At 46.6% G+C, this 64741-nt stretch overlaps 14 protein-coding genes across 14 annotated transcripts; 10 read left to right on the top strand and 4 right to left on the bottom strand.

The window, feature by feature from the left end:
* Positions 1–8191: 8191 nt before the first annotated feature.
* Positions 8192–13031, bottom strand: PtA15_10A92 (uncharacterized protein; the record flags this gene model as incomplete). Its single annotated transcript, XM_053160966.1, has 4 exons — positions 8192–8213; positions 11156–12269; positions 12338–12560; positions 12705–13031. 4 exons carry the CDS (start codon positions 13029–13031, stop codon positions 8192–8194), a joined length of 1686 nt encoding a protein of 561 aa, XP_053024228.1.
* Positions 13032–17889: 4858 nt separating this feature from the next.
* On the bottom strand, positions 17890–18131 carry PtA15_10A91 (uncharacterized protein; the record flags this gene model as incomplete). Its single annotated transcript, XM_053160965.1, has 2 exons — positions 17890–18054; positions 18114–18131. 2 exons carry the CDS (start codon positions 18129–18131, stop codon positions 17890–17892), a joined length of 183 nt encoding a protein of 60 aa, XP_053024227.1.
* A 676-nt stretch (positions 18132–18807) lies between these two features.
* On the top strand, positions 18808–19837 carry PtA15_10A90 (uncharacterized protein; the record flags this gene model as incomplete). The annotated part of the gene is made up of 6 exons (XM_053160964.1): positions 18808–18956; positions 19050–19130; positions 19220–19309; positions 19406–19492; positions 19566–19679; positions 19765–19837. 6 exons carry the CDS (start codon positions 18808–18810, stop codon positions 19835–19837), a joined length of 594 nt encoding a protein of 197 aa, XP_053024226.1.
* Positions 19838–28691: 8854 nt separating this feature from the next.
* Positions 28692–29649, top strand: PtA15_10A89 (uncharacterized protein; the record flags this gene model as incomplete). Its single annotated transcript, XM_053160962.1, has 2 exons — positions 28692–28790; positions 28855–29649. The coding sequence occupies 2 exons, from the start codon at positions 28692–28694 to the stop codon at positions 29647–29649; spliced, it is 894 nt and encodes a 297-aa protein (XP_053024225.1).
* An 805-nt stretch (positions 29650–30454) lies between these two features.
* Positions 30455–30859, bottom strand: PtA15_10A88 (uncharacterized protein; the record flags this gene model as incomplete). The annotated part of the gene is made up of 1 exon (XM_053160961.1): positions 30455–30859. One exon carries the CDS (start codon positions 30857–30859, stop codon positions 30455–30457), a length of 405 nt encoding a protein of 134 aa, XP_053024224.1.
* Positions 30860–31679: 820 nt separating this feature from the next.
* On the bottom strand, positions 31680–32571 carry PtA15_10A87 (uncharacterized protein; the record flags this gene model as incomplete). Its single annotated transcript, XM_053160960.1, has 6 exons — positions 31680–31861; positions 31934–32036; positions 32102–32240; positions 32301–32321; positions 32408–32438; positions 32535–32571. The coding sequence occupies 6 exons, from the start codon at positions 32569–32571 to the stop codon at positions 31680–31682; spliced, it is 513 nt and encodes a 170-aa protein (XP_053024223.1).
* A 935-nt stretch (positions 32572–33506) lies between these two features.
* PtA15_10A86 (uncharacterized protein) lies at positions 33507–35389 on the top strand (the record flags this gene model as incomplete). The annotated part of the gene is made up of 3 exons (XM_053160959.1): positions 33507–34259; positions 34379–34654; positions 34730–35389. 3 exons carry the CDS (start codon positions 33507–33509, stop codon positions 35387–35389), a joined length of 1689 nt encoding a protein of 562 aa, XP_053024222.1.
* Positions 35390–36004: 615 nt separating this feature from the next.
* Positions 36005–36511, top strand: PtA15_10A85 (uncharacterized protein; the record flags this gene model as incomplete). Its single annotated transcript, XM_053160958.1, has 1 exon — positions 36005–36511. One exon carries the CDS (start codon positions 36005–36007, stop codon positions 36509–36511), a length of 507 nt encoding a protein of 168 aa, XP_053024221.1.
* Positions 36512–37482: 971 nt separating this feature from the next.
* Positions 37483–38331, top strand: PtA15_10A84 (uncharacterized protein; the record flags this gene model as incomplete). The annotated part of the gene is made up of 3 exons (XM_053160957.1): positions 37483–37571; positions 37675–38203; positions 38269–38331. The coding sequence occupies 3 exons, from the start codon at positions 37483–37485 to the stop codon at positions 38329–38331; spliced, it is 681 nt and encodes a 226-aa protein (XP_053024220.1).
* Positions 38332–39093: 762 nt separating this feature from the next.
* Positions 39094–41305, top strand: PtA15_10A83 (uncharacterized protein; the record flags this gene model as incomplete). The annotated part of the gene is made up of 7 exons (XM_053160956.1): positions 39094–39757; positions 39905–40000; positions 40079–40129; positions 40213–40285; positions 40398–40539; positions 40627–40879; positions 41055–41305. The coding sequence occupies 7 exons, from the start codon at positions 39094–39096 to the stop codon at positions 41303–41305; spliced, it is 1530 nt and encodes a 509-aa protein (XP_053024219.1).
* A 1342-nt stretch (positions 41306–42647) lies between these two features.
* Positions 42648–45746, top strand: PtA15_10A82 (uncharacterized protein; the record flags this gene model as incomplete). The annotated part of the gene is made up of 11 exons (XM_053160955.1): positions 42648–42715; positions 42813–43265; positions 43346–43398; positions 43462–43574; positions 43692–43899; positions 43991–44374; positions 44453–44678; positions 44838–45103; positions 45187–45278; positions 45370–45606; positions 45705–45746. The coding sequence occupies 11 exons, from the start codon at positions 42648–42650 to the stop codon at positions 45744–45746; spliced, it is 2142 nt and encodes a 713-aa protein (XP_053024218.1).
* A 627-nt stretch (positions 45747–46373) lies between these two features.
* PtA15_10A81 (uncharacterized protein) lies at positions 46374–47283 on the top strand (the record flags this gene model as incomplete). The annotated part of the gene is made up of 4 exons (XM_053160954.1): positions 46374–46391; positions 46464–46557; positions 46671–46795; positions 46897–47283. The coding sequence occupies 4 exons, from the start codon at positions 46374–46376 to the stop codon at positions 47281–47283; spliced, it is 624 nt and encodes a 207-aa protein (XP_053024217.1).
* Positions 47284–54514: 7231 nt separating this feature from the next.
* On the top strand, positions 54515–56075 carry PtA15_10A80 (uncharacterized protein; the record flags this gene model as incomplete). The annotated part of the gene is made up of 3 exons (XM_053160953.1): positions 54515–55169; positions 55238–55364; positions 55433–56075. The coding sequence occupies 3 exons, from the start codon at positions 54515–54517 to the stop codon at positions 56073–56075; spliced, it is 1425 nt and encodes a 474-aa protein (XP_053024216.1).
* Positions 56076–56752: 677 nt separating this feature from the next.
* On the top strand, positions 56753–57719 carry PtA15_10A79 (uncharacterized protein; the record flags this gene model as incomplete). The annotated part of the gene is made up of 4 exons (XM_053160951.1): positions 56753–56850; positions 56946–57043; positions 57136–57211; positions 57314–57719. 4 exons carry the CDS (start codon positions 56753–56755, stop codon positions 57717–57719), a joined length of 678 nt encoding a protein of 225 aa, XP_053024215.1.
* Positions 57720–64741: the final 7022 nt, after the last annotated feature.

Here is a 64741-nt window from a genome sequence, read left to right as displayed (position 1 = left end):
GTGCGGAAAGTTAATTGAATATTTTAAAAGAGAGGAATATAGAACTAACAGGCGCAGAGATTCTTTGCAAAGAACAGCAAGTGGAGTTAGTGCAAAACACAAGACTGAGTTGAGACAACTAGCAAGCACACCTTTGCAAAGACCAGCAAGTGGAGCTAGTACAAAACACAAGACTGAGTTGAGACAACTAGCAAGCACACCTGATGTGCAAGAGGAGTTGAAACAGAAATGAGTAACTGAATGAAGAAAAAGAGCAATAGAAAGGGGTACAAGATTACTATTTAGGCTAACATTCAGATATGTTTCATTTAGGTTTACAACTCTGATTATCACTACGTGACTGGTTGAAGAGTATTCTACTACTGAGAACTCAATAAGCAAGAAGAAATGCTATGGGTATTTTTGAGAATCTCGTTGTAGTTGTCGGCCCCGCTTGCACCTACGGTTCTGCGGTGCCGCGGGCTTTGTTACGCTTGCCCAAGTTGGTGAACAGAGAATGGATTTTTCATGCCTCTTTTCACTTTCTTTATTTTACACTTTTCATAGGACAACTTTTCTGTTTTTTTGGCTGCTTGTCAGTGCAGGATGTTATTCAAGAGCCTTGTATTTCTTTATATTTATGTACTGCCACACATATTCTTTGAGAAATTAAACAAGCCAAACTAGTTGCAAAAAAGTAACCAACTCTTCAGGGGAGATCTGTAAATTTTTCATTTTACTAGAGCACAGTGTGGAACTCCTACTGTGCAAGGAGGTAGGCAGATCGTCTGTTGATTCTACCCTTGTGGGTGGTCTGTATAATGAGAGATGAGGATCAAAAATGTGATAGCGTTGGGGGGGATTTTTAGAGACAATGGGGATGGAATGCTGTTGACAGTGGTTGGTTTGTTGAGGATTGGATGATGATAAGGAATCATGATCAGGGATAAAGGATCAGGAATAATTCTGGGGATACTTCAAGCGGATCAGATACACCATGGGCTGAATGGGTCATCCCAAGGATTCATGTGGGGACCTCATTTGGATGCACCTCCTGTGGTGTGGCAAAAAGAATCCTCAAGATCTGAATAGTCAAACTACACCGGAGACATCTTTTCAAAATCATCCTCAGGCTATCTACCAGGTGTAAAAATGATATCCTCAAAATGATATCCTCAGGATGCATTCCTGCACACCAAGATCATCAAAAACAATCCTGGAGCCACCAGGGTCAAACCCCCCACCTTGAGCATCTACCAGGGCCACCAATCACCCTGTGATGCTGCCCTAACAGTCTGTCAGCACTTACGCACGTGCAAGAAAGTTATGCAGGTAGGATACCCGGGGACATGAGCACCTCAACCATGCAGCAGGTATCAGCAGCAAGAGGTAATGAAGTGGTTGAGCTTACCAACTTGACTAATAACATTCATAGTGAAGCCACATGTTTAGTTGTTCATTATCCACCCAGATCCACAAACTTCTGGAAGCAATCCTTGGGATACCTTGATGAAGAGTGTCCTGAGGATGGGTTTTCAAAACCATCATCATGACAACTTTCCCAAAATTATCCTAAGGACCATTTTTGACAAGATGAAAACAAATCCTTAGGATGCTGTTGGGGCAGATGGGTCCTCAGGATGCTTGTGAGGGGATCATTGGGACCAATGGTGACATGGTTTTCCTCAGGACAGGTTGAAGCTGTCCCGGGGTTACTTTTCAACAAAGAGGCCAAACCTTAGATACAGGTCCTGTGGTGCAGGTGATGAAATTTCTTTTGGATCAGAGCAAGTCCCATGCCTTCCCCTGCTCCAAGTTTGGACTTGAACTTAGACTCTGGGGAAGTGACATGTCATAGCACATGTCATCACATCCTTGACTAGAAAACAAAACCACAAGGAAAGAAAAGAAAAGAAAACACAACACAACACCAGGGGAGAATTTGACAAACTCTCCAGAGAGTGCCTGACTGTAATTTTATGTTGTTGTGGGTCTGATGTCAGTCAGATGTGTATTAGGAAATGATTGATAAATTACTAAGAAGTCAATGGGAAGTCTGTTACAATTTATGAGGAAGTATCACAGGACCTCATGCAATTTTGTATAGAACTGTTCCATTCTTTAAGGATAAACCAATTAAAACCTATACGGACCTACTTTGTGCAGCAGCAAAAAACTCTTCGCGCACAGAATCAACCGTCCCCCAACGTCAAGCCCGCTGTGCGTGCAAGCCGAAAAATACTTTGCGCACAGCGACTTCCCCCAAAAGAAGGAGGGGATTTTTCTCAATTTTTTTTTGATTAATCAAAAGAGGGGGTCTTAACTGCCCTCTTCAAAAAATGTTGGATTTTTTGGAGGTGTCCTTGTCATGTAAAAAAAAACATAATTAATATAAAAAAAGGCACCCGATACCCCAATAGCCCACCCCGGGGACTTTTCACCTGCTAAGACTTAAGCGGTCGGGTACCCAGCCCCTCAAAAAGAAAGTTCGAGGGGCAGCAGCTCCGGGCCCGGCTATCCCCCAGCCGCCGTGCCGATGGCCGGCACAGGCCATTGAGCGGAGTTGCACACTCCCCCGATAACCGGCCGGCCAGCACACATGTGTGCATCTAGCACTATTTACCGGTCATCGAGGGGATTGTGTACTCCTCTCGATGGCCACTCTGTCCCGGTCATCGAGTGGAGTACATACTTCCCTCGATGACCGGGTCCGTTCCGGTCATCGAGGGGAGTGTTCACTCCTCTCGATGACCGGAGCAATCTGGTCATCGGGGGAGTATGTACTCCTCTCGATGACCGGGTCCATGCCGGTCATCGAGAGGAGTACATCCTTCCCTCGATGACCGGGTCCGTTCCGGTCATCGAGAGGAGTACATCCTTCCCTCGATGACCGGGTGCGTTCCGGTCATCGAGAGGAATGTTCACTCCTCTCGACGACCGGAGTAATCGGGTCACCGAGGGGAATGTACTCCTCACGAGAGGAGTACATCATCCTTCCCTCGATGACCGAGTCCGTTCCGGTCATCGAGGGGAGTGTTCACTCCTCTCGCCAACCGGAGCAACCAGGTCACCAAGCTCCGGTCGTCGAGAGGAGTGAACATTCCTCTCGATGACCGGAACGGACCCGGTCATCGAGGGAAGGATGTACTCCTCTCGATGACCGGCATGGACTCGGTCATCGAGAGGAGTACATACTCCCCCGATGACCAGATTGCTCCGGTCATCGAGAGGAGTGAACACTCCCCTCGATGACCGGAACGGACCCGGTCATCGAGGGAAGTATGTACTCCACTCGATGACCGGAACGGACCCGGTCATCGAGGGAAGTATGTACTCCACTCGATGACCGGGATAGATTGGCCATCGAGAGGAGTAAATAATCCCCTCAATGACCGGTAATTTGTGCCACATGCACGCATGTGCTGGCCGGTCATCGGGGGAGTGTGCAACTCCGCTCGATGGCCTGTGCCGGCCATCGGCACGGCGGCTGGGGGATAGCCGGGCCCGGAGCTGCTGCCCCTCGAACTTTCTTTTCGAGGGGCTGGGTACCCGACCGCTTAAGTTTGAGCAGGTACAAAGTCCCCGGGGTGGGCTATCGGGGTAGCGGGTGCCTTTTTTTGGATTAATATTATGATTTTTTTTTTGCATCACAAGGACACCTTCAAAAAATCCAATATTTTTTGGAGGGGGCAAGTAAGACCCCCTCTTTTGATCAATCAAAAAAAAATCCGGAAAAATCACCTCCTTCTTTTGGGGGAAGTCACTGTGCGCAAAGTATTTTTTGGCTTGCGCGCACAGCGGGCTCAACATTGGGGGACGGTTGATTCTGTGCGCAAAGAGTTTTCTGCTGCTGCGCGAAGTAGGTCCGAACCTATAATGAAATGATATTTACTCAATGCCCAATTATCAATCATTTATGGTGAATTTATGTTGATCAATTTCTCTATGTGCAAGCGGTTTCACACAACATAAATGTGACTAGCTGGGGCTCTAATGGATTTCTGACCAGTTTTTACTTGTCATGGAGCTGTAAACGGCCCCGCCGGTTATCTGTCACCCCAATGTACGCGCGTACACCACGGGGTGCCTTTTTGGAAAAGGCTGACATCCCGCGGATGCTTTGGGCTGAAAAGTGTCTGCATGATGTCTGGGGAGCATCCAGCAGATGCCAGGTGCACTGAGCATCACTTGGACGCTTTTGGATGCGTCCAAGTGATGTTCAGCCCTCAAAGACATCATCTGGACATCCTGAGGGTCAACATCCATTGGACACTCTGGCTGGAGTGTCCGATGGATGTCAGCCCAGTGTGCACTCAATATGAACCACTGTGCTCCTGTCCAGTACACATGCCCCCTGCTGTAGTGGGGAAGGGCAGCCCTCTCCGGGACCTCTGATGCTACAGGTTGGGTGTTCAACACCCAGTCTCATCGACCACTGAGGCACTTGGGCCCGATAACCCCCGCAACCCAATCGCACTGCCTCTGCCCCCCGCTTCTCAGCGCACGCCTCACGGGGCCTGGTGCTTGCTGCAGGAGTGCGCTGGCCAGCACACCTGGACAAATATTTTTCCCGTCTGAGGACGGTTTGTGATATCTGGCGGATGCTCCAAGACCATCCAGTGGATACTCAGTTGGGATACATCTGTATCCGTCATGAAGAGTAACATCCCTCGGATGTTTCCTGCCCTGCAAGAGCCGGATGTCCAGGGACATCTCCAAAAGGGTGTCCCATGGACATCCGGCACAACCTGTGGTGTACACAAAGGTTAAAAGGTCAAAATGGTAAACATCTCACATGTATGTGCATGGAGACATTGGAAAACAAAAAACCATCAAGACAACTCACAAGCTTATATGGCTGGATTCACTTTGCACACGGAGGGAAACTCGTTGTGCACTGGAATTTTGGTTGGCTTGACATCACTTGACATCAGGCCCCCCTTGGTGCGGGCCACCGGCTCCCCTAAATAAACTCTCTGCACATGGGAGGTGCCCACAGGTGGCCAGGTTGAGAAACACCAGCCATCCGGAGGACACCACCTCTCAATGACTGGAAAGAACGGCACCTGTGGCACTATAATTTTTTGGCTTTTAGCCGAAGAAAAATGTGCATTTTTCTTTGGCTAAAAGCCAAAGGAGCGCTGGAGCTGGCCGGGCTGGCGGAGCTGAGTTCATAGGAATCTAGCCACAAAACCTGGGCAGTGCAACCAATGGTTGTTAGCCTAGTGGTTTGCAGCGCAGCTGCAAACCTCCTTACAGAAAGGTTGCTGGTTCAATTCCCACTGCCCCCATACCCCATTTGGGGGTTAGGGGGCAGGTTAGGGGGCGGGTTTTTGGGGTTAGGGCAGTTTTTTTTTAAAAAAATGTGGCAAGGTGTATAGTACATTGTATTGGTATATATTGGATACATATTGGATATGTATTGGATACGTATTGGTATGTATCGGATACGTATTGGTATGTATTTTTAGTACACTGTAAAGGTATGTATCAGATATGTATTGGTATGTATTGGATACAGCAATACATTGTATTGGTATGTATCGGATATACCAATACAATGTATGCCAGCTCATCCAGCACCAGCCAGCGCGCCAGCTCCAGTGGAGCTGGCCCGGCCAGCTCCGCTGTCCTTTGGCTTTTAGCCAAAGAAAAATGCTTTATTTTCTTCGGCTAATAGCCTAAGAAAAAAAGGGACAAAACTCAAGAACGGTCATCAAGAGGACACATCCCTCTTGATGACTGGCTTAGTCCGTTCATTGAGAAAACACATCCCTCTCAAGGACCTGCACAGACTGGTCACATACCTCTCAATGACCAGCACATACAGGTCATCCAGAGGGCATCAAGAGTGATGTGCCCTCATGATGACCGCTCTATTCCGGTCATTGAAAGGGCATCAAGAGGAATCAATCCTCTCAATTACTGGTATAGACAGGTCATCAAAAGGACACCACGCTCTCAATGACTGGAACAGACCGGCCACCAAGAGGGCATCAAGAGGCATGTACCCTCTCAATGGCTGTCTATTCCGGTCATTGTGAAGAGTCAATCCTCTCAATGACCGATCTGTTCTGGTCATCAAGAGCATGGATTCTTTTTCATGCCCTCACCGGTCATCAAGAGGGTGAGAGAATCACCACCTCAATGACTGGTCAGTTCCAATCATTGAGAGGGTGGTGTCCTCTCAATGACTGTTCTGTAGAGGTCATTGAGATTCAGGGTGTAAACACATCGGGTTCGGTTCAAAAAACAGCGCCCAAACCCAACCCAACATTTAGCCCGGGTCGGGCTGGGTTGGGGCAGATTTTAGAATATGCTTCCCAAACCCAACCCGATGTCATACTATTTTGGGTTGGGTCCAGGTTGGGTTGGTTTGGGTCTTGGGTCAACCCGACCTCATAGGCGCCAAGAGCCCCCAACTTGACTGTTGGAGGCATCATAGCCGGGTTGCAGGCTGACCCAATTGGGAAATAGGCTGCCCAAAACCAACCCGAAAATTTTACAAGTTGGGTTGGGTTGGGTTTGGGTCATGTCATTTTCTTCAAGAATGTGCCCAAACCCGACGGGTCTCGGGTTGGTTTTGGATTGGCCCGCCCGATTATCATCCCTAATTGAGATACATCCTCTCAATGACCGCTACAGACCAGTCATCACAAGGAAACCACCCTCTTGATGACAGGAACTGACCGGTCACCAAGATAATACATGCCTCTTGATGCCTTCTTGGTGACCGGTCTGTTCCGGCCATTGAGAGGGTGGTGTCCTCTTGATGACCGGTCTGTACTGGTCATTGAGAGGATTTATTCCTATCAATGCCCTCTGTATGACTGTTCTGTGACGGTTTTCAAGAGTGATGTGACCTCTCAATGAACGGTCTGTGCCAGTCATTGAGAGAGATGTGTCCTCTTGATGACCGCTCTGTGCCGGTCATTGGGAGGGATGTGTCCTCTTGATGACCACTCTGTGCCAGTCATAAAGAGTGATGTGTTCTCTTTATGACCGGCCTGTGCCGGTCATCAAGAGGGATCTGACCTCTCCATGGCCGGTCTGTTTGGGTCATTGAGAGGGATGTGTCCTCTCAACGGTCTTTCTGGTCATTGAGAGGTGGTGCCCTCTAGATGGCTGGTGTTTCTCAAACCAAACACCTGTGGGCACCTCCCGTTTGCAGAGAGTTTATTGAAGGGAGCCGGTGGCGCGCACCGAGGGGGGCCTGACGTCAAGTGACGTTGAGCCAACCGGAATTCCCGTGTGCAACAAGTTTCCCTCCATGTGCAAAGTAAATCAGTATATGTTTTAAGAAACCAGGTTTTCTAGCTGAAATCTGGTACCACAAAACTCTAAGCTTGACTTGACACATACTTTCACCCTATTTTCATCCTTTTTTGGCTCAATAATAGATGATACATGCATTTTTGTTAGGTAAATATGGCAATTCAGGTGGGCCTTTCACATCATTCTAACCGGTGTACGGGTTGTTGATCTGAAAGAGGCCCAGCCTGCAATTTGTAACAACTTTTCATGCACACACATGAGGGAAAAATTAGCAAAGTGAAAACAATGAACACCTTCATGAGAATGTGAACAATGTGAATTGAACCCCAAGAAATCATCCCAATCAACAAACAGGTCAAATTGAGTTATGATTTAACTGTGGCCATTGTGTCTTAGTGGTTTCAACTGTGTTCTGATTGAGTTCCAGTTGAGTTCGGCATGACTTCTTGATGATTTATGAATAAATCTAGGATTGGTTTCAGAACAGTTTTGGATGATTTCAAGAATTGTTCATTATTTCTTACACTAATTTCACCAAATGAATCAAGCACAGTTCTGGAAAAAGGGTAAGGTATGGCACTCTCTGGAGAGTGTGTCAAAATCTCCCCTGGTGCAAAAAACAACCAACAGAAGAGAAGAAACAAAACAATCACAAGAGAAAAAATCCCACATGTATAAATGTGTTAGGATCATGAAAATGGAGGGATGAGAATAAAAATGAGAAGAAATAATAAATGAACAAATAAATAACAAACAAACATATTAAAAATTATGATTCAAAGAAATGAGGGTCTTGAAGTCTTGAGTCTGGAGTATCTTCAGCTTTAGGGTATGATCTTGAGAGTCTTTCTGAAGTTTAATATCTTGATTAATTGAGTCCCTGCACCCATCTGGTCACCACAATGGGCCCTCATTCACTTGATTACTCCAGCTTAACTCAGGTGTAGCTAGTTTGGGGACTGTGCTGATCACTGTGTTGGTGAGCAGAGAACTGAGATGGATGAAGGCAAGGCAACACCCAAACAAGCATTAGAGACCACTCTTTTTTCTCAGTATTTCCAACAGAAAATCAGCCTCAGATTTTGCCAAAGAGCACCCTTCAGCCAGTGATGAACCAGACCCATGACCTACTGCACTGTTGAGTATGTTACTCAGGTGTTGTCATTTATTTTTCTTCTCTCTTCTTCACCCATGTCAACCACATTTCACAAAGATTTTACATGTTGTATGTGGTCCATCTGAGGCAGCAGGCGTGGAAAGACCCTTTCATCATCCTTCCACAACCCTTGAAAACCTCCTGTACCGTTGTAGTGGTAAATCCGCGCCAGGGACTCGAATTGACCAAACAGATTTGCGGAGGATGTGGACCGCAGTTCTGCAAGGCCGGCGCGGAGCGGCACAGCGCAGAGGATGTATTTGAGGCGGAGCGCGGAGTTATTGTACACGGCGCGGTGGCGGCGGAGCTGTACTTGACTTAAGAAGGCGGGCGCAGGCTGGCTAGTGTGGCTAGTAGCGGCGGTGACCGGGGGGGCGTGGCACTGGCAGCCAAAGCAGGCTACGTCAACGGGCATAGCTGGGGCAGAGGAAGCGTGTGGGATCCTGGCATTGTAGGCTAGACAGGGGCGGGGAAGATAAGGCAAGAGGAGTTCAATGGCGGGTAATGACGTGCGGAGATGTTGACAAGAGATCTGTGTGAGAGTGGAGTGGACAAGTGACCTGCGTAGTTGTGAGAGCGTCGTGGAACTCTGACCAGTGCTGGGCAGTTGGCAGTTACTGGAATGGAGAGTGTGCCGTAGCGCTGCCTTTGTGGTGGTCCTGAGGTTTAAGAGTCTGGGGAATTGAGTGGTAGTGGAAGTTGGAGGGGGGTATTTGTTGAGAGACAACAAGACGTGGATTCTTGTTGGCAGTATTTTGTTGTTGAGAATTTGATAGAGAAGTCCGGCAAAGAGACCGGGGAATGTGATCTAAAAAAGGGGATTTGGAAGATTCAGACTCAAAGTGGCTGTGAGTTGAAACTCAAAAGACCGGGATCAAGATTCTTTAAGATTCTGATGAGAATGATCTGAGAAGGTTCAGACAAAGTCCCATACCACCCCATCATCTGAGTTCTGAGCTGAACTCAGACTTTGGGGTTTGTGATATGCTGTGGGACAGGTCATCATACACCTGCGCAACAACAAGAAGAAAAGAAAGGGAACAAAACAAACAAAACAACCTGAGACAGAATAGAAACAAAATCAACCCTCCACATAACAAAAGCTTCTCCAACACGTGCATGTAGAAACAAAACAAAATAAGTCAGAGTAAACTAAAAGAAACAAAACAAACAGATGTCCTGACGCGCCATTGTGGCTGAAAAAAACATGGGGGTTCTTGATCCTGATACATCTTGAGGATTCCGCCGCGCGCACAGCGCGTTGATTGATCTTGATGATCTGTGACTTGACATCTTGATGACCTTAAATAAAATCCTCTGCGCCTCAGGTGCCACGAAAATGGTCTCCCCAGTGTGGCTTGGTGGATTGTAGGCGGAGGAGTATGGTTTCTTTCTCTCATGTTGTTTTTCCTTTTCTATGGAGGGGGGAGGGAGTTTCCCCCCCCCCCATCATATCATATCACTTGTGCGTACTTTGATTCATTCTTATGATTATTCTTGTACTGATTCCTTACATGCAGAGCTTTACTTTTTACTTGCAGCGGTGGTATTTAGACTTGCGGAGTTTTCCCTTATTGACTTGCGGAGTTTCCCCTTATTGACTTGCAGAGTTTTCCATTATTATACGGCAGAGGATTACTGTATTTTGCGGTGGCTTTCTATGTGTTTTCGCAGTTATTTATACTTATTTTCCTTGCGTCATTGTGGCTATTATTGCGCCTCACTATTCCTTTGCAGAGCGGCAATGAGTTTTTTGGACCACTCGACTATACTCAGGAATCATCTTGGAGCGGCGGTGTCCTGTCAATTCTACGCAGTGACCACTTTTGTTCACCACACTGTACCTGCTGTCCTCAGGTTAGTTTCTTTTTATCTTGTCTTCTTTCTCTTTTTTTTGTGTTTCTTTCCTTTTCTCTCATTCTGATGCAATATCATCATTCCAAAACTCTTGAACAAGGCCCGTAACATGCCTGCTGTCTTCATCCCTCTCTTGCTCATCACTAGTGGTGGCATCAATCAAGCTCTCTTGATATTGCTACTCAAATTCCTTTTGCATATCACATCATAATTAATTGATGAATTTTTTTAAGACTTAACAAGAAGTTGTTTTTCTGATTCATGCAAAATACCTTAGCAGCGTGGAGTGGTTAGCCAGTTGAGTTTCTGCACCTAGAGGGTTCCCCAAAGGAAGGGGGATCATTTTTCTCTCCTCTTCTGGACAGTAAAAAAGCCGCACCAGTCATCACACACTCCCAAGCTTCATAGAGATTTTGATGAGGTTTTTAAAAATTGTGTTGGTGACTTCCCAATCTGGAAGTGGCTTTCTAGAATCTAAAAACAAACTGACTCTGCTTCGCTGTCCTGCAGCTGTGTTCAAGAAAGTAATTAGAATAGTTCAATTGTAATGGTGGTATACGAGTCTGTAATGGGTACGTATGTACATGTCAAGAACAATAATTATGATAAACAGCATAACTTGCAAGATAAAACCTTTTAAAAAACAATTTGTTTTGCGAGAACAACTAGGATAAATTTGACAGGATTGAGGCCGAGGGACATATTATTGGGAGGATGTCGGAAATCGGCTTAGAACGGACGGAAGAAACTATTTTGAAGGCGAGGGTGGGTGAGGCGTCAAGTCGATTGGACAGACCGCGGAGAATAGGAGGTCTGGCCTGGGCTGGAGGGCTTCGGGCGGTGTGGTGTGCAGGTTCCTACTGCATTTCCGCCACGGATCTAACTTACATCTCCTCCCCAACACCCGCCAGGGTGCTTGGAGTAGGAGTATTGGATGATGCCAGAGGTGGGCTATCATTGTTTTTAGCATGCAATGATGGTAACGCGTAAATTCGATCTAGAGGAGTTGCTGGTGCTGTTGCTGGGTCGCATGAAACTCCGCGCGTGGTTTTACCTTCCAGCCGGCGATCTCTGTAAGGGCGCTCCCGGTCTGAGATGCGCGCATAAGGATGGTAGCTATGACTGTTACTGCTCCCCAACATACTAGGATGGGTGGCTAAGGGATGTGTTATGGGTGCCGATATTCTTTTTTCAGTTCTGTCGCGGTCCAGTTCATCACCCCAGACCCCCAAAGCAGATATACTCGAAGTATTCGGACTGTTGAGTCCCGAGGCGATGGGAGTGGTAGTGGTAACGCTAGGGTATGAAACAGACTCGGATGTGGCAGCGGAGGTTCCTGTATTTGCTTCCCAGGTTGATAAGTTCGGTGGAAAAGATTCCCATCGGGTCGAATCAGACGGCATTGTTTGTCTGTCGGTGACGCTGGGCGCCAGGGATTGAGGGTAAAACGAGCTGTAGTAGTCAGGCTGGTGCCCATACTTGAACTCGCTGGAACCTCTCGTATCTGAAAGCGAGCGCGCAGTGTGCAGATGTGATACTCCAGAGAGGGGAGGACGGTGATAAGACAACTCGCCCAGCTGTGTCGGAGTAGCGGGATGGAGATGGGGAGTGTCTAGAGAGGATGTCACGGATTCCAGCGAGCTAGATGAAGGAATAGAATGTGAAGTTTCAAAGGAGCCGACAGAACTGCGGGGGAGCCGACTAGATCGTTGGCGATCCCTGGTGGCTTGGTCTTCAACACCTCCGGTTGCTCGATGATCCGGATAGACACCAGTAGGCACCACAATTGACCGTAGGTTATCGTCCCCGGTTGGTGTACGTAACTGCCTGGAGTCCAACGCGGACTTCGAGTAGTACGCGATCAAGTGCAGTCGGTCTCCATCTAGAGTAGTGGAGGAAAAGGATTGTTTGAGCAGCGGGTCCGAAACGTGTGTGTGCGAATCGCGAGTTGCAGCAGAAAGAAGCTCTGAGTAAACCAAAAATGCGCCTGATACTCTGGATGCTGAGAGATAAGGGAATATGTCGTAAATCAGCACTTGAATTTTGTCACTCCCAAAAAAAATTACTGACGACTCCATCGGACATGGTCTGTCCAGCGTTTAATGCCGGCCTCTTTTTCCTCCCACACAAAGACAGCGCCAGGACGAATGATCTGACTACGCTCCAAGTCAGTTAACCGCCGAGTAATTCGGTGCAACTTCCCGACACGGCAAGCCTCCAACAGTAAGTAGGCATCGCGTGGTGTTTGAACCAAGCCAAACCAAGTCTCTGACATCATAGTGAACGAGGGGGGCTAGGATAAAGAGCGGAAAAGGAAACAATCAGGTGTTGGCGGCGACTCCATCGAGTAGAAAACAGTTCTCTGAATCGAGCTGCGTATGATGGTTCATGACGCAGCAGTACAAGAAGATTTTCAGGGACTAGAATAATAACTCACTAATGAAGCCACTTGATGAGAGAGCTGTTCTTGATGTTGACGTTGGTGCTGATGAGCACACTCCTGCTCGTTCCTATATTCGTGATTGGAAGGAGCGCACCGGAATGATGGCAGTAAAGTGGTCGTATTAGTAGCGTTAGTTGAGAGGCGCTGCTGAGAATGTTGGTGATGGTATGAGGGGGGTATCAAAGCGAGCGGGGAGGAGAGCATGTGTGAAGAGGAAGTTGGACATGCTGGAACGCCACTGGATTCGGCGTAAGGAATGGGGGGCGCAAGGTTTGGGGGGAGCTGGTAGGCCCAACTCGTTCGATCACGCCGATCATGCATCACTTTCGTATTGAATGTGTTGTCCTTTTTTACGGCGAGTTAAAGCCTGGACAGATAGGCCGTATTTGGTGCATGCATGATGGTGAGTGTGGATGGTGGAGTACGATAAATATGGCGGAGTGCAAATAAAAGCAGAAGTGGCAATCAATGGATCAGTCATCATTCAGCGGCGAAACTTTAAATCACACCAGGCCACGAAAGGAACAGAGGAAAGCTAGGGAGGGAAAGCAAGAAAGTGGTTAAAGCCGCCAAAGCGATGAGATATTTGCTTCCAAACCTGTCCCTTTTTCGTTGAGAAGAGAGAGCATAAAAGGAAGACTAGAGAAGCAGTGTGATAGCGCTTTGGGAAAGCTTCTTTCCAGGCCAATGATTCAAACCCATGGAGAGAGTCCCGCCGCAGGGAAAAGATTCTGCCTCTGGTCGGTCAACGATAGGGCAAACATATTTGGGTTTGACGATGATGTTGTGGGGAGGTCAGGATTTAGAAGTTTTACTTGTGTGTAATATGAAGATTGATCCTTGCCGGGGCCAGAATGAATCCTCCGTTCAGATACCGATCGGGGAGAAACCCAGCAGAGAGAAGGGGACAGGGGAAAGAAGGAAGGCAATCAATGGGTTAACAGGCGCGACGGTGGAAGCATCTCTGAAGTTAATCTGAGTCAATCTCCTATGGTGATATTACCACCTCATGCTACCCCCGCGCCGCTCGCGCCCCTCCTACTCTTCCATGTAAAGAGAGAAACAAGATCATAGACAAACTGCCTTTGCCGCGGGCGGTAAGCAATGACTTACGAGGTGTTTTCTGGTCGGGTGAATGAGGGGTGTCGGGGGCGAATGTGTAAACTGTGATAAAAGTGTATGTATCCTACCTATTTCTTCTATATAAGATGGCGCGTTAGCTCCCATCAGAAACCTTCCTAGTAGAAAGCGATATTGAACATGAAACTGACCGATTGACTATGTAGCAGACCAACCAGATTCCTCTGTGCGAGAAGAATGCTGAGGGAAGGGAGCTAAAGTTGGAGATATTGGACTTTATCAGTACATCGCAGTTTCATAGAGCAGTTCAGAAGGCATGCAGAGATTAAGGCAAAAAAGAGCAAGAAAGAATAGATCAATGAAACCATGAGGTATGGTTGAGAAAAAATGGTGCCAGCCGGGAAACTTGTGCAATCGGCATCGAGCTAGCGAATGCTTGGTTAAGGCTCGAGTGAAGCCCGGAATTGTAGCCAGCATATCGGGCCAAGCCACTTCACAAGATCAGTCAAGCACACGAAAACATCTGTTGCGGATGGGCCAGCCAGCATCATCGAAGACCAATCTGCCTTGAATCCCCTCATCAGGTCATGAGAGCAATCTTAAGTCTGCGGATGTTATGATCAAGATGTCGAGTGGCCATTTTCGAAAAACTGGCGAATACACAAGCCCGTTGGTGATCAAGTGCCTTCGAGCAAGACAAGCATTGTCAGAGGCCCAATTTGACAATCATGGCTAGCATATTGGGAACGATTATCAAGAGCGTAGTGGGTGAATCTTCTATCGTCGCTGCTATTATGCCATCGGGAGAGTAGGAAAGACTCTTCCTAGTTTCAATCAACAATAGTACGACTACGAGGCGCTTTTCTCGGAAGGTCGAGCAGTCAGTTCATATCTTGATCCCAGAAATTGCTTCCAAGGCAACATTGTGATTTTACTGAAGTTCGGCGGATATTGCCGCCTGAAATATTCGTGCCATGCACAAAGATGAGCGAGCCTAACTAGCCCAGAGGAACTTTAACCTTGCGTCCGTTTGGATAATGGATAAGTGCAAGTCTTGTATGTGGGGGAATTTGGCTTTATACTAGAAAGCGATTTATTCACAGCGAGCACCCCAGAACGTTTCCAAGAAAATGAAACCAACCTAATTCGCTGCTGCTCGAAGGATTGAAACGTATGACGTGCTCCTAGGGTTTCTGGAATAAGCAGGATGAACACGGTTGTTCACGTCGCCGGTAGACAAAGGTATGTGGCCACCGTCAAGTGTTTAGGAACCACTTTCTTCTGCGGAATTTGAATATGAACGGGTGGGGAAGACTTGGAAGGAATAATCTTTGACGGCGTTTTTAGTTGGGTGGGTACGGTCGTGGAGAAGATGGATCGATGTGCCGGGGGGCAAACGGACTAGAAGGCGAAAGCGAGCTATAAAAGTTGAATGATGGAGGGCTGATGACGACGTGCAACCGGGTTCTTTTGTAAGCGATGCTGGCTAGTCGAAACACTGGCAGATGAAGATTGCTCGATATTCTAGAAATCTACGAAGGCACCTACCAGTTCAAACACTGGTCCACTACGGGGAGCTACCTAGCCTTCGGAATGTTAGACTCGGAGAAGTTATGAAAGAGGAGAAGAACTACTGACGATTTGCCAGGCTTCAGCAGAATAGAGCAGAGGCCAACCGTTAAGTCGATGGCAAGTTTGCACACGCAAACTAAGTTAGATATGTTTTTTTTAATGGTGGTATATTTTTCGGGGAGAGATCGTCACCAGAAGCGCCAGCCTAGTCTATATTCAACAACGCATTATAGGTCCTTGGATGTGGTGCTCCGGAGACAATTTGTTCAGATGAGTTTAAGAAACTGACGGGTGTACAAAGTAGCCCGAAATTAGGCTAGGTGATGTCTCAATGTTTACTCTCTCCCTTCCTGTGTGCTAAGAGACATGAGTATTTATGTAATGGGATCATTTGCGAAGGCTTTATGTACCAGCTGGAAGGGTTGGCGCGTCGGGCGCGTCACCGGAAGTCAAGTGCTGGACCAATGGGTCTTGATTCTTGATGTGCTTTGACTTGAAGGATCCAGGAAATGTCCCCCTGTTCGGCATTTTTGACAGCTGGGCTCCAAAATGCTTTCACAATTGTGGAACCAAGAGCGTGACAAGCAATGAAAAATGTATGCCGCGTGGCCACCTGACTGAAGGTCTTGACTGATGAGAATCCAGCCAAACAAGCAGCCAAGCCAGTGTTTCATACACGTTCATTCGATCTCATGCGACTCTTGTGGTCAAAATGATAGATGCACATTGAGACTCAACAGGGAGTCGACGGCGTGGCGGGCCCCCAGCGCTCACTGAAGTGCACTGTGCACAAGTTTCAAACTTTCACCTGGATTTGCACATGATGTTTGCTCACCCATATGTAATACATCGGACCAAAACTCGTTCCCGGAGTCCACATCTCTTCTTGAAAGACAACTGGTTCATCACTCATGTCGTTATTTAGTGGGGGTTGGCGCAGTCAACTCCGAAGTTATCGGGAAGAAGTCCACCTCCAAGAAATTGTTCGCACTCGAAAGTTCGTAGTTTAGACAATCGACCACACGCCTCTCGATGCCGACAACAACCAGCTCCATCACAACTCTCCTCCAAAGTGGCACCAAGAGAGTAGCATGGCATTTTTATTTGGTGCTACAAGCGGGCAACTTGAATTGGTCATCCCTGGTCATCCACTACAAACTACTGCACCAGTCTGGGCTAATACGAGGAAGCCGCTGACGGATTGAAACCCTTGGACTTCTACAAACTTACATATTATGTACACGCCTACCAATTTCCACTTTCGATTCTAACGAGTGAGAGACGCGCGACTGGGGCATTTCTTGCAGATCTTCAACGGCTACTGCTTCTCGGGCGTAGGCGGTCCAACAGTTTGCATAGCCTTCCGGCTCATCCCCATCAGTAGATCAAGACGCCGTGTAAACAGATCCGTAAGCAGTTGTAGAGCCCTTTTCCCTCCCGGTAACAATCGCCTCGCCCGTGCTGATGGTGAATCAGCTTTCAATTTCATCTCACCACACCGCTTTCGTCAAAACAAATCTCCACCTGCGCAATACGTGTAAACCAATACCGGTGGGGGTCAACCGTCCGTTGACATTCTGCTACGGCGTCATCCGAATGTATCTTCCTGCTCCAGAGGCTAACGTCCCGACGCTGTCAGAAATTTCCACAAAATATAAGGTTGACGACGTTCAACAATGTATCCTCACGGAGAGGAGCGTACAGGTCAAGGGGTCCCTCTGATTTGTTGACTGATTACTTTAGCGAGGCTGATCTCACGCGTCTGCGCACCGGAAGAGCGTCAAGGAATCCAGATTTCAACGCTGAGAGATTGGTCGAACAGGAGCAATTTGTCCCGGTCAAGAAGGCTGTACACTCACGGTAGACGCAGATGTGCGGTCCTGTCGACCAAAAGGGATTCATCCCAATCAACAAGGTTGTCAACTCTTGTTGACTGGGAGAGTACATACGACCTTGCCAACTCGACTGCAGGAATTTCTCCTGGTCGATGAGGTTGTACATACAAGGTTAACCTTGTTAACCCGAATGCCCGACGAGACTGCACAGCCTCGTTGAACGGGAAAATTGCACCCTCGGCGCCGATGAGTCCCTGGACGGGTGGGATTCCTCCCGGCGGGTCTTGTCGATCAGGAGGGCTGCCTCCGGGTGGATGGGCCACAATGAAGTCGCATTGACACGGGCGAGTTAAATCAAGGCAAGCTGTTAAAACAGTTAACTAAATATATTGGCCTAGGCTGAATTTAGGTCGGCCCGAGGGCCAAGGGTACATACATATTTAGTTCGTGGTGGTGGCCGATGGTCTTAGCTGATGCATAGAAATGAAGATGTGTATCTGGATATCGAACCCTTCAGCCGGTGGCTCAGACCTTCCGGGCCGGGCCATGATTCAAGCCTTTCCGCCTTATGAGTAACAGCCCTGGGAGAGGCCCGAGGTCGTTGAGCCACCCATCGGGCGCCCGGCCCCGAGCTTGGCTAAGTTCCTGGGCGTGAAGCGCCCGCCTCCCCTCCTTCGGAGGCGGGCGGACTTTTAGTTAAGTTCGGCCCGGCCCGCTGTTGATGCGACAGTCCCCCCGATGGCCGGTGGCCCGTTACCCGTCCGGTCGTCGTCCCACCCTTGATGGCCGGTAGCTCTTGATAGCTCGCGATGGCTGGTGGCTCTTGGTGGTCGGTAGCTCTCGACGGCCGGAGCGAACTGGTCATCAAGTACACAGCCGTCACAACATGTTTACAAGAAAGAATTTCCAGGGTTACTGGAAGAACACCGTACATGGTCATTGGAAGAACAATTTTTGTGAAACAAGGGGTTTCTCTTGCAGTCGGGAAAACTGACAAATTCTTTCTCCTCTCTGTAATTCTTTCTCCTCTCTGTTTGCAGCTTTCCTTTCTTCTACTTTGAAAAAAAAAAGTACTTGCTGACCATTTTGATTTCCTGTGTATTCTTCCTGAACATACTTGCACAAGTCTCTAATTGTGAGGCATTAACCTAACTAGGTACATCAAGACTTTCCGCTGAGACTTCGTGAGCATTTGTGTCATGGATGCTTGACGGTGTCGAGATACCGAAGCGGTGTACATAGTCCTATGTACACGCCCTGAATCACATCAGTCTTGTCGCCTCTTGAGACGATTAAACTTCACCAGTGACCGATCTACAGCTCATGGAGGATGTTTCAACTGGATCTTGCCCCTGTTTCTGGTCATGTATCCGTTCTTGAAGCAGAATAAGTACATCCACATGAGCCGCATTTGGCCCTCCAACTTCAAATAACCATCTTCCTGCCACTGCTTGCCTTGCGGAACATCATCGTTCAGAAAAACCTCTCCCGCGCGCTCATCAAGTCAATCGTTCTTTTGTATATCCGAAGCGGTTTGCTCACATCCCTTCGACTGAACCCTCCTTTTAAATCCAGTTCTGCTCAGCTTTACTCTCGACGAGAATCACAGCATGCATTTCCATCGTTTCTGTGGCGTTATTACCGCAATAGCCCTCTCTTGGGTGCCCGAGACGCTCTGTCGACAAGAAAACCCGAAGCCATCAACATGCGATGGTGTCCTGATGGTGCAAGGGGAGATACCAGAAATCTTGGGGGTAGAGTTCAGTCCATTTTCCATTTTTCCTACGGCTTTCCCGATATGTTCAGCTGTTACTAATCCACATGTGCTTCGCATATCGCTGGGTTTTCACAGCGGGAAGCCATTCAATCAATTTGTAGGCAACTTGACATACTCCCTCGGAATGGATGGGGCACTCTCGCTCAATAGCACGTCGTGAGTTGATTCTTGCCTCTTCCCTGCGGCGCCGATGGCATGTGCATGACTCAATTTCAGCTCGCGGCTTTCAATGTACTCTATCACAGGCCGACATGGCATTGCGACCCAATCAAAGCTAAAACAAACTCCACAAATACCATGCGAACTCTAAAAAACGTGTTCGGTTCCGCACAGATGTAAGGCCTACTTTTCCTGTCTCATTTCAACATCACAGTACCTTAGTTTTTCTGCATTTCTTTCTTATCGAACCAAAATTTGACCCGTTCTGGCAGGTCGTGCAAAGCAGATGTTCAGGATGTTGAATCATCTTGGGTTACTCAATGGACAAAAGTTACGTTTGCCGGGCAGCTCTATGTCAGGTATGTTCTCTATCCTTCAAAAACTGACAACCAAACCTCACAAATGTAATGACACATTATCCTCTCGCCAAAGTATCATTGTCCATGATGGAATCTGCGGTGCACCCACTACCTTACTGGGTTCCGGTACCACATGCTACTATAGTGCAACGACTGATGGTGGACTCAAAGGTAATGCCGAATGCAGGTGAGCGAGAAATCAATCAGAATCTGGGAACGAAAATAAATCATTTGATCTCTTGACCGAATTTTTATTTCTCTTTTCGGAACAGGTGGAAAACAATCGATCAGCCACACCACCAAGGTGACAATGCGGATGACGGGGGCCAAGGCGGTGGCGAGTGATTTCAGCATTTTTATCTCGACATTTTGGAACTAGCTTGATTCATCCTCAGAGAAGGGACATGTGCAGCAACAAACTGGCATCCCCTCACAAGGAAAGATGTATGAATTTTGTTTTCCGTTTTGTGAACGCTGCGATACATTGGGTGTGTTGAGACCTGTAATTTAGCCGAGAAATTGATCAAAAACATATGAGATGGTTTGTTCCAACAAGCCGCCAAAAATATCAAGCAGGGAGGCGCTGATCTTGCATTTTTGTTTTTGAGATCTGCGTTGGGTTGGATTGGGAAACCTTGCCCTCAAGTCCAAGGAAGGTAACGATCAGCTGGTGCTTTGTTGGTCTAAAAAAAAAAAAAAAAAAAACACCTCAAAAAAAAGGGTTTATGTGTGGTTGATGTGTAACAGCATTTATCAACATGAAATGTTGCAAGGACCAAAAGTACGCATGTGTATACAGTATTCTGCCGTACATCATGTGTCAGAGATGATTAGTCTCCACTCTAAGAGCAATCTTGCCAAATGAGAAGGATCTAAATCCAGGATCAGGTTGAAAAAATAAATTCAGAATTTGAAATCAGGTGTTAGTGTAAATTTTCAAACATCACCCAAATCCATTTCTTGTGGGTTTACAGCATAATGCAACAAGGCACTTTTTGAGCACAACAATCTAACCATTCCTCTGAATGAAATATCAGGTAGTATAAAGAAAAATTGCTTGACTGGGGTGAGAACTCCTTGGGGATGTATTGGCAGTCCTTTAAGGTGAAATAACAATATGATATTCCAGCTAAGTAATACTACTGTTACAGGCAAACTTAGTCAGTCCTCCCTTCTGAGTTGGCAGGCTGGCGCCCCTTTCACAAAGTGCAAGGACTTGGGAGTAAGCGGGGAAATTTGGCGTGAGCGCTGAGGACCTCCTCCAACCATTTGGCTGGTGTCAAACTTTGACACCACGCTAAAATTGCCTCCTGCGGGCCAATCAGGCCGCCCTGGTACCAGATTGAAAGCCTGCATCTCGCCTTCAATCCTAAATAGATCACATGTCATTAACCTGAACGGTCTTGAAGTTACAAAGCTTGTAACATCATCTTACCAAGATTCTTGGATTGTTGGTACATTTTTACATGTGATGCAAGTACATACACCACCCCAAAAGGGATGGCAATGAGTGTACATTGCCATGCTCTAACATTGCTCTAACACAACTCTTATATGTATCTTACTTCCCTCAAAAACACCTCTAACTTTCCTGAAACAACCCTCTTACTTTCCTCAAACACCCGGCACCACCCCAAAAAGAAAGGCAATGTGTGCTTATGGTCATGCTCTAAAGCTTCTCTTACTTTGATAATTCCAGTGTAGAGCCAGGTTGCTCAGTAGTGATTTTAGATGATCATCCAAAATCACTTCCAGGATGTATGTGCAATATGAGTAGGGAGGAGTTAACCAAGTGAAAACAAGTTTAAATCTCAGTTACATGATTGTATCACAAGTTTATAGGTGGTAAGACCGGGTAAGACCTATGTAATAGCAATGTATTGATCATGGCAATGTGTGCACATTGCCATACTTTTTGGGGTGTTGATAAGAGCTAAATACACATGCCAAAGTGTACAGCTATGGTGGCTTCTGTAATATGTTTTTGTTACAGTACAGGTAGGATACAGCAAGTTTATTGAATATTGGATTGTACAGGGTGAAAAAAAACAAGAGTTTGACTTTTGGAAAACAGTTCATTGTGTTTTTTGAAAGGATGTCTAGCACTGCTCTGGGGCAATAGATGATGGATGGATGGATGGCTACATAAGAAGCCAGGCTACAAGGCCATGCTACTCATGACCTTTTATGTTGCGTGAAAAATGTGTAGGTATTGATTTAGTGGAATTTGGGTGCTGGCCAGGACTACGGTCTGTCAGCTCTTGCGCCAGAATTTGCCGCTTGGGGGCAAGCCTCTCTGTGAGACAGAGACCCTGTGGGGCTCTCCTCCAGAGAGGCTTGATTAAGCTTGTGTTACAGGTGGTTTGAAAGACCTGCCCCTCTATAATCACCAGGGGAGATTTTGACGCACTCTCCAGAGAGTGCCATACTGTACCCTTTTTCCGCAACTGTGCTGGATGCCTTTGATGAAAGTAGTGCAAGAATTAATGAAAAATTCTGGAACTAATCCACAAATGATTTGAAACTGATCCTGGATTCAGGCATATACCATCCAGAAGTCATGCAGAAGTCAACTGGAAAACAACTGGAATGCGGTTGAAACCACTAAGACACAATGGCCACAATCAAAGCATAATTCCATTTGAAGTGTTTGGTAATTAAGATGAATGATTGGGTTTCAATTCATATTATTTATATGCGCATGAAGGTGGTAATTGTTTTCACTTTTCTAATGTAACTGTCATGTGCGCGTGTGTAAGTTTGTTAGAAATTACAGGTTGGGCCTCCTGCGGTTCAACAACATGTACATCCCTGTTAGAATGATGTGAAAGGCCCATCTGAATTTGCATATTTCCCTAAATAAGGCCAGTATGATCTAGAATTGAGCCAAAAAAGGATGAAAGTAGGGTGAAAATATGAGTCAAGTCAAGCTTGGAGGTGTGTGGTCCCAGATTTCAGATAGACATCCTGGCTTCTTAACATACATAAGGTTGTGAGTTGTTTTTGTGTTTGTTTGTTTTCCAATGTCTCCATGCACATGCATGTGAGTTTTTTCCCACTTTGCCAATGTCACCTTCGTGTACGCGCGTACATTAGGGTGACAGATCACTGGAGGCGCCTTTCACAGCTCCATTACAAGTAAAAACTGGTCAGAAAGCCATGAAAGCCCCCGCAGGTCACCTTTACGTTGTTTGGAACCCCTTTGACATAGAGAAATTGATCAACAGAAATTCACCATAAATGAGTAATAGTTGGGCATTGATTAACTATGATTTCATGAAATATTGTAATTAAATTATACTTAGAAAATTAAGTGGTTCTATAAAACATTGCACAAGGTCCTGTGATAATTCCGCATCACTTCTGACACACTTCCCATTGACTTCTGAAGAATTTATCAATCATTTCCTAATCCACATCAGACTCACATCAGACCCAGAACAACATAAAATTAGACTCTGGCACTCCCTGGAGAGTGCGTCAAAGTCTCCCCTGGTGAATATTATACTGTATGAATCCTGGCAACAATTTTTTTCATTGTTGTGGTGGATGAAAGAGAAAAATTTGTAGTATATATTCTGTACCAAACCTAGATCAATCTTTATCAAAGTGCCAGATGGTTATCCAAACTTGTCAGAAACCAAAATGTAAGTTGTGCACTATGGGATTCAAACCCATGTCTTCAAACTTCATGAGTGATGCTTTTTACCAACTAACACAACAGGCAATTGGATTTCGCACGCAGCCCGCAGCAACACCCGAGTAAAGGAGGTCCCCTTGGCTTGGGTGTCGCTGCGGGCTGCGTGCAACATCCAATTTCCCACTGTGTAAGCTAAGTGTGCTGTTGCATCTGGTGCTCAATTCACTTTACAGTTACCAAAGTTTGTGCATTTGACATATATCCTGGGATCAAGTCTTACATGTGTTTACATTGCTTGTCATGTTACCAGGGTCAAGCTCAGTTGCCTTTGGGTGACAGGCTGCATAAGAGCAGAATTAATTATAACAAAACTTTAAAAGGTGGAGATAAGTGAGGAATATTATTATAACTAGGTACAACTGCTAGCGTGACAATCTTCTAAACTAACAGAGCTAGCTGGTTAGTTGAAGTAATTGAATAGGGTTAAGCTGGTATGTAGAGTCTATTTATGTAATAATATTCTCATGCATGCATTTTTTTAAGTTTTAAGCTGAGGTTTTGGAATTTTTGTTGCACAAAACAGATCTCAATCACCACACCAGGCAAAATAAAAATCTTCAAGCCAATAATGTGACCAATAGCTCTGTTTGTAACAATTGCATTTCATCTTGAAAAATTCTGATTGAAGCTAGGCTGGAATAACTTCTAGTAACTTCTAAGAAAAATCAGTGGTCTAATCAGAGTTACTCTTGGTGGGCTCCACCCATTTCGGTTTTTTTTTTGTGGTGAAATTTTGTGCTAATTTGGACTCACTATTAATTTACTGCACTTATTCAATTCCGGATTAATTGATTAGATTTATCAACCCCACCAGCTCCCCCCCCCCCCTCCTCATTTCTTTCAATATTACAAACAAATGTAGTCAGGATCCTTAAAAGCCAAAATGATAACAGAAGACCTCCAAGGCAAAAAAATGGACTGATTATGAAGGAATTCAACTGATATTTTAGTCAATATGGGAACTTTTGATTGTACCACTACCATTTTATCTGAACAATTATGCAAAATTGAACAGCTTTTGAGCTGGCTTCAAAATCTTGTCAATTTTTATTGTGGACTTCTGTCATCAAATGAGTGGAATAGAAGAAACAAAAGGATTCATTTGCCAGCTAAGTGAGCCTGATCTTGGAATTGTGCATGAGCAGCACTCATCCATTCCCAGCACTTGCAAAATAATATTGGGAATTTATAAATGCACACCTGATTTTGGAGGAAGAAACCATGCACACCCTTTTGCAGATCAACAAATACAACAGAAAGGTGTGTTTGGATACACATCCATATTTAAGTAGGCTCCCAGAAATAATTTCTTGGAATAGTTGATAGTGCTGAGGACATTTATTTGGGAGAGGGTGATACCCACATTTCTGTGTTGGTTTGGCAGCTAACTTGAAACAATTAGTCCCTCAAGGAAACACTCTGATAGCTCATCCAGATAGAATTGCCTGTATCTGGCATGAGAATTTTTCATCTTCAGTGATCCAATTTTGATGTGAAAACTATGTCCATACATATAACAAAAACACCAAGATTATTTTGAGCAGACATCCCTGTGTCTTGGTTATTTTGATATAATACTGAGGTTTCACCCCCTCGACACTGGGCCAGCTCCCCTAAAAGTAGCACTGGTGTGTTAAAATGTTTCAAAAATATTCTAGCACATTTCCACCTACTCTGTAGTATGTACTAATGCTACATTGTGGTAAGCCTAATAAAAACTTTGTTGTGTGCACATAGAGGAATCAGCACCAGCCAAGCAATAACACTTCAATCCATCAGTCGCAATTCAGGATGCAAGTGGGTTGGGTCAACCCAACAGAGACCCAAGACCCAACGGGTCTTTCCGACTCTTGGGTTGGGTTTGAGTAGCCTAATAGTCATAAACCCAATTTCCTACTTGACCCGGCAAGACCCAATTGTTAATTGGGTTTGGGTTTGGGCGGGAAAATTCCTTTTTGGGTGGGCCTGATGACCCAACCCTGACCCAATCAAGTCCAATGTAATCAGGATATCAGATATCCCCCCACCCATCCAACATTGGCATCCACTAGCCCAGCCCCATCCTATGGTCCGATTCCTACCCCAACAATGCAACGGTCCAAGAGAAAACAACCCGCCGCCATGATTCCCAGTTTGTCTGACAAAGCAAAAGATTCCTTGGCCTCCATCGTGGTTTCTCAAGTCACCAGTACAGCAAATACCACCCAGGGTCCTGGTCAGACATCTCAGCCCAATGCAAAAACAAAACCGGACCATGAAGCATCCAGCGTGCAAGAATCTAGACTCAATCAACCAATCAAGCTTTGAAAAAACAAAAGACAACCAGCAACATCTGGGAGCAATTCACCAAGAAAGTAACCGGCAAGTCTACTAATTTCTTTTTTTTTCTTTGAAGTCATGTGTTCATAACGTCATTCTGTTAAATGCCAATCATAACCTTTCTTTGTTTTAATTTTTTAGGTCAAGGCCCAAAGGCTTATTGTCATTAATGTTGAGTACAACTCAAAGGTAAGAGCAGCAATGGGACCAAGCATTTATGGCATCACCTCAAACGTTGCAGCTCCTTCCTCACCTCCAGCAAGCAAACAATGTTGAAACTGTCAGCCAGCACGGAAGGATCAAACACATCCAATTGGATATTCTCTCAGACCGCCTCACGCAAGCTTCTAACCAAAATGATTATCACACACAAACTGCCCTTTGTCTTTGTTGAAAAACCTTTATTCTGCGCCTTTGTTGCCTCATTACAACCCACGTTGAAGTTTTTTACTCATACAACCCTCAAGACCAATATCATGACAATGTACAATACAATGAAAGAATTTCTAGCGGTCAAGATTTCTGGGGTTGATCAAATCACCTTAACTACTGATCTCTGGACTTTGTCTAACCAAACACCGTATATGGTTGTTTTGGCTCATTTTATTACATCCAACTGGCATCTGAAGAATCACATCATCTCGTTCAAAGAGCTTCTGACTCCCCACACCGTGTCACTATTGCTGATCAACTTGTAAGCACCATGGTTGAATGGAAAATTTTGGAAAAGGTGGCATCAATCACCGTTGACACCGGAAGCAACAACTTGTGATCACTCGAGTGTATCTGTCATTTCAGCTCAGAGCACTGTTCCCCTTGATATGAATGGAAATTATTTACATGTTTGGTGCCTTGCACACGTTATCAATTTGGTCGTGAAGGGCAGCCTGAAGATCTTCTCCAAAGCTATCAATAAGATTTGGGACAGTGTTTGTTACACCAAGAGCACCCCTTTGCGTAAGCAGTCCTTCAAGGAGGCAATTGATATCATTGGAATGGACCAGCAAGACCTTCCATCTGTGGATTTTCCGACCCGCTGGAACCCCACTTTTCTCATGATTGATTCTTATGGCAGAAACAATCTGGGGGTGTTTGGAGCACCGTAGCTAAGGATTTGGCAGATTGCCTTTGTAAGAAATCCGCCAAATCAACCCCTGGCTACATAAGGTGTCCCTGAGGTGTGCTAATTCCATGAAGCTCAACATATGTTTCAAAGAGTTTATTTTTATGGCAGAGAAAAATTGGCGCCATTTGGAGCACCATAGATGAGGTTTTGGGGTTTGCCTTAGTAGGAAATCTGCCAAATTAACCCCTTTCTGATGGTTTCTAATGCTGTAAATCTCAACATATTGTCTAGACAGTGTATCTAGATGGCTGTAAATATTTGGGAGCATTTGGGTGCTTCAGTGAGGAGATATGATTTTTTATTTATTTTGTGGGATTTTTCGTACAATTAAAATCCCGACTCCCTTTTGGGATTGTAGAATTACAATTCCGACTCCCAAAACGCCCCCGGGTCAAAATTCGGTCATGAGGAACCGGGGGAGATGTCTCAAAGCGGTCCGTGCAACGTAAACTCCGTTTGGGAGTTGATTTTGTAATTTATGGGAGTCAATTTCTCAACCCCCTATATTTTAGGCCCCGTTTGGCACCGACATAATTATAGGTGATATAATCGCTGATTAATTCAATAAAAAATACAAAATTCAACATAAAGCCTCCAATTTTTTTTTGTAGGCAACCTACAGTGCTGGTCTCTTCAACTGTGAACCCAGAATCAACTTATCCAGCCATCTTCAGCACCATAATACCATTATATCACTTCATATTGGTCAAAAGTGATATAATGGTATTATGGTGCTGAAGATGGCTGAATCAGTTGAATCTGATTTCAAAGTTGAAGAGACCAGCACTGTAGGTTGCCTACAAAAAAAATTTGGAGGCTTTATGTTGAATTTTCTATTTTTTATTGAATTAATCAGCGATTATATCACCTATAATTATATCGGTGCCAAACGGGGCCTTAACCCATCAATTTGACTAGAAAGCACTTTTCCCATTAATTAATCATCCCCACTTTTCTTTAAGAGTCCATACTCTTATTCTTGTCCCATATTACCCTCACTTCCAGATATTCAGCCCTTCAAGAATCCATCCCTCTCACAGCTTTATTCCCTTAGAGTATTGCTACAACACGCACATGCCGCAAGATAGAGCCTGCTACACTGGGATAGAGAGGTTTGTAGTGGTTTTTTACTGGTGTGGAATGATGTAGGACAGCAGTGCTAAAAGTGTGCTCATGCTACAGGTTCACAGGGCTGCGGTGAGGGTTGCAACACTATCACTACAGGGTCCTGTAGCATCTAGCCTAACTAATCCTCTCAAGAGGGGTATGCGGTGATATGGGGGTTAGAAGGATTTTTTCAACATTTGGCTGGGCAGCCTCAAGCCAAATGTTGGACAGGCACAAGTCCCTCCGGCAATTGCTCGCGCTCCGCGAGCACAGGGAGGGACTTGTGTTTTTGGCTAAGAAGCGCGGAGCCCAGATCGACGCCACTCCGCCGTTTGGTGGACTGGAAAGCCTTGCGGATACATAAAACCGAAAGCGAACCACCGAGGAGCTCAGCAGAGAAGCGCGAGAACCATCCAAGCCAGTACTATAGTACGCTATAGCACGACACAAAACAAGCACATCGTTGCTCCAGAGGACATTGGACTTACAACAGGCCAAATCGTGGGATGAGTTTATAGAAAAATGGTTGCCTATCTCTTCGCTGGAAAAATTCATCCCATGGACAGTTGATTCGGTAATTGACAGCTTCAATCGACACGACCGAAGAAATAAAGCCTTCTTTGGGTCCCAAAGTTGGAGGAGATCAGCTGAGACACGGCGAGAATCTGAGCTATTGCGTTAGCGTTGCCAACAGCAACACTATCGTCAGTCAAAATTGTTGTACTGGGCATCATCTGAGTGCTTTGTTCTTCTGTACACCAACCGGAAAGTTGGTTTTCCACCTTGCAAGGCCAGCTCCGATTTGGGCTATAAATAGACTAGGTCTTTGGAGCCAAAATCCCATCCATCAGAGCAATCCTCCAGCAGCAGTTTGGGTAATCATCGAAGCCTCTTTTTAGTTACTCCGGATATTATTTTTTTGAAGTTGTTGGGATCAAATCAACATCATGCGTTCATCTAACTTCCTCAAGCTTGCATGCCTTCTTTCTGTTATTGGAGGCTCAATTTCTCGGCCCCAAGGTGCACCCGAAGCGGCCTCGGAAGAGGTAAAGAATTCACTCACCCGGACTTGTTAATTATGCAAATGACTGACTGCAAATGTGGTTACAGAGTTCCCTCTCTTTGGCTGCCACCGCGCCGACACCTGCTCCTAACACCACACCAGGCGAAGATGGAACGACCCCACCTGGAGCCGAAGGAGAAAAGCCTCCGACTCCCCCTACCAAATCTAAACGTCCAGGTGGAGGAAAGAAGGCCGGTCCTCCGGGGAAAGATGCTAAGAATGTGGGTCCGCCGGGTCCCCCAGGGCCCAAGCCTGACGGTCCAGGAGATGATGCCGGGCCATCGCCTGTTGATCCTCCGGCACCAGGATCGGTAGGAGGCCCCGAAGCCCCCCCTCCACCACCACCGGCAGCAGCCCCCGGAGCACCTCCACCACCGCCGGCAGCAGCCCCCGGAGCACCTCCACCAGCACCGGTGGCAGCCCCCGGTGCTCCCCCTCCACCAGCCCCCGGAGTTCCTCCGCCTCCAGGACCAACGACTCCCGGAAAGGACGCCGGTCCACCCGGGAAGCACGCTGGCCCGCCTGGGAAGGATGCCGGTCCGCCTGGGAAGAACGCTGGTCCACCTGGAAAAGACGCTGGTCCACCTGGAAAGGAAGCTGGTCCACCTGGAAAGGACGCTGGCCCCCCCGGGAAGAACGCTGGTCCACCCGGAAAAGACGCTGGTCCCGGCAAGGGCGCTGGCCCGGTTGGTCCACCTCCACCGAATGGAGCCATCCCACCACCTCCGACAAAGGATGACCCAGCGCACAAAAACCCAGATCCTAAGAAGCCCGACGGTCCTCGACCTCCTCCTGATGGAAAGAAAGGAGACGACAAGGGACCTGGTGATAGGGTTCGTTAGACTTGTCTTCCTCCTCCTTTCACCGCTCTCGTGCTGATTGGCTTAATTTTTGTACCCGAAATTTGCGTCTGCAGTCTTCGGCTTCTGAGCTCTCAGGCTCAGTATTAACACCGGGATTAGTCGGATTTTTAGCCGGGGTATTGACTCTCATTGCTTAGGTTGTATTTATTTCTTGGATTTCTGTCTGGATAAACTGTGTGGCTTTCGGGTTTGGATATACTATGCCTCTTACTTTCAAAATTGTAATTCTCTTGGAATATCATATCAACATAAAAACACGACGCGGATCAAAGAGTTGTGTTGGTAAAAGTAATGTGAGGCGAGTGCTTAAGGGTCAAGCAACACGCTTGCAATCTGCTTTTTGATGCTTAGTGGATTAGTTCTTTGGTGATAACTCAGTGATGGTTTGGCACTCAAGTGAACTGGTAGGCTCGACTTCTCTTCTCGCAGAAAGCCAAATAGAAGTTGGCAGGTTTCAGGTGTCACAGCGGAACGAAGCAATTGAAATTGAAAATTAAACATTGGTGAAATCTGATAAGGCGAAGGACGATTGCCCATGAACAAATTGATGGGGAAAAAGATGTGTACAACGACTGTTCAAAAAGAATGTGGAGAACGAGTGTGTGGGATTTAAATAGGAAAACCAGAGAAAAAAAGCGTCGTCCACGGGTGAGTGAAGTCTGACAAGTTGCACTAGAGCGACAAAGACGAGAGAAAAGTCAGTGGGCATTTGGAAGCTCTTGGACATCGAAGAAAGTCAACAAACCTCGAATCAGGGCTTCGCGAAGATTTCGAAGGAGATGTCTTAGTAGCTGACGCAGTCAATGGAGGTGAGGGCATTGATGTTGGCGAGGGAGAAGCCAAGACTGTCGCCTTGGTTGCCACAGCTCATTTGGGAGGGAGCATAGCCGCCGCTGCCGCCACACCGAACGCTGGTCAGAGCATTCGCGTTGAGAAGCGCGTTGCCCTGGCTGGCGCAGCTGATTCCGGTGTCAGCTGGGCTGAAGAACGACGTTGTTGGTAGGACGGAAAGCGGGCCACCGAAGAGCTGAGCAGAGGCCGAGTTCAGAAGAGCCAGAGAGAAGGCTGCGGCGATGGCGGAACGCATTTTGAAAGCTTGACTAGAGTGTTGAAGCGTTTTGTTGGCGTTAGTTGAGTTTGGAGGTGGTGAGGCTGGGACTTTCCTGGATGTGGTGGTGAAGAGGTACATGCAAGTGGTCCAGAGGTGGCCATTTATATCCGACCACTTGAGGCTCCGCCAAATCTTACACTCACTCTACTGGGCGGTGGCAATGCATGTTGCTCATTTGAGATCACGTCTCCCTGTCGAGACGACTGAATGAGTCTTGACAGAGACAAGACAAGGAGTGGCTTTCGCCCTCCGAATAAATCCATCATCAGACCAAAGGAGTCCAAGCGGGCAACCTTACTTGCCAAAAGCAATGGAAAAAGAAAACCCATGACTCATGGAGGGATGAGCAACACCGATCCTCCATACGATCCGGTACCGGAATGGAGCCAACGTCAAACTCACGTTCCCAATTGAGAAAGCCGGTCTCGTCGTCGTGCCAATCAAACGTTGGGATTGTGATGTGACTTTGAGACCGAGCTCGACTCTAAAGGGTGGCGTGTCCCAGATGCCGTTGCCGCTGGGGCGCTGCGACCAAACTTATCCAAGTTGTATATTGCTGGTCTAGAAGATGAGCTTGCCTGCAATCAAAGCAGTAAAAGTAAAAATATTAGATTTACCAGTTGATGGAGCCATCAACTTTGCAGAATCGACTCAAATGCACCATGTCATGAAACAATGATATTTTCAACGTGCTGATGTATTTCTAGATGATGGGTTTCTATATACATGACATCCATAAGAGGCAGAGTGGCGCCGTTTTTGATTTTAGAGTTGACCAGGTTGTCGGAAAGACAACAACAAGGTGGCGGAAGATGAAGAGAGGGACAGATAGTGAGAAATGTCAACGAGATTGAGATTTCCCTACGAAGATTGATCCTTCGAGAAAGTAACGGCCCGATTAAAATCCAGAGCCTCCGCCGGGGCCGTTCTGGTACTGACTGGCGAAGTCGGAGAGGCGAGGGAATCCAGATTGTCCCATGGTTTGAGCAAAATTGGGGGGCAAGAGGGATTGAGCACCCACGCCAGCACCAGAGAACCGATCGAGGTTTGTTTGCAATGGCCCATCCAACTGGGAGATGGCTGGTGCGAGGAAATAGAGATATAAAGGGTCAACGACCGTTGAGAGAAAGATTTACAAGACATTTTGCTCACGTGAAACAAGCTGCTGGGCTTGTGGGCCATAGACTTCATTGGCAGTCTGTACGAGCGAATTCATCTCGGAGTATGCTTGGCTGGCAGAAGTGGTCAAAGTGGCCTGAAACAGCGAAGGTTGTGTGTCAGGAAAACACAAAATTAGCAAGCAGAGGGAGCGGCACTAACCGCTGATCCATTGTCAAAACAGCGCTGGCAGTTGTTAAGAGCCAAAACAGTCGAGCTTGTCTGGCTGGAGAGCGATTGGAATTGTTGCTGGGCACTCTGAAAGCTGACTTGTCCACCCGCGATGCTTTGGCGAAGGCTGCTGAACTCGCTGCTCATTTGTTGGTAAGAGCGACTGGCGGTCTGGACGGAATCGACATACTGACGAGCAACCAATTGTTCCCTGCGCAATCAAATTTGTTGACAAAAAATTAACACTATAGTCAGCTTCTGATTAGGAACTTTGGCATTCGAACACCTCGTACACACCTGACCGGGTGGGCCATAGCAGATGCGATAACTGCGAAAGAAGGTCACGTGGGTTAGTGTCACCGACACACAATTGGGAGGCTTTTGGAACTACAGCAAGTTGTTGAAGGAATGCAGTGTGACTCACCAATGGACAAGGTGGCAATAGCATTGAAGGCAACCATTTTGACTGAGATGTACAGGTGAACGAAGGGTGGCTACTGGGCTGATACGCTGGAAATGATTGTTGGATGGGAAATGGATGTGGACTGGGGTGATTCGAAGGCTGAAGGATGGGATTGAAGGGAATGAGGATGATTCTGATGCGGACAGCAGCTCCGTTTATAGCTGAAGGGGACTACATAGTACTACTGGAGGAATCTCCATCTTACCGGGACATGCGTGGATCTTGAGCCATCTTAGCATCCATCACTAACGGCGATGTGTCCACGGCCGGGTATGTATAGATTGACCTGATCACTGTCATTAGCAACAAAAACACGATCCCGCTGTTCACGGCCAATCTTACAATCATGAACGGTAACAATAGAAATTCAACAGCGTAATCGGCTACTTGCCGTTTACTCTTAAGCGGTTGCTACTATCAGCCTCCTCCGAATGTTGACGGAGTTGCCCAAGTGTTGAAAAGCCGAAAGTCTGCCTCGCCGTCTGCGTCAGATCTAATATAAAGCGCCCGGTGAGCACTTCAAATTGACCAGCTCTCCGAGGCGGGACTGAATGCGGCAACAAAAAGTCTAAGAAAAATGCATGCCTGACCTATCCCCCGCAAGGAGCATCTCCTTTGAGTAGGCTGTGGACCCGCCCGCCGAGATGGCATTCTCTTGCCCCAGAAGGTTGTTAAGCTGCTCATTAAGACCGAGCCATTTCGATGAGGTCGAGGAGAAGATGCCCGGGCCGAGCAGGTCCATGAACAGTTCGTCGAGAGGAATCTTCCTCGGAGAGTTGTTCAAGAAAAATCATGATTGAAAAAGATCCGTAACAAGACGGTCAAGGTGGTCGTGCTCGTGTTTAGCCGCGGGGAAGTGCCAAACCCCCGACCGGGTGGCAATCCGGGGGCGATATCTAGACCACAGCACCGCTTCGGCTGTTTCTGGCGGTCATGGATCCTTCAAGCAGCGGAACATCAGCCGGTCCCTCGCTCGACGGCTTGATTGCCACCCTGGCCTCCATCTTCGAGGACCGCGACTGCCGAGAACTCGAGGCCGCCCTACGGAAGCACGGCTCACAGCTGGAGCCAACAATCGATTACCTTATTCACACCACCGATCCAAGTCCAATAATCCCCAGAACGCGCCAGAGATCCCCTGCAGACGACTGGCCTACTCGCAAGAAGGGCAGACCGAGCTCCATCCAGTCTTGGCTGTCTCCAGCTCGACCCACTCCCAACCACACAGCTTGTAACCTGACGTCCGGTGCCGGTGATCAAAAAACACCGCAAACGAACGAACAACCGCAGACGCCCCGGCCCGGGTCTTCTGCAACACCCAACTTGGCGAAATTCAAACAAGCACCAGCACCCTTGCGACCGATCAACGAAGTACTGGCTCAACATCCTTCATCATCCAAACCAGCAAAGCGGGCGACTCTTCCGCCGTTATTTCTTTCGACCCCTCAGCAAGTCTCTGAACATCTGCCTTGCTGCAGCCTCCTCTATGGAATCCTTCCCAAGCGGCTAGCCTGGAATCTTTATGAGCGGATGATCGAAGACTGCAGCGGGGCTGGCACGAGCAAGAAGCCGTGGATTCGCAATCGCTGGTGGCTCGCTGATCGAGAAGTCCAAAGCCCACATTCAACCGCCTTCTTTATCGCCAGGCCTACCGCCTCGGAATCTCTCGTTGATGACTATAACGAAGTACGCCAAAGAGAGAGATAGAGAGAGAGAGCAACACATCCTTTGTTCTTAGCATCCATGCAGGCACACTAAAGATCCAAAGCTCATCAGGATCATTTTAATGTCCCAATTGTGTGCAGTCTGCTCAGTATTGGTACGCCGGAAAACCATTGGAGGCAGATGCTCAGCCGAGATACTTCCTAGAGGAGATGGACCAAGCAAGGAGCGCGATCGAATCAACCGTCAATCAACTATTGACCAACGACCCGGAGACTCTCCGGCGAGCCCAACGGAGCCCGACTTCGAATCCTATCATCCGACATGCTCAAGAGTGGGATGGTCCTTGGAGAGCCAACGTAGCTGCCTCAAACTGTTATCGAGGTAGCAAGGAAAACGTTGGGTGGCACGCAGACCAAGTTAAGCGCACATTCTTCTTTTCAGAATGAATAGTGTTACGCATCAAGTCTGATCAAGGTCGCCTCTCTGTACAGCTCACATATTTGGGACCGTATCCCACGATAGCCTCTCTTTCCTTGGGCACCACTCGCCAATTCAGGCTTCGCCCGGTGGCCAATATTCTTGAATCAGAGACAGAGCCACTGAGAACGTATTCGATCAGCTTGCCCCACAACTCGCTCTTAGTGATGCATGGGGGCTGCCAGGAACGGTACAAGCATTGCATCCCCCCTCAACCTTCTCTAGACGTCTTTAAAAATCCCAACCAACCAACGGATACTCGCATCGAACGGATCAACATCACCTTCAGGTTCTACCGACCAGACTTCCGACCCTCCAGATCGATCCCGATTCCCAATCCATCGTCATCAGACCCAAGCGTCATCCCACAAGAGTCCACTGAAGTCCGTGTGACACCTCGCTGCCGCTGCGGGATCCCCGCAATCCTTCGTGCCGACCAGAAGGGCAAAGTCGCAGCGTCCCGCTCCTCCCGTCGCCCCGATTCGTCGGGCCAGATCGCCCAGCCCGAGTTCCAGTTCTTTTGGCACTGTCAAGCCGGCCAACAGAACGCCGGCAAAGGCTGCAGTTTCTTCCAGATCTTGAACTTTCAAAATGAACGAAGGGGTCCTTGTCTTGGCGATAGAAAACAAACCACGATTGAGCAAGATCTGGAAGCGCGAGAAGAGCCCGTTTAGAGCTTCTCCACTGTTTTCACCCTTGCTTGTTCAGCCTCTTTTCTGCTCGAGTCTTTTATACATGTTCATTTTCAACTGGAAGATGTAAACCAGCTTGTAGTTTTCTATTCGTATGCATTGTGTACGTTCCAGTATTTGATAAGCGTGACTGGATCAGACTTGTTCGCTTTGTGGATTACCTTTTTCGTCAATCTCAACTTCACACTAAAAACAAAGGATGGTTAGATCTCGTGGGCCCTGGACAAGCCAGACAAAAAAGCAAGGAAGGCAATAGGCAAAATTCCAGATGAAGAGATGCTTGTCCCCACCCGGGCAATATTGCTGAATCAACACAACGATTTACCGCAACGCGTAGAAGTGGTATGCTGAGTACAGAAATAATCCCCGGATCATCCAGACGCGTGACGCGCTATTACCGGGTATGGCAACTACTCCCCCGCTGTAGCTGCTGGAGAACCAAAGCAGCAGAGAGGACAGCTGAGCATGATTTAAAGATGGGGTTCAGCTGCTGCACCCTTAGTCCCTCGAGTACTTAAATCAGCCAACCAGCCCGGCCGAAAGAAGCCTGAACCACACAAAACCCACCCAGAAGGAAAACCCCCAGCAGTGATCAAGATGGCCGAAGACAGAAAGAGCAGCCTACGATCCAGCAAACAGAATGTCATGGTGGTCATCCCAGCCCGCCCCGACCTAGACCGCACCAAGCCCAAGGCGATGGCCGCCCCAGCCCGGAGAGAGATCCGCCCCAAACCGAGCCGCGCAAAGGTCGTCTTCGACATCCCGTCGTCGCCTACAACTGAAGACTCGGAAACCGACGAGGAGCTCGACTGGACGATCACCAGCAAGAGTCGCCACCCAGGCTCGCCTACGCCCTCCTCCTCCAAAAGACTCAAAACTCACCACCCCTCCTCCTCTCCTCCCCCCAAGATCCTCCGCAAGCTCAAACCTTCCCTGCCCCGAGCCTCCGCGCCCCGCCAAAAACCGGCTAAGAAGCCCGTCAAATCCTCTCCTGCCATGCCCCTCCTCCCTAAATCCAAAGCCAGGCCTGCTGCCCCCCTTGCTCTTACAGATGTCAAGACACTCCGGGGAATGGACACAATCATGGAAGAGCAATCCGAATGAATCTGATGCCGATGTTGTGGCGCTCCGGCCCAGAATCTCCATGGGATTCTCTACCATTTAGGGGAGTCTATCTTACCCTCCAACCCCGGACACTTTCAATCATTCTTGTTGTACTTCATAATCATTCTGCATTACGTATATGTCGTGTATGATTATAAGTCTTCTTCATAAAATATGTTGTAACTCTTGTTTTATATGGTGTCTTATTGAGTACTGAGTGTAATGTACATTACGATGAGACAACCCACCATAGCCTGCTGTTTCTTGTTTTTTGACCCTCTAGTTGACTTTTGGCTGGTGTCAAGCAAGACAATTGATCATCCTTTGTTGGGTGGTGTGGGTTGGATCGATCGCCGGTCGGCTTAAGTTGCCAGAAATCGGCAATTTTAACACGACGAATGCGAATGCTCTGACTACCTGGTCGCTGAAGCCCTCCAGGCACGGCATAGGATAAATGTTTATAGAGCACATTCAACTCAAGAGCTCTAGCAGGTGTACTTTCGCAAACATGGCAGCCTGCGTGATATTACATCCCTTCGAAACATTTCCAGAGCATCATATTCATTGACTGTAGCGTAGCTATCCGTGATCCTGACCGCGCTGTCTACCATTTTTCCGCTTGCACAATTAATCCGAGAGTCAATACATCTGCAGATAAAAGTGAATGCAGAAGCCGTCTTTTTGACGACTTTTCCACCTGTTTTCGAAAGAGGAATGCGCGACTTCAATGATGCCTTAATAAGATTCACAAACTTTGTTCATCTTTCGAATGGGCCACCGAACCGCGCAGGCACAAAGGCTCAAGAGAAATCGAATATTTTGCCTTGGAGACAATTGCATCAGAAGAAAAACGTGCAACAGAAACGATATTTTGCGAGAAGTATTTTTTGGAAAGTGGCTTTTGGATGCATTCGGGCGGAAGATAAGCCCTATAGTGAGCTTTTTCCACTCGCCTTAATGTGAATTAGAAAATGCACCCGTTCCAAAACCAGACACACATGTGCATTGTGACGGCGCAGCATGGTCTCAGCTTCGGCGTGTCCTGGAGGCTATATAAGAGGTTGGTTTGTCCCTCCCAGGTTATCTCTTCATCTGCACCTCCACGTCCGGCAACAGCTCCACCTAACGTACCTCTTAAAACCAACCTCTTGATATCATAACAGCCCTTCAGCACAAGCCCTAGTCACGATCCTCAAAAAAATGGACCCAAACTCTAACCCCACCAACTCACAGCCTACTGAAGAGCAACCCGGACAAAGCCCCGGCGGCAGTCGTCCGGTTGAAGAACCTGTTGCGCCCCCTCCATCCCATCCAATGGCGCCCGAAGCCAGCGCTGAGCAGGCCGAAGAGGCCGCCACCCCGGCGGACGCTCCACCCCCTCATGCTGAGCATCAGGAGGGAGCAGGATGGGCAGAACTGCCTGCCGAATTCGGTGATCACTTCGCCGCCCTGTTTGACCTGCTCCGCGACGGACCGATGGTACTTGACTTCGAGGACGATGGAGTCGCCACAATCCAGGATCTTGAAGCAAATCCCGCACTTGCTGAAGAAGCTTTCGACTTGCTCCGCCACCTTGAAGCCCTGCCTGCGCCTAAGCATTGCACTCTGTGCCTAGATCAATACGTCGAGGGCGATGATATTTTGGTGCTACCCTGCCACCCATCGCACCATTTCCATCGGGCCTGCATCGACGTAAGGCCCTCTGATTTCGCTTTTCTCTCTCCAACCCGCGCTGACCTACCCTTCCCTTCCTACAGGACTGGTTGCAAGCCCACATTCCCGGGCCCAATGCTTGTCCAATTTGCAGGGCCCTTATCTAGCTCCCCACAGCACACTTGCCTGCCCCCCTGCTAGATTCGCGATCCGAGGCCACCTCAGGTGCAGATCCTGAAAAAAGCACAATTAATTCATGTCCTTAATCTTAATGTAAACTGACTATCTTGCTTGAAATACATGATAAATTTGATTGCTTCTTTCAATTTTCATTCTATTATGGGTCCTGCATCAGAGCCACACAGGCGAGCACACCCCATCCAAGCTTGCGATCTGGAACCGCCCGATCCGGTAGTATCAGATATAACGCCGGGTCGGTGTTGGATATCTGGGTGTGCAGAGGGAGGCATGAGGTAGAGAAAAAAGGGGCCTGAAACAGCCTTTTTTTGTATTTTAAACAAAACTAATGTGCAGCGCATATTTAAAAAAAGCATATGTCAATCAGAGGAGAGTCTGACGTCATCAACATTGATGGCATCAGATGGCATCCTGAACAAGCCAGTTTTCCAAGCAGATTAGCCTCCAGAGCTATCCAAAGCGTTGAAATTTAGCCAATGCCGGGTAGAGTCTTGGGTGTGACCCAGAGAGCAGGCTTGCTTGGTTGGATTCCCAGATCCAGCTTTCCTTGTTGGCATCTTGGCTCCTGCCCTCGGTCGGCGGCACGAGGCCTTGCTCACGTTGAGGTTGAGTAGCTGTATGCATAATTCATTTATGCAAGATGTGTCTATAAATAGACCCGCGTCTTCCCACTCGCCCCAGTCAGTTCCGGGCTACCAACGACGACGAAGAAGCAACAAAAACTGCCGAGGATGAATCGACCGACTTCCAAAAGGAAGAAACCCCCGGCTAGCCATGCGTTCAAGCTCGTCATCCCCTGCCGACCAGACCTAGACCGATTCAAACCCGCCGATGGAAAGATCTTCGATGACGTTTGCAGAGCCTCCGATGACCTTGGTGACCCCATCGAGATATCGAACACGGTCAAGAAGGACGAGCCAGACATCCCCAAAGCCTTCGCTTCCAGACCCTCCGATGAAATTGATGCCCCCGTCGAGATACTGGAAACGGCTAAGAAGAACGAGCCAGACTTTCCCAAACCCTCCTCCTCAAAAAAAATCAAATCCAATCAATCATCGCCTATCGCCGTCGTCAAACCAAAGCGCAGAGCAAGTTTACCGGAATCGTCTAAACCTGGGAAAAACTCAAAGCCGGTTAAAAAGCATCGTGCTCGATCTGTAAAGAAAAAATCTACGAATCCAGCCGAAGACCCAGATAGCGATGACCTCGATTACTCAGAAAAAGAAGAAGTGGATAGCCGACTGAGGCAGAAAGAACCGCCGGGGAGAAAGAAGTTTGCCAAGTTGCGGAAGTTACGCAGCCAATTTATCAAGAAGAAATCGATCAGCAAAGAAGTGAATTCGAAAAGGATTGTGCCCGATTCGGACATCGAAATCGAGTCGGGTCCAGGAAAAAGTACGGCGCAAGTTGATGATTCAGATGACGAGGATAGCGAGGATGACAGTAGCGGGAGTGGCAGTGGCGATAGCTCAAGCGAAACCGATGAGGAAGAGCGCAAGCGAAAAGAGGCCGAGTTCATTGTCGACGACTTGCGAACCAAAGCCCAAAAGAAACGGGCCCAGAGACAAATCGAAACTTTCATGCCTGATATCTTTAAGAATACCAAATTAGATAATCGCTCTCATTTCAGAGTCGTCTGTCAGTTCAATATACTTCCTCCCACCTCTCCGTTTACATATCCAACGCTTACCTGTCATGTGGCTTTTCGGTTTTTAGGCGAATATCTCATTTACCATAGCATCCTTCCTCAAATCGAGTGGAGGAAAAGTGAGTTTGATCTTCTTAAATTATCGGTGTGCATGACTTTCGGCTTCGAAAGAAATACAGTGATATTGACTTGCTTTGTATAGTCAAGAAAGATTTTGACAACAGTTGCAAACATCTAGACGATTATTTCAACTCGCACGGCGTACAAGCTCTAGAGTAAGCAACACTCTCAACCGAACTAGTGACACACTTCTCTTACCAATCTCTGCGCGCCCAACCGCTAATGAGAACCCATCTGGACCTATTTCTGTGCTGCTCTGTCATACAGCTCAGCAGGATGGACTCAAGTATTTAGGAATGAGTTGATGAGCCGGCCTTTCATAACTGAGCAACCCTTGCGACAAGCGCGTCTTGGATGTGCTGCTTGTCGCAACCGAACTAAATACAGTAAGAAAGTGATCCAATTACAAGTGGGCCTCTCCCCTTTGATATTTACAAAATGGTAATATTCTGGGTGAAGCAACCGACATTTATATTCTCGAACTAAAATCTCACAGGGAAAGCCGTACTCTCCAGACACTTTGAAACCTCTAAAGCCGAAACAAATCTCACGTGATTCCAGCTCGGATGGTGAGAGTGAAGAGGAAGAAGGTACCGATGAGAGCTCGGAGATCGAAGATGGAGAAGATGAAGGCAAACAACATAAATTCAAACTCAATCCAGATCTTATGCAAATCACTCCGGAATGTTCCACGCTGGCTTCTGGTGAAGATTGCGCGAAGCGGTCTAAAGAATATCATTTCTTTAAACGTTTGTTGGCTTACCCTCATCATCTTTTTTGTCCTTGTTTTGTTATCTTTTTGCTCCATCTTCGCTCTCGGAGGCTGACAGTCGTCCTTTTAACCTTCCAAACCGCCTGACTGATGCATTCCCTAACCTTGAACCGAAAATATGCAAACTTTTGATATGGACTGGATCGGCATAGATTGGAAGTTCTATCTCCTCAAGGACCTGAAGCCGATCCTCAAACCACACCGAGACAAGAACGCCATATTACGCAGAGAGTATCAACATTCTGATCCGGAACCGAACGACGGCCAGTTGGGATTGATAGAGCGAGAGATTCGGAAGGCCTTCCAAACGATCCAGGCTGATCAAACTCATCAAAACTTGGACAACCTGTTTCATCGTTTCAATACTCGTTTGAATCAAGCCAAGAAGACTTACGCAACTTAGCCTAGTTTATTTCTCTTCTTTCCCTGATGTACGTACTCACTCGAATGGCCGGTTCATTATCCATCCCAATGCTCACATCCAAACATATAAATGTTGAAGAGCTTCGCCGCACACAAAAAAACTATTACAACAGACCTAAAGCAAACATTACGACCACTGCTATATTTTAGGCTTATTTACCCACTCGAAAACATATCTACAACTCGCTAAAGAACTACATCAAATCCCTTACATTTAATTGTCTTATCAACAATTATCCAAACGAAACGTAAAAATGTACCCGGCGCTTTTTTTCTAACAACAATGCCTCTACTAGCTAAGCCCTTTTCATATTTCTTTGATGTGTAAATTCCAGTTCAATTTATTCCTGCTCCTGTCGAATTGTATGAAAATCAATGTGTACTTAAATATGTTTCCCATATATGTAAACAGTGATCTTTCACGACTGCGCCAGATTTCGGCTCCGGTTAGCCCGTTAGATTTAGCACAACTTATGTTGGCTTGAACAACTCTCACTTTTTTTTTCGAGCACGCATACATGATCACCGGCCATTTCTGTTGCCGCTGCTCGTTTGTTCCGAATGGGCCGCAATTAATGATAAGCATTACAGCTGTTGGATTTGGTGGGAATTTGACTGGGTGCCAGGTGGTGCGGGTGATGGTTAATCTGCCCGAGGAGAGCTTGCCAGTAGTGTCAACGCATAGATCTTTCTGGATAAACGCCGATGGCCAGCTGCCCGACCCACACCTCGCCGCATATTCAATCCTTATCCTTAAAGTTTATTCCTGTGGACGAGAAGAAAGGGATCTCGGGAAGTCTCCCGGGATACGTATTTATGTGAGGTGGAAATTCGTCAAAAAGATGTATCATTGGTGACCCGCTGAAGAAAACTTGAGAACTGGGCACGATTTACGCCCGTTAGTCTGTTTTTCGTCCCTAAAACCCGTCCTGCACATTATTAGCGAAGTACAAATCTTGCCAGGTCCAACACGATGGACTGTGCTGACTAGCAAGGAATCTGAGAACGGACGTGCAATCCTGCATGTCGGAGACTGTGGCTGAGCACGATAGCGCTCATTGGAAGACAAATAAAGATGGACGCTGGCAAACAGGAAGCAAAGATTTTCCAGTTAGAACCTCTCCTTACAGATTTCTAATAAACAACCATCGTTCATTCTTTCTTGAAAGCAGTGCTCGTATACCTTGAAAAATACCCTTTAGTCCCAGTCTCGCCAACAAACAACCTGAACAGTTATACACCACAAATAAGAATAATCATCCATACCAACATATCCATTTCGACGTTCATCTCATAAACGCGGCACCGACGCGGCCCTTGACATGTCCGACGTATACTTTCTGAGTGAATCCAGTGGAAGTAGGAAGTCATCGCTTGTAGAATCCCTGTTGTCAGTAAAGAATTTTGTGCAGAAATTGATTGGGAGCAGCACGGATGATTCGACTCCTAACTCCAATCCGCTTGGGTTTTAACTTTTCCTCCATTAGTAAACCAAACGAACCTTCGACTTTTCCACTGAGTCCCAAGCTCCGCCATGACCAGCTAATCGGTCTCAGTCATCGCCGGCTCGGCACCCGAGGATCTTCATTCTCGCGAGTGCATTCCTACCTCAGACAGCTGTCCAGCAGTGAACATGAAGAGAAAATAGCACTAGCACGAGGCTCGCCGGGACAAAACCTCCGTCGGCGATTGAGGCAGCCGAGATACCGGGCATTACTCCTGCTGCTGATAGGCTTCTTAGCTTACCAGTGCCTATCCCGATTGATCTGGGCGGTTACCCACTCGGCTAGTCCGCCAACATCCAACATCTTACCTGTACTCTCCCCCGACGATCCTCACCCACTTGGAAACATAATCCAGGACGCTCAAAAATCCTGGGAAATCATCCAAAAGCGCCAGAGTAAAACATATGAAGCAGCCGTTATAGAGTATCGACGCAGGTAAGCCTTTTTTTTTCTTCCTGGACGAAGGTGACTAAGATGATATTGACTCCAATCGTAACACACGTTCTCCTAATCAGGTACAAAATCAGTCCACCAAGCGGCTTCGACAAGTGGTTTTCATTTGCCAAAAGTTAGCCAGGTTTCCTTTTACTTTGAAGGGCCGAGGAAGATGTGCTGAATTTGTTTTCTTTAGGTCATGGACATGTCCTAACTGATGAGTACGACTCGATGATGGAGCAGCTCGCAAGTTTTCGGAAGATGGACCGAAATGACCTACACTCCCGAACGAATCAGGTAGGCAAGGGAGTAGGATTCGGTCTGATAGTCATGAAGAACGGACGGATAAATGCACAGATACCAAAAAATTTATCTTATTCGACTTACACCAACAATGACCATGAGAACCATGAATTTAATACCCAGGAGGGAAGGGTTTATACTCGTTGGGCAACCACTAATCGACCTGCACACAAAGAATTGAAACGAACTCAAACTTGGACGTTCTCCAAGTTGATCGAGAAAATCACCCGACTTGATCCGACGCTCTTTCAAGATATGAGTCTGGCTGTCAATGAGCATTTCGAACCTCGTGTTGTGATACCTTGGGAGACCCAAGAGAACTCAGACGAGGGTGCGTAGTCCAAAATAACAAGAAACAGGTGGGGTAAAACTTGTTATTTCAATGCCGTCGTGCTGACAAGAATTTTCTTTATTATGACAAGACTCTAACAAAAGCTGGAACCACAACAAATTTGAAGGCCATGATAATGCGTGGACCACCTTCCGAAAAAGCTGTCCTCCCAGCTCAAAAGCTCGCGAGCAAGAAGACGCGCTGGACTTCCCAGGATACACGAATTCTTCGATCGAAGGAAGGTGGGGTGATAGACTTCAAAAACCCGGACTAGGAAAATCTACTTCGGCCACCTCTGCCCCTATGCGATTTGTGACCGACTCACCCGCTCCGATCAAGGACATCTATTGCAATTCGCCTGAGCGTCGCATCGAGCAGGGCTTGTTCTTTAGCAACACCACAAAGATCTCAGGCTTGTTTCCTGTGTTCTCTCAATCGACCGCTCAGGGCTTTGGGGATATTGTCATACCAAGTTGTAAGTTGGATACTAGGATAACAGAAAATGACCATTTGACGAGTGAAACTGACAGCCTGCCTTTTCCTTTTTGGACAGACTTGTACATTCGCGATCCCTATAAAACGCGGGAGTATGCTAATGAGCCAGTGACCAAGAGAAGCAGAGGAAGGAGCTTCATAGCTGGTGGACAAGCAAGTCACCTGGATCCTAGTCAGTGGAAAGAATGGGATGTCACGTGGGAGAAGAAGAATAATCAAATCTATTGGAGAGGTCTTCTGCATGATGGTGGAGAGAATCCGGGCGGTTTTCAATCCAACTTCGGGTAACTGTCGTTTTTTCTTTCTTGTTTTCTCATAATTTTTTCTGGTTTTTCCTCCTCTCATAGCTAGAAAATGTTCTCCAATTTTAGTCGGCACCGATTAGTCAAACGATTCGGATCGTCTGCCCGCAGTCGGTCAGAAAGCTTGGTATGGGATTCAAGACCCACCAAAAAATCGATTTTTGGATCCAAGAACTCTGGGCTGAATTCCATGTTGGGTATAGGCACGCCCAACCCGAAGATGATCACCAAGGAAGGCTTAGACAGATCGTTCCTCAACCACAAAACTATGGATGTCGGATATTTGGCAGGAGACCACTGCAGAATTCATGAGCCTTGTCAAGAACTCTTGAAAGCGAACTACCGTCTCAAAATGTGGGAGCCATTTGGGGCTGCCAAATTTTTTAAATGGTCCCTTGACCTGGATGGTAGGTTTCTATTTTGTCTGCCTCCACCCGTGTCAGAGATCTTTCGTCACTCATCAGTCTACATTCATCCGGATTCTTTTTAGGTATTGGATTCTCCGCCAAATTTCTCAATTTACTTCAAGTTGGGACAGCGGTGGTTAAGCAGACAGTCTACCGAGAGTTTTACAGCGATTGGGTAAATTTTGTTCTTCTGAATTTTACTTGAAAGTTGATCGCGGCGGAGAAGAAAGCTGAACTAAGATGAATTTTGGACAATTTGAATTCAGATGGTTCCTTGGGTACATTACATTCCATTGAGTGTCGAGGGAGACGAGTTATACAATCTTTGGAATTACTTCCTCGGGAAGGATGACGGAGTTTTCATGGAGAAACAAAAACACCTTCGCAAGGAAGGCTGGAAGATAGTCAACCATGAAAATATTTTAAAGCAAATTGGACGTGATGGATCCAAATGGAGCAAAGCACATGTCCGCGAAATCGACTGGGAAATTTACTCTTATCGGGTCAGTAATTCTGATCCGGTTTTCCTGATCACACGACGTCAAATCAGGAAACTAATTTCTTCATTGCTTCCATCTTGGGTATTATTGCAATAAAAAAGCTTTTACTCGAATGGAACCGAATTTGGAATGGTTCTGAATAAACATCAGGATGTTGACGATGATAATATGTAGAAACCTTAGTGCAGTAAGGGTATTTTTTCCTAGTTTAGTGTTTCTTGAAACGTATATAAAATCGGTACAAAGAGAAGAGAAAATGTGCGCTATTCTTGTGAATTAATCCTGGTCTTGTTGTGTAACTATCAAAGGAATTGATGATATTTTCAGCAAAATATTATGCTTGATACACGCTGCTTTATCTGTTTGGTATGGCGTGGCACTGGCAGCATGAATGCGAAGTCCATTGTCCACAATATCCGTCACATAACCGTAAAGCCTCTCATACTTACTCCCATCACGGCCAGATCACAGATGTCGGACTGGCATGTAGAGTCCTCAGTTTGCCGTCTGCTGGCTGAGACTCAGAGGGGCACGTCTTTGGGGAGGCCTTCAACAGTTCAACGCGTGAATTTTTCCCAGTCAGCAGAAACGTGCTGAGGATTATGTAAGCCTGCCTCATGTTTGGGACAACCTGGGACAACCGAACTGGTCACAATAACACGAGGCTGTCACGTACGATACACGGGTGCTGCTGTTGAACTCCAGCAGGCCTACTCGATTCAGTCCCCCATCATCGTCACTCTCGATATATCATAGCGAACCCTATCACAATGTCCGACGCCGCTACCGTGAGTCGGGAGTGCTTCACTTGCTACGAGGTTTGGTGATTATTGACAGCCAACGTGTTTTTCTTCCTCTAGGCATCTGGTCCAGAACAACAGTACAAGTTCAATGTGGCTATGTCTTGCTCAGGTTGCTCCGGCGCGGTGGAGCGTGCCTTGAAGAAACAAGAAGGTATGATAAATCTAACAATGATCCGTTTGGTTGCCAGCTCAAAGACTGGATCTTTATCACAAACCTCGAATACAAGCTGACTCATTGTGATGGTTTCAATAACCGCTCTCTAGGCGTTTCGAAGATCGACATTTCTCTGGAAACTCAAACCGTCTTGGTTCATGCCCATCCCCCGGCCACATTCGATATCGTCCGAGAAAAGATTGCCAAGACAGGAAAAACAATCAATAGTAGTGAGGTTGTGGTTTCTTGAACTAAGATTTATGGGCGACCTGTGGACACTATGTAAATACATACTGTAGCAATGTACATAGACGGGGCCCTGTGTATGACTGCTAGAGGGGCTTCCTCACGAGTGGACGGGATCGCAACACCTCGGTGATGGAGTGGAGTAAGGAGAGCTCGAATCTCGGTAACAGTAAGGAACATATACTCAGTAATAGGAACGAACTGCCTGCTTGGTTAAATGCCGGAACCTCGCAGGCCGACGCCGATCGCGAGCATGCCTTGCCAAATTCCGGGGTGGAGGTGACTCCTCCAGCAGATACCACTTCTGAAGACAACGCCGAAGGCTCCATCGATGTCGAGATGCAGCCACCCGCCCATGCGATCCCGTTCCTATTGCTGAGTATATGTTCCTTACTGATACCAAGATTTGAGCTCTCCTTACTCCACTCCATCACCAAGGTGTTGCAATCCCGTCCACTTGTGAGAGGAAGCGCCTAATCGTGTGAACTATCTTTACGAGCATACCATCACCAATTTCGTTCGCTTCTGCCATGGTCTTCCTGTCACCGACCCCAATGTAATGGTCTGTTGCATTGCGTTGTTCAAGCACTACCTCATGGTTTTCTACGTTGCGACTGATCCTGCTTTTGTGAGTAAATTTTTCTTCCTCTTCTTTTCATCTTCTTATATTTATACTGATTCCTCCCTTCTTGCCACTTCCTTTGTTTTAGTGATTGTTCTTGAGTTTCTCCTGTTTTCCTCAAGAAAAATTTCAACCAATAGTAAAGTGAATCCGAAAGATTATGCCACCAAAAAACTTCTGAAAAAAATGATTAGTTGTTATTTTTATTTTGGGGGTTACTAAAAATACCTGGTTTTTCCGCGTTTGTACCCGGTTTTTTTATACCCCCTTTTCCGCATTCACACCCGGATTTTTTCTACTCATTTCGTCTGAACTTCCGCTTGAATTATTGTCTTCTTCCTCCAAAGAGTCTCATTGAGATGGATCCCCATCATGTTGAATGTCAGCAAGTTCCCTTCCTCAAGGATAAAATCGCTTGATATGAGAAGCTGCATAAGCCCTTTTAAGTTCAAAACCATTGAGTTGCTCCAAAACGTAGGATCCTTTTGGTAATTGTTTCCTGATCCAAAAAGGTCCGCTCCACCTATTTGCAAAGAGCTTCCCCCACTGGTCTTCCAGACTTTTGTTGTAGATCAAAACAAGTTTGCCGGGATTCAAGGGTTTCCTGAGCCTAGCCGCTATCCATCGATCCCAGTATCTGATTGACAATTGTCTGACTTTCATCAATTTTTTGTGAGCTATCCCCAGGACCTCTTCTTGTTTTTCCAGTTGCTTGGTCCGTGCTTCCATCACCATGGGAGTTTGCTTGGCACTTGCGTGCAAGTGGCATTTCACAATATTGTTTAAGAACCCTGTTAGATATATCCTGGAACTTGAGCCTCAATGTTTGCTGAATTCATGATGAATTGATGTTTAACTTATGTTCAATTGAGCTGAAGGCACTTTGGAAAGGAGTTGAATTCAATTGAGAACCACATCCAACTTGAATCTAGTTATTACCAGAACTATTTTAGAACACATTTTCAACTAGCTTGCAGCGCAATATCAAATACCTGGCAGAAACAAGGTATTTACCACAGGATTCATATATTTCTAGAGCTGGCCCCTATCATCTGTTGGCAGGTATGTTGGCGGGTACTTGGTACCCGCAGGCGGGTACCTGTGGAAGTGCGCAGGTATCCGCCGGGTGCGGGTGCGGCTGTCCAGTCTGGGTCCAAATTCAGGCAGGTACCTGCGCACAAATTGCCATTCTGCACAGCTCTGCTTGCCCCTAGTTCCCATTGATGGCGGGTACTAGGTACCTGCGCGTGGGTACCTGTGGAAGTATGCAGGTAACAGCCAGCAGGTGCGGGTGTCCATTCTGGGGCAAAATTCAGGAAGGTACCTGCACCTGCTGCGGGTACCCGGGAGCAAAGTGCCAGCTGTATATATTTCATTCTATCATGTGTTTATCATAAATCCCAAAAAGCTTGAGATATGTTAGTGGTACACAAAAAGATACATGTGTAAGTTTGTGTGACACATTCTTTAGTTGCTGAATTTTTTCACAAAATATTTGAAGTTCTGGGAAAAGTTGAGCGGAAAAAACCTCATATTAATCAGGAGTTGTGTACGACTTCAGAAAATATCCCCAAAATCATTTGTGTACATATGGCTGAACGTTATAAATAATTTTTGGAGGGTCCACCTAAGCCCCTGGCTCTGCATGAGCACTCAGGTTGGCATCACTTGGCTCAGTGATGAAACATGTGACACACCAGCACACATGTGTAAATTTGTGTGACACATTCTTCAGCTGCTGAATTTTTTCCCAAGGGAGTTAGAATTCTGGGACAAGTCCAGGGGAGCCTCAGATTACCCAGGGTTTGTGAATGAATTCAGAAAATCTCCTCAACAGGATTTCTATACTGATGGATGAAAATCAGATACAATTATTGAAGGATTCAACTAATTTGACCCTGGGATAGCGGGGAACTCATCTTGGAATGATATGACTGGGTGATGGTCTAAGTGTCACAACGATGGGAGGTTACGCTACCCGTAACGCTAGCGTAACAAAAACGTAATGGAATCCTTGCTGTTATTGTTACCATGACGGTGGCAAAGCTTCCGTTACGTTTTCTTGAAAAAAAATTCCCTCTCTTCCTAGCCTTGTTATGTTATCCCTCGCAATTATAGGAGGATAACCTGCGCAAAAAAGGGGAGTTTTCCCCCTTTTATGGCATTTTTACCTCTGGTAACGCAGTTAACGCGTTATCTCTGTTATTTTTCCGGGTATTGAGGGTGAAAACACCCTCTGTTACATTACCCACCGGCCCAAGGAGCAATGTTGCCAGATAACGGCAACACGCTATCTGGTAACGGTGGGAAGTTAAGTTACAAAAATCCCTCTGGATATCGTAACGTATGTAACTTCCCATTGTTGCGTGTCACACAAACGCGCGTGTATACGTTTGTGTGACACAATGTGTCACAGAAACCCACACAGGTTACATGGTTTTGTGACAGTTGGCCCCACAGCGCCAAACTCAAACCGTAGTACCAGAGAAAAATCAGACCTCCCACTAGAGCTGACACTTTGCACCTGGGTAAATGCGGCGGGTGTGGGTACCTGCCTGAATTTTGACCCAGAATGGACACCCACAACCATACCCAGCACCCGCTGGCAGTTACCTGCGTACTTCCATGGGTACCCGCCCACAGGGACCTAGTACCTGCCAATCAGCATTAGGGGCAAGCAGAGCTGTGCAGAATTGCAATTTGTGCGCAGGTAACTGCCTGAATTTGGACCCAGACTGGAAACCCGCACCCGCACCCGGCAGATACCTGCACACTTCCATGGGTACCCGCCCGTGTACCCGCCAACAGGTACTAAGGACCAGCTCTCCCTCCCACAGTATCACTACACTCCATCCAAATGTTTAACCATGTGTAATAGAAACAACTTAAAAAGAACTGGCAGCTTTTTGGTGTGTACCCTGAAAATAAATACCAACACTGTTTCAGAGAAACCTACTGGGTATGGGTTTCCAAAGAGGTCAAAAATTATGATGATTGAAATATGAGGAACTTTGGTCAAGCTTGAGGATCAAGTAAACCTTATCATCAAATTGGCCTGGTTTTCAGCATAGGTATGGCATACATTTTACACAGACATTGCACGCCACATTTGGTATGGTTCCAGTTCTTATAAACTTACTTTCTGGCAGACATGAAATTTCCTTCCAACCAGCATCTAACTGAGATCCAACCAAATCTATGACTGAGTTCAGAGATGACACTTGCACACAAGTGCTGAGGAAACTCCCATGGTGACTTTTATCACATTTTATCAAAAAAATTACAGAAATGTTTCAACCATCAGTAAAAATAATAAATTCTCAGTTTCAGAAGAATCTGACCAACTTAAAAAAATTGCAGATTTCTAATGCTAAATTGGATAAACATGAAGTGGTCTATTGTGGCTGGGGTGTCACTTGTGGGGTTCATGCCATGGAATGTCTTTCATTTGAAAATTAATACACAGCAGGCCAGATTGTCTAGTGAATTCTCCTCACATCTCTATCAGCTCTCCCATTAGCCAACACAAATTTTACCAGCAACATGCATTTGGCAAAGTATTAAAGTCTGTGTGGCATGAAACTACAAAGTTAGGGCAGAAAAACCCAGGGTTTGACTTCTAATTAGTTGCTCTTATGATGGCAGAAATGTGTTACTCCTTCCTAAGGAGGTACATTGGAGAGAAACTGGAGAATAAATTCTGGATATGTTTGGGGAGGATAATCAGGTAAACAGATGCAGATGCAGAGAGTAGATTATTATAAACAGAATCTCAACATGCTTTCATCAGGAGGCATGCATGCGTTCATAATTTCTTAAAGATCAATCCATCATATGTGTGACTCAAGTTAGCATTCAGTTCAAACCAGATTGCTGCTTACTTGCAAGTTGACATTGAATTGACTTCAGACAAGAAGAATGATAAAATTATGGTCTGGCACTCTCTGGAGAGTACAACAGATTCCTCCCTGGTGAAATCTAGGTCCCCAAAGGTCCCCATATGGTCCCGAGTTCCAGATTCCAGATTTCCCTGTGAAATCTGAAATTCCAGATTTATTCAAACTTGATGGGAAGTCTGATCAGTGGAGGACTTTCTGTTGATCTGGAAAGTCAGATCTGACAGGCCAGATTTCAGATTTTGCAGGGAAATCTAGGTCCCTGAAGATCCCTGAAGTGATCCAGAGTTCCAGATTTCAGATTTCCCCGCAAAATCTGAAATTCCAGATCTGTCCAAAAGTGGATGACTTCCTGTGGGTTGAAAAGCTAGAGGGCAAGGTTAAACCTTACTGGCTGGTGAAAATTGACTGAGATTGAGTTTTCCCCAGCAAACAAGGTTTGGTGCCTCTCACTAATAAGGGTGTTCCCCGGGGTTTGGGAGGGGGCATGAGGGTCATCCCGAACCCCACACCCCGACTATGCCCCGGGTCATGACAGTTTTTTTTGCACCACTGAAAAATCCGTGGTATTGGGCTGTATTGGGACAGTCAAAGCACTTGCAAAAATGCCTTGGCCTCTGGAACTGCCTACCAACCCCACCAATTGAGGGGATTGAAGCCAAGATCACTTGCTACGTGAGGATCCTGAACCACAGCAAAGCAAGATCCCCCCGTCTATTAGGCCAGTCAACAGAACTGAAAACTGATGCCACCATTCACAAATGGATTATGGCACATAATCTTCTCTCAATCCCCATGGCTTGCGCAGCTTCCAAATATTTTTCCTTGGGGTTCTCACTTGCCTGTCCAACTTGTCTGCTTTTCTCTCAGTCCACCCGTTTCCTGGGGGTTTTTGCTTGCGCATCTCAACTTGTCTCCTTTTGTCTCTCTTGCTTGGTGTCTCATTTTTTCCCTCAAGGTCATGCTAAAACCAACCTGTACATACTTGATGGCCACTGGAATGACAAAAAAAGGATAAAATCCCAAAAAAAGACATCACATCCCCCAGGTAATCCTCCCTTCCAAAGAAAATCATATGCCCCGGGGTTCGGGGCATTTTCAAGGCCAATCCCAATGCCCCGTACCCCGGGGCATGCCCCGAACCCCGCTTTCGGGGCACAGCCTTACTCACTAAATCTAGCCAATTAGGCTATGGGAAGTCATCCAGGATTCCAGTGATGGGAAGTCCTCCAGTCTGTTTACGAAAGGGAAATTAGCATTTATGAATTTATGCAGTTCAACTGTGAACACTATAAACTAGTTTTGTTTAGTGCTCTTTCTTCTAATCAGCCTCCAAGACCCTGTGAGCCAAAAACTGGAACCCCAACAGGCCATCTGGGCCCTCAAAAACCGTGAAATGGGATGCCAAAAATTTTAGCACACAATACACCGTGTGTATGTGGGCTGACAGGATGACGGCAATCCTCCGGCAAACTCTCACGCATCGCCGGCTATCGCGGGGGATTTCAAATCCTGTCCGAGTTGATCATCTCTCCCCCAATTTTTCCTCAGCCACGGCCAAAGGGCCGCCATGTACATATTTTTATCATCCCTTTTCCGGCCAAAAAGAAGTAACCATCTTTTCCAAGTCGGATGGACCGCTAGTCTCGCCGCCCGAATGGAACCGGAACGATCAAGGGTGTTTTATTTGCACACACATAAAATGTACATAAATATCGATATATGCAACCCATCTCAGTATCCACACATTCCTTAGGAGGAGATCCCGCTGATTTCAGTCTATCGGATGGTGAAGGATGGTGATGTGTGATCGGTGCGGAGCGTGACGAAGATCAGCCGCTTTCGGGCAGCCTCGGGCCATCAGCTGCCCGATCCGGGCTCGGCCATGAAACTCCTCGGCATCAATCGCCTCAGAGGCCTCGCAATGGACCGGCCCCTCCCGTTAGTCGCTCTCAGCTTTCATCAATCGCCACTTTGTCCACCACCATCCGCCCAGATGCCGTTCTGCTGTTGTTACGTCCATAGCGAGCCACGGCCAGTCTGAACAGAACCCCTCCCCCCAAGGGAAGCCGCAAGAAGAATATCTGCCAGGACAAGTGAGTATCAAAACAAACCATCACGCAAACGTCTTCCCCTCTTCTCCTTGATGCCCGCGTGTATGTACCTCCTCGTACACACAATTCTCAGAAATACATACCTGTCCTTTTGGTCTATTTACACCCCAAGCGTGTCACCCTAACCCTTTCTCTCGATTCCCCGGTTGGCTTGCCGGCCTCTTGCCCCTTTTCCACCGGACAATTTTGGGACTGCTACTCCGCTTTACACCTCCTGCGACCTCACTGACACTGATGTAAATATGTATCTCCCTCCGCCCAGATCATCCCACCAAGAGCCCGTGGACCTATTGTCTCCTCTTCCGTGAAGCACGGATACTCGGCTCGGTCCACATAACCAGCTCTTCCAACCCCAATCCTTGCCCTTGCTGAGCAGTAGTCACTCGGATTATTTTTGTTGTGGCCTTGCCCCGACATCTGCATTACTCGAGCAGGTTCTTGACAACCAACACGGATACAGTAGTACCCCGCAACCACACATTCCTTCAAGTTTTCCGTCTCCCCTGCGACGCTTCGCCAATAACCCTATCCCAAACGACCGATGGATAGTTAATGTCAGACCTCCAGCTTGGCCATACCCCTAGTCGCTTTCCACTGCGGTTAGGCCGGCATCGCTCAGGATTTCTGGGCTTTAGACCCCTGACTCCCTATTGTCACAGCTTATAACACTCATCTTAATTAGCTTATATACAAAACCCCTTGAGGCCTTGATAGGATAGACATTGGCGCAATCGATCGGGCTGGCTCCTGCTGGCTTCTAAAAAGACTCCTTGGTCGAACCTTGGAGCTCACTGCTTATCAGTGCTTGCTCACGATATTCCCGCACATCCGAAGACATATACAACAGACATTGATTGATACACATCTCCACGAGAACAGTTGTTGGGCTCACGATTGAATTCTGAGCTTATCCCATCAAGTAGCCAGACTGCTCTACATAGTAACTACCGTAGTCATCCCCAGCTCGATTACTGCGACGGACACGAAGAATCTAGCTAGCTCGTTTTCTTCCTCTTTTTTTTGCAACCGATTCCAAGGCATTCGGATCTTCTTCTAAATCCAAATAGCATCAGACGATGTCTTATGGCCGACCATCACCTCGCCCAGGCGAGCTTTACAACCAATATGGACCTCCCAGGCCACCAATGGGCAATGCCTATGGCTACTCGAGAAGTGAGGCAGGTGGGACCAGGCCGGGCCGACCACCTCAACGTTACCCAGCGGCTGAGCCCTACTCCCGGGCTGCAAGCTCACGCCCAGCTCAGCGTACGCCTGACTATGCTGGCTCATCCTACGAAGCTCGAGGGCCACCGCCACCTGGAAGACGGTATAACAACGAGCCCTCGAGAGGATACCGCGATCAAGAATCGGATTATCATTCATCCTACTCAAGGCCCAGTGCCATGACCGACGTTCGAAAGCCCCCATCCTCCGCCACTCGACGTCCTGATGCTCGGGATCATCATCAACACAACCCAGATTTCCGCAACGGGCCACCCAGGCGTGGCAACCGTCCGATTACTCCCGAAGAGTACTACTCGGATCCTGGGGAGGCTGACCAAGCACAGCCTCCCACTCAAGCCTCTACAGAGGCCGAAGGTTCTTGGAGCTGGAACAATCTCAAGAAGACTGTCTGGGGTAACTCTACGACTGATGCTAGCCAACCTAGAGAAATGGCCCCATCTCCAGAACATGATCAAGCTCCTGGTGATCGCCAACAAGAACAACAAAGTCAGTCGAAAGTTAATGATACTCAACCTGTCTCAGATCCACTAAATCTTATCCTTTGATTATGACAGATACCATCTGGGCCAAGCTTGCCACCGTTGGTGCTACGTTCCAAAAAAAACTACATAACGATGAAGGTTACGCAAGCGACGCCTCAGACTACGAAGGAGAAAGCCATCTCATCCGGATTATGAAGAAGTGAGTGTCTTCAAAAGATCACGACGATAACAGACCAAACCGAAACTGATGATGATTGATGCATGCAGGCACCACATAGAAAAAGCGGAATCGGCGCGCGATTTACCGGACTGGCTCTTCAGCGACGCCGAGCTTAAGGAAGCACAATCGCGAGTGCAGGATTCGCAGTATACGAACCATGCAGGGAATCGGCCCGGGCGGTACGAGTCGCATGGGGAGGCAGGTTCACAGCGGCAGGGTGGCCGGGCGGGGCTGGACGACATCTTCGCGGCGGTAGACGAGGGCCGGGGCGGGCATGCCCGACAGGACTCGGGCTCGACCAAGCATTCGCAAGATTCGGGATACGGGAGCGCCGAGCCAGCTCGACGCCGGCGTGGACGGTACGAGGATGCAGCCGAGTATGCACCCAAGGCCCCGCCGGGCAGGAACCGGCTCGAACAGATGCCCAGCCGCCATCCGCCCCCCGCCCAGCGCGCCTACAATCCTCCCCCTCCCTCTCATCACTACGACGACAGGTCCAGGCAGTACCCCGACCCCCGCAGGTACGAGGGCTCTCGAAAACCTGCCCCAGCACCTCCCAGAGTTGCCCCACCAACAACGGTGGATTACTTTCCCCCTTCTGGACAAAACGATAGATATCCTACCCCCAGCAAGGCCAAATCTCCCTCCTATCCTTCCTCTTCTAGCACCGCCAGACGGTATGCTAGATAGATCTAGCCCCCGCCTCTCTCTCCCCCTTTAATTCCTCACCCACTCATACTTTTTTTTTTCTTTTTGTCAAGGCGGTGCTTGAGCGCCCTTTTTGCTTCATCTGTTCCATGATTTTTGCGTTTTTCTTGATTAGGTTTTTTTCTGCCTATCTGTGTTTCATTTTGTCATGTGTCTTTTTTACTCTGTCGTGTAGAAAAATATGGACAACATGATAACCATTTGCAGGAATGCGCATTTGCCCAACAGGAAGAGGTTGTGAGGGCTCCTCTTTTTTTGCTGGAAGTCGTTCATGAGGCCATGGAGGAAGAGGCTTTCGTCCTGTGCTGTCTACGATGCCATGACCCAGGCTTCGCTGCAAGGCAGAGGTGGGAGTTGCAGTTCAGCTTCGAGAACATTCTGCGGCCCACCTCGACTTCAGCCAACTCAACTTGGACCTTTCTCGAGCCAGCTCCAGCCTTCCTCAGCCAGCACTCTGCCAGCTACATACCTGAAACAACTCGTCTGTAAGTATCCTGTCGACTACATATCTAACTAACCTTCAAGGCTCCCTTGCCATGTTTCCGTCCAGCCAGAACGTCTCAAAAAGGCTTTTCTCAATCGTCACACTCACCAACCCTTAGGAAAGAAAACCGACGGCCAAGTGCACATCGTTGTAGAAAAACCAGAAGAATAGAAGAATGTTTCAAGACCCTCAGCCTAACTCGATGAACCCGACCCCACAGCAACAATCTGTCGATCCGCCTGTCTTTGGTTGCATCATTCCCTCCAGACCAGTGTGAGCCGAAATGCCTCCCTTTTTTTACGATCAGTCTCACACGTACCTGGTGTCGATTTCGCGTACTGACGATCGGAAAACGTGTTCGTGAACAGACAGACTAACTCCACACATCTGCCGCCCAATCGGTTCGTCTTCCAGTTTGAAGACCCCGGCTCAATCAACCATCTCGTCGTCTTCCTGACTGGCATCGGTAAGCGCACAAACATAGTCCAGTCTTAATCATGCCTTGCTGACTGTTGATGCAACTAAATCAAATCGTATGATGCATATTGATGTTCATAGTTCCTCTACCCGAGAACTATGGGGCCTCGATTCATTTCCAGTTTCCCAATAAGCCGGATTGGCAACTACTCGGAATGTACATGTCTCTCCGCTCGTTTAGATCCACAGTAAAGAGATGAAGGCAGTCCAAGCTAATGTGGTTCTTTTTTTATACATATATCTTGACTTGGATCGGCAGGTTAAGTGGAACGAAGCCGTCCGCAGTATTCCGACTGAAGGGGACGATGGTACCATCACAGCTAGACTGGGCGAGCTCGGCGATGGCGGGGATGCCCACGGCGACGGCCACGCTGGGCATCCTAGTTGGGCCCCTTGCCGAGATCGAGGCAGAGTGTGGCGTGCTGAATAACGCCCTTGCGGTCCGGACCCCATCCGCCCAGTCCCCAGCCAGTCTGCCCCAGCTCGCCAAGGCCATCGGCCTTAACCTGTTCAGATACCTCGCCTCGTTCTCGAGTACCACCTTCGACAATCAGACTTGGATCCCGATCTCGGTCCTCGAGAAATGGTGGAAACAGTTCGAACTCAAGCTCACCAACTCATCGAACCCTGAGCGATGGCTACTGGAATCCGCCTCGGCTGGCTAACCCCTTCCCCCCGCCATATCCAAGATGTCGGCCCATCCTTCGTATATATAGATCCGTATTTACCCCTTCCCGTTAACCGGACAAGGAAGAAGAAAAAGGTTGTTGACCAGAAGAAGAGGATACTGACTCTGACAAGATGTCGATCCGTGGTGTGGACCTACGGCTGATCACATGTCGTGTGAGATGATTGGTTTATGATGTAACATACATACATTTCTCTTTTTCAACTGATCCACAGACTGTGTATTTGAAGGCTATATAACTACCCAAGCAAAATAAAATCTTCGTGGTGCTCTATTCTGATAGACAGGTAGAGAAGGAGGTTGGCACTCATAAGATTGTGGTCACATGAACCAACTAAAAAGTCCCCAACGGACTTGACTTTACCACAACAAGTCGATTTTTGCATTGCATCTTTAGAGAATAACCCACGGCACCCCAAAGACCATTGTTTCCAACTGCGGAAGTGTATTCATATCTCAAATCACCTGCAAATTGTGTAACTGACTGGGAATCTGCCTCCACACAGATTGATGGCCAATCGGAGTGTCAGCGGTGGCAATACCAAGACTACTGTCTTCTAGCTACGCCGGCTGCAGAGATTATTTATGAGGATATTTAGGTAGAGAAGGGTAGGGTGATTGGTAGATACTAATCACTGGTGGAAGCTTCAGAAAATAATTTTTATCTATTTTTCTTACGGAGGGACTTGACTTAGTGAAAAGTCAAGGGTACTCAAGTGCCCTCTGTTTAGAATTTCAGGGCCTGCAGGGCAGGGGTGTTTTGGATTGCCTGAAGCAGCGGGGGCCTGAGTTACAGGTGTGGTTTACTGGGATAACCCTGTCTGGAATCTGGGAAGATTCCAGAAGATAATTAAGGAAAGGGGAACTCACTTGTAATACCCAAGTCCTCTTCCTTAGAGTAACGAAAAGAAATGCATCAAAAGGGCATGCACTGGGAAATGTTGTGAAGGTTAGAACTTCAATCTGATACTGGCTTCTGAAACGGTATAGGTTTGTTGAGGTAAGAGTCAAGGAACAGATAGTACGGTGTCAGGAGTCAGGGTGGATGAAGATGCTTTTTTTTCTTTTAGCGGAAAGAGTTTGTGCTTTTTATATTCTATGGTCTGGGTCTTTTTTACCGTAGAGATCTAAGTCTCTAGGGCTAGTCAGTGACTTTTACTGGAGCTCATCTTCCTGTCATGCTTTCAGTCACAAAGATGAGCTCTTCTCTGACGGGGGCTCATTGTATTGAAATAAATTACTAAGATGAGCGCTTCATGGTTACACATGTACAAGTGGTTGGTGCGCTTGGTAGCCCTTCCATGTCACAACTGCGCATGTGCACCATAACTCTCATTGAGTTGCGGGACCCAATCGTAATTTGTTGAGTCGCGGGACCCAATCGTAATTCATTGAGTCGCAGGACCCAATCATAATTCATTGAGTCGCAGGACCCAATCGTAATTCATTGAGTCGCGGGACTCAATAGTTTACACACTTGGCAGATTAGACCTATTTCATGGAGTCGCAGGACTCAATTGGAGGAACTTAGAACTTGTAGATCAATGTTGTGCTCCAATAATTTGAGATGTAGAAAAGGTGGTATTTTTAGGTCAGCTTCACTGACTCTAAGGCTGACAGGTTGTAACTTGTGATCATAGTTGCAGACCTTCAACTTTTTGGATTATGTAATCTTTCAATTTTGTAGTTGCACCTCCTTATTACCTTGTTCAAGGAGGCGCGTCCTTTCTTTTAAGTAGTTTTCTTATTTATTCTTAGATTTTTTATACGCGTAAATGAAACACTTTTTTATGTGTTTTTTATTTGTTCAGCTAGCTCTGATACAGTAGATAGATGAAACTGAGATTGCAAAAAGTGGTGGAACAGTATCTCCGCCACTTTGTGTGCTACCGGCAAGATGACTGGGCACCACTACTAGCAATGGCGGAGTTTGTGTACAACAATAACGGCCATATGTCCACTGGAGTTTCCCCCTTCAAAGCAAACTACAGTTTCAATCCTTCTTACAGCGGAATCCCATTGGTGGAGCAGTGTGTACCAGCAGTGAGGGAGAGCCTCTGCCGGCTAGAAGATGTTCAGTTGCAGCTCAAACACTTTCTAGATGCGGCGCAAGAGGCAATGAAGGGGCAATTTGACAAAAATGTGTGGAATAATACCAAATGGAAGAGTGGAGACAAGTTTTGGCTGGACAGATGCAACATCTCAACCACCCACCCCAGTCCCAAACTAGAACACCGCTGGCTAGGACCATTCCTAATAGCTAGCCAAATATCTAAGTCCACTTACAAGCTGACCCTTCCGCTTTCTATGCAGGGGGTCCATCCGGTTTTTCACCTCTCCGTCCTCTGCAAGCACAAACCCGATGAAGTAGCAGAGCGGCGGAGGAGGACTCCGGAGCCAGTAATAGTGGAAGGCGGTGACAAATGGGAGGTGGCAGAGGTACTTTAATGTTGGCGGAGAGGAAGGACACTCCAATACCTTGTTAGTTGGAAGGGATTTGGGCTGGATGAAAACTTGTGGGAGCCAGCGGAGAACCTGAAAAACTGTGGAGATCTACTAGCGGACTTCAACATCAAGTCCCCGGAGGTGGCAGCCAAACACTGACGGTCCCGGAGAAGAAAGTGAGAAGGCAAGCTTTTTCCCATGGGGGTTTTTAATGCTATCTGGGGATAGAATGCAGAGCCAAAAGAGGAGGATTTTTTTTATTCTCATTTGTTTAAACAGAAAAGGGGGCGGCTTGGGCATTAAAGGGGGGATAATGTTATGAGCTGTAGTGCGGGCTCCGCAGCGCAGGACTTCATGTACATAGCTTACATGTACATGTCAAAGGCGGCACTCTCAAGGTTTGAGAGCCTGGAGATCCTGGACTGCTCCTCATCCTGAAATTAACCATATAGCACCCAGACTCCTCTTCCTCTCCACAGAACAGACCATAACACGCGCCCTTTTTGCCAAAATCAGGCACCCAACACCGCTGGGTGGGTAGCAATGGTCTTTTTGGCGGGTACTGGCGGTACCCGCCATTTTTGTTTTTCATTGTAACTCACTCTCAAGCCCCAAAGGGGGTGCAGAATGACTTACTACCCTCTGGATGGCCAGCACAGACTGGTCATCAAGGTGCCTGGTCATTGGCAGGGCCATCAAGAGAGTGTGTCCTCTTGATGACCAGCTAGAGAGGAGTATGGGTTAGGTCGCTCCCTCAATGGCCTGCAGCTTTAGCGGCTCTCCAAGATGCTCTCATTGGCCAAATGACCGGCCATTGAGGAACTGTGTTGGTCCTTACCACCCTATTGGTGGCTGGACAGGTGGTATTGGGGTACGGCACCACTTTTTGCCAAAAAATGGGCATGTGGCACCACCTGGCGGGTGCAGGCCCCACCCACGGGCGCCAGGTACCAATCAAAATTCTCTAAACCTGGATGGAATTTTGCAGTGGTGTATCCCCACTGAAGTCTGGTTATTGTGACAATTAAAAAAATATAGTTTTATTTGTTATGGGTGCATAGAAACAGGCTAATAAAATAAAAAAGAAGCTATATAGGGTGCAGGCTTTTCTTTTCATTTGTAAATTATTTTGCTTCACATATTAAAACCAAAATGTGTTTTTTATAAGTTTCAGTGTCCAGGGAAATGCCCTCTTTTGGTAGCTGAGCCTTGAACCAAATTTCCATCAAGTCAAGAGCAAGAGCAAATGCTCGCACTATGTTCATAGGACCATCCAAGTTGATATATTGTTGAATGAGAACTTGTCCATCATCAAATTCTTTGCTCTTTAGTCCTTGGAGGGGATGAATTGTACCCAGAAGAGGAGGATGTTTGCCATTTTCCATGAAGATTAGATTGTAAAACCATTCCAGAATTACCTCGTGATTATCTTCCAAGTTTTTCAAAAGGATTGTATTCAGTCCATGAAGAGAGACAAAGTTGTGGCAAGAGTGTAAAGCCTCTCCAATCTTGTGTATTTTTCTGATCATACTGAGACTATTTCTACTTGCTGACATAGTTGGATTTGATAAAAACCTGATTTGATTTGTTTGATCAGTGATGTAATGGGCAAAATTATTTGAATTATTTCTTGAAAGTATCTGTAATCCTGGAGTTCTATTAGGAAGTCTGTATAATTTCTCAATTAATTCATGTTTTCCAGCAAGTCTTTCATCCAATTTCTTCCATTTGCAGAAATTGGCAACACTCTGCCTTCTAAGGGAAGTCGCCACCTTTTTTATGATAATTTTCATTGGATCACCCTCACCCAAGTATCTATTGTCTGATCCCACTAGTTTATGATAAATTAACCTCTGATATCTTGTAGCTTGATATTCCATCTGTGAGCGTAAATCTTGTAACATGTTAGACTTGACACAATTCATCCCTTTTGTTTTAAATGACCATGGGATTGATGTATTCTCAGTGAAAGTTGGTAGTTGTGTAACACCCAAATCACAGTTAGATTTTTCCCTTATTCCATGATGATGAAGGCATAGGGGAACTGCCACCTTATGTGTATTATCAATTCCTAGATATCCAAATGGATCCCTCAGTGAGTAATAATTTTGTTTAGTTGAAATCATCATGAAAAAAGCTGACCTTTCTGTCCCATTCCGCTGATATTCCCAGAATTAGGAATTTTTTTGGTGCAGTGGGTTACTTCACAATTCAATGTGCCTCCTTCTCCCCTGCAAGGGGCAACAGCTTCCTCAGCCAAATAATGAATTTTTTCTATGTTATCAGAGTAAAACACAGATGCATGATTAGCCAGGTTTGAATAGTTATCTGCAGCAAAAGTTTTCATATCCATCCTAACCTTTTTCATTGGATGTGTTCTTGGTCAAATACCAGGTGCTGGAGCTTTCATCAATTTGGGGAAAATATTCAAATGGGATCTGGAATTCTGCTTCATTCCCCCAAAATGATTTGGCATCCTTATCAATGCAATTGAAATCTATTCAATTGCAGTAAGATTAGCTGATTATCACAGAAAAATTTGGATACATATATTTCTCTGAGGATTGAGCATAAAATCAACCAACTTTTATCCATGATTCCATTATTTATATTGCAACCAGATGTTGATGATACTGACCCACTCATTTCTGCATCATCAAAAAACTGAGGAACACATTTGGGAATGAACATTCCAAATTGGCTTAAAAAAACTGAAAATAACTTATAAGCATCAGTACCCATTACTGCCAATCAATATTCTTATAGCTTATAAATCTCACCATCTGAATCAGATCCATCTTCAAATGAGTCTTCCATCAGGTTGGAAGAAGTGAATCCTGATGTTTTTTTCTGTTTTTGAGGTCTCCAGTTCTGAGCAGGAAAATCAGAAAGGTCTTGAAATTTGTTTGGATGAGTCTTGGGAGTGATAGAATCAGCAGATTTCAGTTTTCTGGTAAAACCTGAAGTTGCAAATTTGGGGTGATAAATGGTGATAATTGCCAGTAAGGCTGATGATAACCAATTCATATTGAACTATAATATTGAGTTGTTTTTTTTATTGAAAATAAAGTAAAAGAATTATTGAGCAGAAAAGATGGGATGTTTTTTTTTCCTGGATACACTACACCAGTTCTTGCCTTCTATGGCAGATTTGACCCCTGTCCTTTTTATGTCTCAGAAAATCATACAGACATGAATTTATGTGAGATTACACAAAGAATCCTACATTTTCATATTACAAGAAGCTACAGATTATGCTTCAAACTATTGATCTTACCTGTCCCATCAAAGAAAAAAAGCCACATAATTTTGTGCCAAATAAGTTAACAATGTCCTACATGGGTTTCAGAGCAAAACAAGTACCAAAATATACACACCAGATGTCTTGAAATCAAAAATTGCAAGCTCAAACTTCATTCCAAGGGGTTTGAAAGTTGGCACTACAAACCATCCACAGAAATTTTCACAACCTTTCCACACCAGCACCTAGATGACCTCCAATCAAGTCATAAATCAGCATCAAATTATTCAAAAAGATTCACTGACAGGGATGCTTCAGAATTCTGAGCCTCTTTTCTGCTCACAGCCTCTCATCTCTTTTAAAAAACTTTCTATCACTCTGTGTGTGGGATGTCTATTTTATGTTCCATCTCAAGTGGTCTTTCCATCCCAAATGGGATGTCTTTCCATCTCAAGTGAGATTTCTTTCCATCACAAATGGGATGTCTCCCCATCTCAAGTGAGATGCATCTTCTCTCCATCACAAGTGTGATGTGTACTGTCCATCTCAAGTGAGATTTCTCCTTCCTGTCTTCTTTCAATCACTTAAGGCCCCCTTTGGATCTTGCAAGGGGGATCTCTAGTTGTCTCTATATATTTCTACTCCTGATATTTGAAATACAAGCATTGATTCAGAGCTTCTTCCAATCTTGCCACCTTGGGCAGCTCCTTGGTCCTATCCTTTGTTTCTTCAGGATAGCCCCCCTTTCCTTGTCTTCTTTTCTCCAAGAAAAATCTCAACAGGATGGATAGTTATTTTTTATTAGAGCCATAGTACATAGCTATTTTAATGTATGAGTAGAATCCAACTGCATTATTTATCAGTTTGGATTTTGAAAGTATTATTTTCAGAAAAATGTTCATTCTTACCTTTTTCTTGAATGTGTTCTTCATCATCAAAATATTGAGAATCAAATTTTGGAATGAACATTCCAAATTGGCTTAAAGAAATCACATTAGCATTCACATTTTAGTTTGTTATCTTCACAGACTGAATCAGCTTGCCAGCCTTAGAGTCAACGCAGCTGACCTAAAACTGCCTTTTATCTCCATTTTATACCTAAATGTGTTTATATCTTTTTAACCTTAACACTTAAGGTTTTTTTCACTTCAGATTCTTATTTGTCATGTAATTTTGACCCTAGTTGAAACTTACCACTTCTTTGTAACTCTACTCCTTCCCTGAGTTATTGAGTTGTGGCGCGCATGTGCAGTTGTGACGTGTAAGTGCTACCAGGTGTGCCAACCAAATGCACATATGTAATTACATAATCA

Source organism: Puccinia triticina, chromosome 10A (genome assembly GCF_026914185.1).
Source record: "Puccinia triticina chromosome 10A, complete sequence".
Lineage (NCBI taxonomy): Eukaryota > Fungi > Basidiomycota > Pucciniomycetes > Pucciniales > Pucciniaceae > Puccinia > Puccinia triticina.
Note: the sequence above shows the minus strand (reverse complement) of the source record. Positions and strands in the feature narration are given on the sequence as shown.